Raw genomic sequence first — 60948 nt, forward strand, 5'->3', positions numbered from 1 at the left:
GAGCAGCAGAATGCACTTTAGTATTTGTCCTCTCCTACCCTGCCTTTTTATTGGGTGTGGGGGTGGGGTGGGGTGCAATATTGTAGAGTGTGTTTTTAATTGTTTGTTGTTGTTTGTTTGTTGGGGGCCACACCCGGTGACGTTCAGGGGTTACTCCTGGCTATGCGCTCAAAATCGCCCCTGACTTGGGGGGACCATATGGGGTATCTAGCCGCAGTCCGTCCTAGGTCAGCTGCGTGCAAGGCAAACTCCCTATCGCTGTGCCACTGCTGTGGTCCCTTAAATTTTTTTGTTCGTTTGTTTTTGGGTCACACCCGGCCGCTCTCAGGGATTACTCCTGGCTCTGGGCTCAGAAATCGCTCCTGGCAGGCACGGGGACCATAAAGGATGCGGAGATTTGAACCACCATTCGTCCTGGATCTGCTGCTGCTGCTTGCAAGACAAACGCCCTACCTCTGTGCTATCTCTTCAGTGTGTTTTTAACCAAGAAAAATGTGCACACACTGTCACTTTTGCAAAATTCCCTTTCCCTTCCATTAAATATTATGTAGTGATATCCTCTGGTGTTTGATTTCCTGCAGGCGCCATTAGTCATTAGCCCACGCCTCAGTTTTGTTTACCTTCTTCATTTTTTTCCTTCTTGTTTTTGGGGCACACCAGGGGGTTACTCTTGGTTCTGCAATCATGAATTATTTACTTCTGGTGGGATTCATACTTCTGGGGATCATATGGGGTGATAGGGATCCAACCCGCATCGACTATGTCTTCTTTTTCACCCCTTCCTTCCACAGATTTGGAATTCCAGGAAGGCTTCCAGACGTTCCCACTGTTAGTCTATTGAGCAGAGAGAGGAGACTGACACCGTTGCCAGCCCGCAGTTTTCACGACCCCTTCCAGGTGCAGCAGCCTCAAACCCTCATTGGGGGGGGGAACCCCCCTCTCTGTGGAGCTGGGATCGGGGTCAGGGCTGGTCTCCTTGGAAATGTGAGCAGGGTCGGGCTCGGTCTCTATGGAGATGGGGGTTGGGGGAGAGGATGTGGAGAGGGCGGTGGCTTCTCTCCCGCTGGGTCCCCATCAACCCACTGGGTCCCCGACTCTGAAAGTCTGATGAAGCTTGTTGAGCCCGGAGGACAAGAGACTCACTTGTTTCTTTGTTTGCGTGCTTGTGATTTCCCTTTTATTTAACCCGAAAGGGTTCCCGCCCCTCCAACTGCAGCAAGAATCCTTCTGGCCATGCTCAGACAGGCCCATCAGATGCTCAACAGAGCTTCTCTCCAGGCCTAAACACAAGACATCAGAGGGATAATTCTGTTCCATGCTGAGGGTGACAAAACTGAGTCACAGAGTAATTATGTACCTGTCTCGACCTGTTTTCCTGAGCCCTCAGGGCCCGATGTCTGCATCTGCAAAGAGAGAGTCCTGGGGAGTCACCCAAACACACAGATCAATGACTTTTTCCTAATATTAGATGTGTGAAAAATTATCTAAATTATTTGGGAGACTTGTATTCCTAATTCCTGATTCTCCAGGGCCCAGGCAGACAGGAAAGGAGAAATAAAGAAAAATGCCTGGGGGGGGGGGAGAAAGAGAGGGGGGAGAGAGAGAGAGAGAGAGAGAGAGAGAGAGAGAGAGAGAGAGAGAGAAGTAAAATGCCTGCCCCAGAGGCAGGTGGGAGAGAGTGAGTGGGAGGGAAGAGGGCTTTAGGGAGGGTAAGAGGGAAACTTGACACTGGTGAAATGCACACTAGTAAAGGTTGTTGTACATTGTATGACTTAACTCAATCATAAATAACTTTATGGGGGGGGAGATGTATTATGAATAACCTTGTAACCATAGTGTTTAAGTACAAAAATATATTTTAAGAATATCTCTTTCAGAGGCCGGAGCAGTGGCGCAGTGGAAGGGCATTTGCCCTGCACACGGCTGACCTAAGAATGATCGCTGTTCAATCCCCTGGCGTCCCATGTGGTCCCCCAAGCCAGGAGCGATTTCTGAGCACATAGCCAGGAGTAACCCTTGAGCATCACTGGATGTGGCCCAAAAACCAAACACCAAAAAAAAAATCTCTTTTTCTTTTTTTTTTTTTTTTTTTTTTTTTGGTTTTTGGACCACACCCTGTGACGCTCAGGGGTTACTCCTGGCTATGCGCTCAGAAGTTGGTCCTGGCTTCTTGGGGGACCATATGGGATGCCGGGGGATCGAACCGCGGTCCGTCCTAGGCTAGCGCAGGCAAGGCAGGAACCTTACCTCCAGCGCCACCGCCCGGCCCAAAATCTCTTTTTCAAATACACAAATTCACAGGACTGTTACTTTGTCTCTGCACAAGAATCTGGCAAGTTTCTGAACTACCAAGGGAAATCTCTCATCCCTTGGGGTGCTTCTTGAACTGGACTAGAAATCCAAATCACCCTACATCAGTGAGTGAAGGGAAAAAATCAGTTTAGGATCTTACCAGTTGTCAGTTCTAGAGGAAAGTAGGGGCTGAACGGCAGGACTGAAAGAGAAGATGAAGGTGAGATCTGGCTGTGGTGTCAAGCTGAGGTCGTATTCTGGGAGGCCAGCCCAAGAGGTTCAAGACCAAGATTCTTCCCCTAAGGAGACAAACAAGCACCAGGAAGATGAGAAAAGACATCACTTCTCTGGCAATTCCCTTCAGTGTATCTGCATTGTACCAGTTCCCTGTTGACAGACATTTGGAAGGAGGAAGATGCTTGATGATATTTGATAGTGCTGGCATCTCAGAATGCTCCAAATTTCCCCTGCCAGTTTGTTGTACACTCCCTGCCCTCCCCTTCACCTGGGGAGCTGGACCCAGAGTTAAAAACAAAGGAAAGATTCATTGTCAGCTGGGCGGTTGGCCAGAGGCTGAGACTGGACAGCACAGAGATGGTGAGATCTGCCTTCTCCTCTCTCCAAAGTTGTCCCTTCTGAGCTGAGTTGGCATTGGCCACTGGATAGGTAATGAGGCGAGTGAGCGAAAGGGAAGGAGATGATCTGATCACAAGTGCATGCTGGGGAGGCAGAGAGATAGCACAGTAGCAGGGCATTTGCCTTGCACACATCTGATCCAGAAAGAATGGTGGTTCGAATCCCAGCATCCCCTATGGTCTCCCATGCCTGCCAGGAGCTATTTCTGAGGGCAGAGCCAGGAGTAAACCCTGACTGCTGCCCAGTGAGATCCAAAAAATAAAACAAACAAACAAAAAAAGTGCCTGCTGCCAGTCTGGCTCATTCACCCAGCTTCTTTCTGTCCTAGGTCCTTTGAGGAGGCGTCTGGGGCCTTGCTAGAGTTCTGCAGAGCAAAATGAAGAAGCGGAATTGGGGACTGAGAATCTGAGGATGGCTCTGTAATCTACCTTATGAATGATAGAGGTTATCCACTTACCTTGTTCCTATAACTTTCCTGACAACAAGTAAGTATCAAAACAACAAACACTTGCTGGCTCAGTGGTGTTGGAGGTGGGGAAGTTCCCCAAAGACATGCCAGGTGGTGTTAAGGGAAGTGGACAGTGAAGAAAGTGAACATTAATTGTAAGCCAGCTGGACTGTGCTCTGGTCTTCCGGAATTCAAAACCACACACTGGAACTTTTCCCAGACCATGTGGGGATGTTGGGACACACCCTGAGACTGGCATGTGTGCTGAGAGGGGAACAGCAGGTCTCTGCATCTATTTCCTTGTACGCTGAGCTCTTAAAGGAGGACTAGCTTTCTCCTAAGCATTTTGCACACAGTGCAGCCACCATTATTACTGCAGAGGAAACAGGCAAAGAGAGTTGGCCAGTGGACACAGTAGGTGGTGACTCATTGTAAGTTCATGTCAGAGGCCCCAGACCCCACTCTCATGATCAGAGTGGAATTTATAGGAGTCCAGGTAGTAGAACTTAGGGAGCCTCTGCTCTAAGATGCACAGGACAGCAGAGGGGAATACTCACACAGGTACAGGAGGGGCAGCTGGAGGGAAGGAGCAGGAAGGAAGGATAGGCTTAGGTTTGGGGTTGAGACAGTTGGGGAACCCGGCTCTCCAGGCCCTGGGACTTTGCTCTTCTATCCTCTTCAAGGGTCTCTTACTACCCCTTCTTCTGCATTCTCCCTCTCAATACATACATCTGCATCTCTCCTTCCTCCCTGTTCCCAAGAGAAGCCTGAGCCCCACTGAAGTCTTAGCCTAGTCTTTTGGAGTGTTCTCAGCCCGAAGAATTCTTCATAAATTCAGAAAATCCTCTTTAAACCAAGCCCTTGTCCAGCAGCAGCTAATAGCCCTCCCTCCTCTAGACTAAACTGCTCAAAACCCCATTTGTTTCCCTGGCCTGATTTCCATTTCCTGTCCCAGGTCAATCTCCCATGCGGCCCTTGGCATTCCCCTGACACACAAACACAGATATTCAGAGATACACACAAATACACATACACAGATATACATATTGACACACAGACACACACAGAAACAAACACACAATGGCTATGCTTTTACCTTTTTCATAACTGCAAGGGATCATAGGCTTCTCTGCTTTGGACCCTTTGCCCTCATTAAATGGGGGAGATCCATGTTATAGCTTGAAACTGTATTTCCCCAAATTTATATGATGACATCCTAACTCAGACTGTGACTTTATTTGAAGATAGGACATTAGAGAAACAATCAAGTCATTAGGGTGCCCTCGTCCAAGGGAAAATGAGGATACATGCCTGAGGATGCTGGTTCCAAGCTCTAGTAATGTGCTAGTTCCTTCCCTAACAAGCCTCAGGAGAAACCCTGAGGTTTCTAAGCTGGATTTCTAGCCTCCAGATTTGTGTGAAAGAGAATTTCTGTCCAGAAACTATGCTGGCCCTGATACTTCATGGCAGCCATTACAATACAGGGACATAACTGTTCTTTCTTTTGGTGCCCAACAGAGCCTGGCTCAAGGTAAGAACTCAGTAAAAATGTGTGGTTGAAAGAATGGAAAAACTTCCTTCTACTCAAAGGACCCTTCTTTTGATCACCTGTGATAATTTATAATACATGAACCATAAATGATACAAAAGGGTGAACAGCGAAAAGTGTCTCTTCCCAGAGACATTGTATGAAATAGGCAGTAGAGGATTATGAAGAAAAGTGCCACCCTGTGAAAGACAACTCACTATGGAGTGAGGATGTGGCTCAGCAGTATGCCATGCATGTGTGAGGCCCTGAGTTTGATCCCTAGTAGAGAATCACTGTGTACCAAACATAACCACATTTTATGCCCTTATTTGAGTGGAACCCAGTCTCCAAGAGGACCCCAAGTGTAGCTCCTGCTTCCAAATGCAGTTACCAAACTTGAGTGGGAAGTAACAATAACTGTTGAGAAAATAACAGAATGTGGTGTTCAAGGTCGATTTGAGAGACTTGGAAGCCTCCATGGTCTCTCTTGGACCTCTCACTGCAGGGAAGCCAGTCACTGTAGGGAGACCACCCAGGCAGCCCAATGGATTGGCCACAGAATGAGGAACAGAGGCCTTCCAAACTCAGCAGTCACTGACTAGGAAGCAGGTCCATCTGTAGCACATCCATGGACAGAGGTCTGCAGCCCTGGCCAATATCTTAAACCTCATATTACTGTAGTCACTGCAGTAGAGCAGTTGAGAAGTTTTCAAGTTCCTGACCCACAGAAACTGTGAGAAGCAGTAAATATTCAATACTGAGCTGTGGACTCATTTGTTATACTGCAGCAGATAATAAATACAGCCACAGCAATAACTATGCATGAGTTGTTTGGATGGGGGGAGTGAATTGCATGGACAGATGCAGCCATGCATGGGATGTTCTGAGTTGTTCTAACTTAGCTTGTCTCTTTCCTGCTGAAGCCTCACTTGGTTTCTTCACTCAAGTCATTTCTTCACTCAAGTCGTTCCTTTGTACAAAGATAACTTCTTTCATTTTCTGTGCATTTGGCCAGCAATGTGGGGGTCACCAGAGCCATACTCAATGGCACTTAGGGGTTAACAGGGCTACATCTTGGTGGTACTCAGAGGACCATGGAGTGCTAAGGACTGAACTAAGGGCCTCTGCATTTCACGCATGCTTTTCTGCCCTTTGAGTCATCCAGGAAAATCACTTTTTTTGTTGTTGGTTTTTGGGTTTTGGGACCACTCCCAGTGATGCTCAGGGGTTACTCTTGGCTCTGTGCTCAGGAATTGCTGTTAGTGCTTGAAGAATCATATGGGATGCTATGAACCAAACCTTGGTTGGCAGAGTGCAAGGCCAACACCCTACCTGCTATATGTACTTCAGGCTCAGGAAGATACTTTTTGCTTTATGTTTTGGACTAAACTGCTATTGATTGCTCGTGTATGAACCATTCATTTCATTTTATCTTCAAGAGTCTGCACATGCAGCATCTGCCTGCAGGGCCCTTCCTCCTCTGCATAGATATTACCTGTGTCTCATTAAAAGAGCCTCCTCCATTTAGGAAAGCCCTGACAATGCCTGGGTTAAGTATCTTGCTCTGAGACTCCTCATACCATGGATATCTCAGTCACTGTTTTTCTCTTTGAGCTTTTTTGTTTGTTTGTTTGTTTTTGGGGCCACACCTGGTGGTGCTCAGGGTTACTCCTGGCTGTCCTGGCAGGCACGGGGGACCATATGGGACACCGGGATTCGAACCAACCACCTTAGGTCCTGGATAGGCTGCTTGCAAGGCAAACACCGCTGTGCTATCTCTCCGGGCCCCTCTTTGAGCTTTTAAAGAACCTGTTTGGTGACCTGTTTTGAGCATTTTGTGAACAAACCTCTCTGACAAATTCCTCATACAGGCCTGGTATAGGTCAATGCTGGGTGAATGTTTGGAGGAAGAAGGCAGGTGGGAAGGGACTGACCTGAATTGAGCCATAAATCTCACTCTGTGACCCTGAGCAAGTCCATGTCTCTCTCTTCTGGAGTCCAGTTTTTCTCATCTGTGTAACGAGGACCTTGACAACCTGCTGTGTTTATTAACACTGCAATTTCCGGTCCTGGGGCTGAAGGAACATCTGTGTACAATGTGTAGCTGGACACCATAGCTTCTGAGACACTCTGAGCCCTGCAGACCCAAGATTCTGCTTTAATGAGATGTGCAAGGGGTGGGAGGGAGAGAGGAGGAACACTGGAGAGCCCCTGAAGGACAGACTTGGATCCAGGACCTCCTTCATGTGGGGGGACCAGAGGAAGAAAGTCCTGTCAGGGTTGCAGACTGAAATGTCTCCCCCTAATGCAGCTGCACCAGACAATCCACCCTTTCATGGTGAGTTTAGCTCTCAGTTCTTGGCTGCAGGATGACCCCAGCTCCATCCCTGTTGTCCCCACCCCTTCCTGTTCCTTTCTGGCTTCCCTCCTGCCCCAAACTCCACAGCTCCATCTTCTTCATTTTGTTCACACTGTCCAAAACTTTTCATCCCAGAAAGAGGCATTGCGTGACCTCAGAGTCCTGGTTACAGACCACAGAAGGGAAGTTTCACACATACACACACACCCCAACCCACCCTGTGAGAAAGAAGGAAAAGGAAACTCATGTTTGGGGATATAGCTCAGTGCTAAGAGTCCCAGAGTGCTATACCCCTGACTTCCAGAAATTGTGGATTAAGGAACTCAGAGACATTTTTGGTTACTTTGACACTCCTAGGTGACGTAAGGAAATCCCACCACCATCCATACTCTTCTCACCTTCTTCAGTAATGGACACCCCATTCCAAGACACTGAGATTTGGGCATAAATCTCTGGGTTCACAGTTCATGGCTGTGAGCTCATGATCATGAATTTGAATCCTGACTGCCATGAGCCTGTTGTGTGGCCTTGGAGAAGACCATTCCCCTTTCTAGGCATTTTTGAAATTGGATCAGTCGCATGCAAGGCAAACACCCTACTCACTGTACTATTGCTCTGGCCCCTCAAGTTCTTATATATTCCCTGCCCAGTACTAAATCAGCCATTTCTCTAGGAATTATGTTTTATTTAGTGAAGAAGGATCTTTAGGAATCATGATCTGGCATCCAGAGTTCTAACAGCAATAGAGGTATTCCCAGATTTTATCATCAGGCAGATGATACATAAATAAATATATATAAATGTATTTATACATAAATCCTATATATCCACCCACCCACCCATCCATCTATACATCTACCTCTCTATTTACCCACTCATCCATCTACCATACATCTTAGACAGAAGGCAGAGCTGTGTATGTGTGTGCGTTCAAGCTCATATAAATATCTGCATGTAGAACTAGAGCTATAAATTCTGCCCCCACTTCCTATTTTTAACTTCCTTTTCCCATAATGAGAACTCAGATCCCCAAATCCTCAACATATCTACTACTCATTTCTTAGATCTTACACACATAGAGATATAGTAGTGCCAAAATTTATAATGCAGGAGCTCCACAATTATAACCTCTGCTAAGCACTACTAATTAGAAGTCAAGATTCTTTGTAGTCTTTTTTCTTAAAATATATCTCATTAAAATAATTCTGGATATGAATCCTGCAGTCAAAATTATTTGAATTAATTATCTTCTTTGTCTTTCTTAATATTATTTATTTGGCATGTTGTTAAGCTAATCCCCCCATTTGTTTTCAGATTTGGAGGCTTAGGTTTTCATCTTTTAACTTAATTTTGAAAATATAAAATGTTTACATGGCTAAAGAGTCAAAACTTTAGAAAAACATAGTTAGGAAAATCCCACATCCTTTTTTCTTCTCCATCTCCTGTCACTCTCCTCATGAGAAACCATTTGCAAGAGAGTTCTGATTTATCCTTCCTGGGGCTTTTTATTTACATGAATAAATAAATAAGTGTATGCATAAATAAGGAAAAGTTTTAAATCTTCTCCTTACATGAAAGGTAGCACACTCTATACAGTCATTTTGCACTTTGCTTTAATTTATACTCTAGTTTAACAATCTATGTCAGCCCCACACAAAATCAAACTGCATGCTGGTGTGGTGCCATGTTTCATGCAGCTATTTACCTCTCTCTGAGTGCCATTTGGATTTTCCAACACTTGTTGGATATTCAAACATGTTGTCATAAACTGTTTCAGTGAAGGAACTTGCACATAGGCTTTTTTATTTTTTTAGGTCTCAGCAAACCCTAGGGACCTCACCAACTGATTCTCAGTCAACAAGGCAAACAGTTCTATGCAGTCTGAGGACTCAGTACTGCTCAGGTTCTGTGGTACTGGCATTCCTGGACCACTCTGAGGGTATGGAGGGTCTCCAGTGCTGCATCTGGTGATGCTTAGGGGATCATATTGTGTTGGAAATTGAACCTGAGCCAGGGGATGACAGACATATGAATTAATCTTTGTATTATATTTCTGATCCCAATCTTTTGGTAAACTTTTTGCACCTGTGGCATTATATATATAATCTTTATATTATATTATATCATATCATATATAATCCTTATATAATAATCATTATATATAATCATATTATTATATATGTATATATATTGATAAGACCTGACATTCCCAGAAATTACACAGAATAGTTAGTTGCATAAAGCCATGTCATAAATTTGAATTTTTTTTACTAGTTAATGGAAAAAAATGGGACTTCAGGGCAGTTTAATTTGCATGAAACTTCCCATCTGCATCATCTTCATTTGTATATACATTTCCCCAGAGCACGTGCTGGGTTCTTTCAATCAACCTTGATAGACTGATCTCAGGGTCAACCCAGCCCTGCGGGTGATTGGTCACTGTGACTTTCAAGTTTGCTTCCTTTAATGTGAGAGGCCAGTGGGGTCTCTACAGAGAATCTCAGCTTCTCAGTCCCCTTGTCTGGTTCTTGAAGGTCACTGACCCTCCCCAGAGCCTGAATGGCTGAGGCAGCAACTGTTTCTTCCACACACAAAGAAGACTCTGAGTGAGGGATGACGCAGCCTCTGAGAAATGCTAAAGTCCTCACCCTACACAAGCAGGGGGTCATCTTGGCAAGGAATGGCAGAGGGAGGGTCCCAGCTGGTGGGTAAAGATTAGGGTGGGGTTGCTGCTTGAGGATACTGGTTCTAAACACACAGGACAACTCACTTCCTCATGATGATGGATCCAGCTTCTTGCTAACTACTCAGCTTTGGTGTCTGTCCATCAGCTCCATCTTCCCCTTCCTGGCTGTCTATAAAATTCCTCTTCTCTAGGGGAACAAACTTAGTCAAAATTCACCTTCATTCACTTTCCAAATGGAATACTCTTACTGACTTAAACATCCTATATATCCACTCACCCGCCCATCCATCTCTCTGTTTACTTTCTTATCAATCTACCATCCATCTTAATCTTCTGTTGATGCTTAAAAATTGCTTTACCACTCAAAATCAGAAACAATCCTTGTTCTTTCACAGTTTCTGTGAATTGGGTGTTCTGGAAAGCTGCCTGGTTTAGTGGATCTAACTCAGTGTGCCTTATGAAGTTGCAGTCAAATCATCATTGCTTGGGCTGCAAACATCTGGAGACTTGAGAGGCCTGCAGGTTTCATGTCCAAGATGGCTTTTTATATGGTCAGCAACCTGTAAGCAGTTGATTACAACTGGTGTTTTATACAACTGTGTGGTTCCCATAACAGCATAGTTGCTGATCCAAGAGACAGCAAGGCAAAAACCACAATGTCTTTATGACAGAAACTCCAAAGTCACAGACGCTCTCCTCTTCCATACTTGATTCTTTCAAAGTGAGTCTTTAACAATTTCTCAAAGAAGACATACAAATGGCCAAAAGGCACATGAAAAAATGCTCCACATCAGTAAGATGCAAATCAAAACGACAATGAGGTACCATCTCACACCACAGAGACTGGCACACATCACAAAGATCAAGAACAATAACTGCTGGCCGGGATGTGGGGAGAAAGGAACTCTCATTCACTTCTTGTGGGAATGCCCACAAGTCCAGCTTTATGGAAAGCAATGTGGAGATTCCTCAAAAAACCTGGAAATTGAGCTCCCATTTGATCCAGCTATACCACTCCTTGGGATATACCCTAGGAACACAAAAATGAAATACAAAATTCCCTTCCTCACACCTATATTCATCACAGCACTATTTACAATAGCTAGACTCTGCAAATTGTGGTACATATACACAATGGAATATTATGCAGCTGTCAGGAGAGATGAAGTCATGAAATTTTCCTATACATGGATGGACATGGAAACAATTATTCTGAGTGAAATAAGTCAGGGGGAGAGAGACACATACACAGAATAGTCTCACTTATCTATGGGTTTTAAGAAAAATAAAAGATATTATTGTAATAATGCCCAGAGATGAGGGCCAGAAGGACTGGCTCACAATATGAAACTCACCTCAAGGAGGGGAGAGTACAGTTAGAACAGTAACAAGTACCATGACAATGTTAATGAATGAGAGAAGTAGAATGCCTGTCTTGAATACAGGCAGGGGTTGTGGGTGGAGGGATATGGGGAGTTTTGATGGTGGAAATGTACTGGTGAAGGGGGATGTTCCTTTTGTGAGTAAAACCCAACTACAGTCAAGTTTATAATCACAGTGTTTAAATAAAGATATAAAAAATAAACAAAGTGAGTCTTTAAAATGAATATGTTTTGTGAGGCCAGAGAGACAGCACAGTGTTTAACTTGCATGCGGCCAACTTAGGAGAGGAACCCGATTCGATTCCCAGCATTCCATATGGTTCCCCCCAACCTGCCAGGGGCAATTTCTCAGTGCAGAGCCTGAGTGCCCTGGGTGTGGCCTCGAAATCAATCAATCAATCAATCAAGTTTTTTTTTTTTTGTTTTTTTTGTTTTTTTTGGTTTTTGGGTCTCACCCGGCAGTGTTCAGGGGTTATTCTTGGCTCCACGCTCAGAAGTCGCTCCTAGCAAGCACGGGGGACCATATGGGACGCCGGGATTCGAACCAATGACCTTCTGCATGAGAGGCAAACGCCTTACCTCCATGCTATCTCTCCGGCCCCCGATCAAGTTTTTTTTTTAAAAAAAAGTGACTATGTTTTGGGAAGAGAAGAGGATTAAGAAACTTACAAGGGGGGCCGAGAAGGTGGCACTAGAGGTAAGGTGTCTGCCTCGCAAGCACTAGCATAGGACGGACCACGGTTCGATCCCCCGGCGTCCCATATGGTCCCCCAAGCCAGGAGCAACTTCTGAGCGCATAGCCAGGAGTAATACCTGAGCGTCAAACGGGTGTGGCCCAAAAACCAAAAAAAAAAAAAGAAACTTACAAGGAAGAGAAATGATCTAGCTCCTTAACTAATCATAAAAAGAACATCATGCTACAGCACTTTGAAGCCACACCTGACACCTCCAACATAGAAAAGGCCCTGCTCCACAATTGAACTTCATCAAATTGCCAAGCCACCTAGTAATCCCAGCTCTATAACTCTTAGATCATGCAGTTGTATATATGGCCATGCAACACCTCCAAATTTTAATAGTGTCAACCCAGTAAGATCACGGCAAATCTGATAGATTTGAAGACCATAAAGTTCAGTGAGCATAAACAATAACGCAGAAGGCTCAGCTAGCACCAACCAGTATAGTAAATCCTCAATAACTTTAATAAGACCATTGTGAGATATAACAATTATTAAAAATTGACTTTTATTGAACTACATTTTGATAATTCCACTTACCTTTCCTTATACCAAACAATACAAAGTAACTGTGATCACAAGGGGGCAGGATGGATTGGGAGGTGGGAAACTGGGGATATTTGGTAGAGTAAGATCATTGTCTGGTGGGACTGGTGTTGGAACATTTAATGCCTAGAACAACTGTATTATGAATAACTTGGTAAATCACAGTGTTATAGTAATTTAAAGATTTTTAATAAAAATTTATAAGAAGCTAGGGATACAAAATAGGGATTAGAGCAGGGGTCTCAAACTCGTGGACCGTAGGCCATAAACAGCCCTCCGTACAACATTTTGTGGCCCTGCCCTAGAGGAATCTTTTTTTGTTTTGTTTTAGTTGTTTGGATTACACCCCCCAATGTTCAAGACTTACTACTGACTTTGCACTCAAGGATCACCCCGACTTTGCGTCCTGCAGCCCCCAGGTAAATTGAGTTTGAGACCCCTGGATTAGAGTATATACTTTGCATGCAGCCAGTCCCAATTTGTTCAGTCCCCCAAGCATCACTGAGTGTTGTCCTGAACCACTGTTGGATGACCCTGATGGTTTTCAGGACTATAGAGTTCAAATAGCATCACATTCTCAGCCTTTTCACTGAATTTCCTACCAAGTGGGCCAAGAATTTCTGGCAGTGGTCTCCCAGATCTCTTGAGCCCTGCCTGGCAGGCACCTCTCAAAAGAGGATTTTGTAGATAAGTTCTAGAATCATCATATTATCCTTCTACCTAGTCAACAAAGATTTCTTGGGCATCTACTCCATGAATGGCCCTGTGACAGCTGCAGGCAGGAAACCTGGATATGCTTGAGGGGCAGTGCCTAAATTTGGGTGTGCAAGTCCAGTGTCTATGGAACTAAAAAGTCACATACAAGTTAAGTGAACCAGGTGAACTCATTGAGATGGAGAAATATGACTGGATGAAAGGAGAACTGACTTTCCTGTTCCCTATTTTTAGATACTAGTTGAATTTTTGGGTAATGTTTGCTTGGTTTGGCCCATATACCACCAGTGTGCAGTCACACCGAATTTCTCAAAGTTCCCCCAAAAGTTCATTCATTCTATGAGCTCTCTCTCTCTGCACCTGGGTCCCTTTCATACATTACAGTTTTTTGTTTGTTGATTGCAGGGAATATCTTCTCAACCTTAGAGAACATCTGTTCCTCCTTCACAACCCAGGTGCTGTGTCTCTCCCTCTAGGACCTCTTTGATCACCTTCCCAGGAGGCTGCAATAGTCCCCTTCTCTCTGATCCCCTGGGACTGTGTCCACAACTTGACATTGCACTCCCCTCCTGCCTATGCTGTTGTGCTTTAAGGGGAAGGTGAGAAAACGAGAACTGGGGAGCAAAGGGCACCAGATCACCTAGGACGCCTGGCATGGCTCCCCCAGCAGGTGATCCTGGGAAGACAAACAAGGCTCACAAAAAGGGGACTCCTGGGGCAGGACTAGAGGATGACCAAAACCACAGCAGGAAAGTGTGGGTGGCATATGGGTGGTGCCCAAAACTAGCAGCTCCTTCCATCTCAGACCGTGGCCAGCTGGTGAGTGGCAAGCCTGCAGGGCCCACAGGGCTTCATCAGGGAATGGTTCGGGAAGGGGAGACGGCTGGAATAAGAAACCTCAGTTCTGGATGAATCATCTGTGGAGTCTGTCCCACAATAACAAGAGAGGTCTGGACTGGGAGGAAAAGAGGAAGCCCAGGGATGCAGTATTCAAATGGGGGGAGAGGGAGCACCTCTAGTTTCAAGTTATTCCCTGGCTTCTGAGTCCTGGACAGTTCCCACTCTCCATGCTGCTGACTCTTCTCTCCCCAGGCAGCCCCTATTCCTGTCTACCATTTCCTTCACCCCAGCAGCTAGAGGAATCTTTTAAAAAAACAAAGCAAGGGAATTGGATCATATTACTCCCTCCCCACTGCCTCCCATGGTGCCTTGTGACTCTGAGGAGAGCATTCAAACTCTGGGATCTTGGGGCCTTGCCCACGCCTCCCCCCTTCTTCCCATCCAATCCCTCCCTCCAGCCCATCTCTCTCCAACCACTAAGATTTGGCATGTATTTGTTCTCTGACTTGCTACACCCCCTCCCCACACACATACCTAATTCTTTTCCTTCAGAATTCATGATGGCCTTCTCAAACCCCTGGAAGCCACTGGATTTCTTTGATCTGTGATTGATTTTTCCTCTCACTGCTGTATTGAGATGTGCATGATGCATTCATTTATCCTTGAGATCTGGTCCCCTAGGACACGGTGAGCAACATGCAGGAAGGGACTCTGTCTGCTGGGTTTGCTCTGGGACCCAACACCCAGCACTTTGCCCCTGACATGGAGAGGAGATCAAGGAATGCACCTCAGAGTCTTTGGCCCCTGCAGAACATGACAAATGATTGTGGCTCTTTCTTTACAGCAGACCTAGGAGATGAAGCAAGGATTACTGTCTCCATTGTACCTCTGGGAGAGCTGGGGTTCAGAGGAAGGTTTATGAAGTTGAATACATCTCACACACACACACACACACACACACACACACACACACACACACACACACACATATATATATATATATATATATATATATATATATATATATATATATATATATATATACCTGTCTATGATAGACATGCTCTTGAAGAAAGAGCTAAGTTGTACATTCTATGACTCATGAAATGCTTTGGAATCTACTCATGATATGTCATTAGGGAGTTCAGTTTAAGTCTTCTGACTCCAGAGTATGTGTCTTCAGTGCAACCTTTTTATTTATTTTTTTCGGTTTTGGAGCCACACTTAGCAGCACTCAGAGGTTACTCCTGGCTCTGCACTCAGAAATTGCTTCTGGTAGGCTTGGGGGACCATATAGGACGTCGGGAATCAAACCCAGTTCCATTCCTGGTTGGCCATGTGCAAGACAAATGCCCTACCAATGTGCTATCACTGCAGGCCCTTCAGTGCAATATTATAAGGGGTGTGTGTGTGTGTGTGTGTGTGTGTGTGTGTGTGTGTGTGTGTGTGCTGCAAATTGAACTTGGGGCTCTCATAAAAGGCAGTGCTCACTGCTGAGCCACATTCCCTAAATAAAGAAAGCTCATTCACCTTCCTCATTATAGACTACACATCACAAACAGGCATTTTCTTCAAACCAAAGCATGCTCACTGATAACAGCTTCCTTGGCTCTATGTTCAGGAGGGTTCTGAGGCTGCTTCTAGGATCAACAGGAAATTCTGTAATTGACTATGATGTCTACCATGGGTAGGAGAAGGATTAATATGTGTGTGTGGTCAGTAGTTGCTAGCCTTAATGAAGAAGCAAGAAGCAAAAAATATAAATTTATATTGCATAAATAAGTTTTATTTATTAATATTTATTTTATTTATATTTTTATATATTTATATATTTTATAATATATAATTTATAATATAATTTATATATTTTATAATATATAAATATATATTTATATTTATTTATAATTCATATGACACTGAATTAGACATCTCCCTTTCCTCAAGTGAGTGTCGCTAGGAGAACTCTCTAGGCCTGGGAACCTAGGTAGAAACATAGGTGGCAAACATAGCTGTTTGCTAAAAACCATACTCTAAGCACCATTTTAATGCTTTTAGTAAATTATCTCACTGAATTTCACAAAAGTCAGGCAAGGAGAGGAGTGTTGACCTGCATTTTATGCTGAAGAAACTATGACCCCAACAGGGAAGCGGCTACAAAGCAAGTAGCTGAACCCACTTCTATGTTGCTCTCCTATTTCTTCCATCTCTATCGTATGTAAGGACAGTGATGAACTTTGTTGTTTCTCATAATCTAGAGCAGAGATTGAAGCATGATTCAGTATTCGTTTACCAAAGAGAAAGGAAACGGATACTCGAGCAGTTTTTGGAAAATCCTCTGGAAATTCCCCAGAGATGAATCTTGTCCAATCCAGTAGGTTAAGACTGTGTATTTGGAAGCTGATTTCACAACCACTGCCCCCAAACATTAAAACACACACACACAACCACTATTTTATGTGTTGTAGATAATTCTGCTGTGTACCAGACACATAAAAATATTTTACATTCATGAACTTGTTAATCACCACCTTATCACTATGAAGAAGTCAATATTATTCTGTCCTACAAAAGATGACTCAGAGACTTGGAGAGATGAGCACAGCATGAGGCTAAACCATGCAAAGGAGTATACATGCATGTGTGTATGCATTTCTGGTTCCTTGTCGAGTTGTGCCATATCAGAAAGCAGTTTTTGAAGAACATGTATGGGAATAAAGCATTAAGGATGTCAAGAGACCCAAGGGGTGGAATAGAGAGAACACTTCTGTATAAACTATTTCAGGTTGATTTCCATCCTAATATTGAGTCCATTTCCTTTTAAGTAACCATCTATTTCTTTTAAAGAAGAGTACAGCCATAGGTATTCATGGGTTATTTGGCTCTTGGATTAGAAGTGACCCTGACAGTGCACTTGGACCAGGTGCAATGACCAACTGAATTAATTCCAATGCCATGGATCAAACCAGAAGAGCTGCACTGCAAGACAAACCCCTTAACCCCCATACTATCTCTCCAGACACAATTGGCCTCTCTCCTTCCTTAAATTGGGTGTTACCCAATGGTAGAGACTTTCATACTGACTGTTTGAGGAATAAATGGAAAAACTCCAGAGTCCTCTAGCAGGCAACCATCTTGTTTCTAGTATCACTCCAAAGCCGAGAAGCTAAGGTTTGGCCAAGGTCATCAATGTCAGACATGATCCAGGAGAAACCAGACTAGTAAATAGTCCCAGCATCTCTAAGTCTTGAATTTGACATCACAGTGGAGCTGGATGTGAGAGTCACTGGGAAAGAAAATGGGAATGCATATTGAGTCCTGTGTTAGAATTCAAGAGACATATGCTATTATTAACATCACCATCACTACCACCACCACCACCACCACCACCACCACCACCACCACCACCACCACCACCAAAACCACCACCACCACCACCATCATTTCATTATCACCACCCTCATGACAATAATGATTTATTTCATCGGCCCATTCTACAGATGAGGAAATGGAAGTTGAAGACCCTTCATAATTTGCCCTAATCCCCAGACCCGACAACCAAGCCTAGGACTCTAACCCGACTTGTTGAAGGAGCCGAGTTCTGCCTTGATCCCTACCCGTGGCAGTACACGCCCGGGTGAGCCTGGGGGTGGGGGACCGAACCGGGGTCAGGGAATGCGGCGGGACAGGCTGAGTTCCTGGCAGCCAACTCGTCTCTCTGCTGGAAGCGGGGCGCCTGGTTCCCATCACCACGGCTGCCGGCAAGGCGGGGCGCGGGGCTGGGCGCCGGCACAAAGTGGAGCGACCCACCCGGGCGGGGTCCCGGCGCCCCGCCCCGCAGCCACCCCTCCTGCCCGGCCAGCCTCAGCCTCTCGTCTGGTCTCTCCCCTTCCCCTGTCCCGCCGCCCGCCATCCCGAGCTCCCTTTCCTTCTCCCTCCCCCGGTGCCCCGACCTGAGCGCCCCAGTGTTAGGCAGGCGAGGATTGCACCCAGAGACCTGCAGAGACAGACCAAAGGACTCCAGACGGCGCCTGCACCACCGCCCTGGACCGAAGCAGCAGCCCTCCGTCACCATGGTAACGCCTAGCAACTCCTTGACCCTAGGCGCCTAGGTTCTTTCTGTCCAGGGGTGCCAGACTGGGGTTTGGCAGGGGTCTGTGCCTGTACTGTCCTCATTAGCAGGGGTAGACAGACTCATGCATGACCCAGGACCCCAGGTCCTGCTCTGCTCTCTTCCCTCTATCCACAGAGGGAAGGGAAGGAGAGAGAACTGGGGGTCTTTGTTGTTGGCCCCTCTGCCCTGAGCAGAGCTGGAGCCTCTCCATTGGGGCCTTGCAGCAAATTTGGGGTCTGGCTGGAGGGTCAACTAGAACACAGCATGAGACGGGACAGGGGTTAAAGTCGCTTCCTGTGCAGTTGTGTGAGGAAGGTTGGGGCTTGCAGGGGGCAGGAGGGAGTTCCAAGAGAAAACTTGGGGATCTTTCTTTTATTTTAGACCCAAGGCTGGAAATGCAGATAGAAACGTATTCTGGACTTAAGATACTCCTCTAGGAATTAGGGTGAGACTAGTGGGGAGGTGGGAGAGCCTGGAGCTCAGCTTCTGAACCCGTCCATCAGGATTGAGAGTGTTCCCCTTAGGACTGTTGGGAAGATACTATGAAGTCTGGGAAGGCTTCACAGAGCAACTGAGTCCCCAGCTTTGGTGCTAAGAAATAGTTAAGAAGTAGCAGTATTGTGGAGCTTGGATGGATAAAGAAAGAGAAAGGAACAAACATAAATTTGAGGCTCAGAAAGGCCTTGGAACCTCTCATAGTTCCCAAATGGCAAACAAGCCCCAAATGGACTTGAACACAGGTCTTCTGGTGCCTACTGGCTTCCCAGGACACCCTCTCAGGATTCTTTTGCCAATTTCTGAAAGCTTTGTTTTGTCTTTTTTTTTTTTTTTTCTTAAATAAGGAGCCAATTCTCACTCATACCTCCACCCACACAAAAATTAAAAAAAAAAAAGATTTAAGCAGAAGACATCATTGGACACAAGCAGAAACTTCCTGGCAGTCGGCTGCATGGACACTGGCTTTAGAATCAGCAGCCTGGAGAAGTTTAGGGGGGCACTAACCTCCCTCTATAAAACTCCACCCCCCTCACCGGGCATCATACTCTTTGAAAGGGGGTGTGTGGCCAACCTCTAAAACACTGGAAGGGAGAGCTCAGAAGTTAGGAAAAGTTAAAAGGTGCCTTGCATACACAGGGAGGGGGTTCCATCCCCAGCATCCCATAGTCCCCCCGCATCTCCCCAGCACCTCTAGGTGAAGCCCTTGGGAAACCATGTGAAATAGTGAAATTACGGGTGGGTGAAACTGTGAGAGCTCTCAGCCCTCCTAGGCATGAAAAGTTCTGCTTAGCTGGGCCAGCCCATTAATCCTAGTAGCCCAGTTGACCAATAGTCATCAGAAACTAACTAACCCTCTAAATCCTTGAGCACTGCTTGGGAGGCCCCTTTGGTCCCCCAAATCAGGAAGGTTTTATTAAACTAGCAGTATTTGGGATGATGCTGGCAAAGGGAGCACTCTGTGAGGGAGATCTCAGGTCCTGCTTTTCCTGATGATTCCCTAGAGCCTGAGGTTGGTTCTTGTGGGCCCTCACCTCGGCCTAGAGGTGTTTCCTTTCTCTCTTGTACCCCAGCAGACCCTTCAGTATGGGGAGCTGTCACTGCTGCCTCAGATCTTCTTTGGGCCTGATTCCAGAGTGCAAGGGCCTCGGCTTTTCTTTTTAACAAAAGTCAAATTGCTAACAAGAATGTCACTATTTGCATGATGTGCTCACACTCCATCCACCATCCGTGGGCCAATAACCTCCACCATACATACACAAGAACCTTTCAATACCACATCTTGGGCTTCCTAAGCCCCATCATCAGAGTCTAAGTTTTGTTATTGAAGCAAACCTTTTGTATTTTGTACCCTTGCTTTGTTTCCACCTATGAGTGAGAACATCCAGTGTTTGTCCTTCTCCCTCCAACTAATCTCATTCCACATGAGACTCTCCAATTCCATCTAAACTATAGCACAAGGCACAATTTCATCTTTTTTATAGCTGCATGGTAGTTCATCATGTTAGTGTGCCTAATCACCACCTATGAAACCTTCCTGAGCATGATTATTCTTTGAAATATAGATGGAGCTTTGACTATTAGAATTCTCTGAATTCTTGAATTCACCACTAGAAGGGCAGAGAGAGAGAGAGAGAGAGAGAGAGAGAGAGAGAGAGAGAGAGAGAGAGAGAGAGAGAGAGATGAGCCCAGTGCCCTCATTTCAGAGACGGGGAAACTGAGGTCAAGGCTATCCAGAAAGTCAAGAGCAGAACTCCACCTTCCTGGGCACTTATTACCTGGAGAGCAAGATGGAGTAAGGGCAACCCCCTGGCAGTGTCATCTACACACTTCTCAATCCTCTCTCTTTCCAAGCTGAGGTGCTGCTGGAGCTAAGTGATGCTAAAGTCTTGACCTATTGGATAGAATGGGGAAATCTGGACCTTTAAGAAAAGTTCACTCATATCTCAAAAGAGCCAACTAACAACATCTGGTGAGACCATTTAAAAAGGGAACAGCCTTACATACTTACACACACATGCCCACACCCCACATACACAATTGCACTTTTATTCTCTGCTTCTCCTCCCCCAACATTATAAAAGTTCTACAGAAGAACATTTGGAAAATCCAGCCAACTGTATTTTTAAAGAAAATTTAAAAGGTGCCTTATAAGCCCCTGCCACTCACATGCTTGAGGGTAACTACAGCTAACACTTTATTCCATCAGGCCTTTTGGCTTACTCACACTTTTACACAGTGGAGACTAACTATACAGGGATTTTTTTCTTTAAAAAGACTGTTCTCTAGCCAGAAGAACAGTTTCTCCTAGGAAGGGGAGGGGGAATCTGTCTGGGAAGGAGTTTTCTTGTGAGGCTGGGAGTCAGGGTAATGTTTCTAGAGGGTTCAAATATATGAAATCCATCCACTTGTGTATTTTATGTGTCTGTTACTTAAGATTACAGGACTAGTAAGAAGGTCCTGGTAATGACATTGAAAGCCTCATACTGCTGCTTTTTTCCTGTACTCAAAGGAACAGACACTTCTGTGTGCTTTGACCCCATTAATGGTTCTGCATATCCATGCAAAGGTCCCCGAGGTTCTCCCATCTTGCAGGGTCCTCCTGTGGCTATGGACCATAGGAGAAAAGTTATGGCCTGGGCTAGTCTTTGGGACCTGGTTGGTCTCACCTTTTCCATCTCGGCCTTGGATGCATCTGACATCACTCCTTGCCTGGGAACAGTTAAAGACCCAGCCCAGCGGCACTGGCTGAGAAGAAATGGGAATGAGTCGATTAAGTTTCACAGAAATCATTTTGAGGGGCCTACGTCTGGCCTGCGGGGTTTGGGTTCCTGTGGTCCAGGGTTGGGCTGCCTGGTTAGTTTTGAATGGAGGGCAGCCAATTTTTCTTCCTAAATGTGCTCCCCCCTCCCACGCTGCCACTGATCCCCTAAAACTTGAACCAATGATGAGCCCCTGGCATGCAATCCTGGAGCAGGTATCATTCTAGCCAAAAACTCTGAGTCTTTTTAACTTGGAACATTTTTCTTTACCAACTGCCCCATAAATGGTTACAGTGTGCATCCAGTGAAGCCAATTTCTGGAAGCCAAAGGCATTGCAGGCGCAAGTGAAAACAGCTTTATTAAGCCCACTCAGAGGGTGCTGGACAGGCAGTGGCAACTGGTGGTCCCCAAGCAGATGAGGTATGAGAGGCCATAGGAAGAGGCCAGATTCGGCTGACCCAACCTGGGCAGGATCCCTGCTCTGTCTTTCTCTTTTCTGTGATCTTGGGCAAGATCGGCGTCTGTTTTATCTGCCAAGTGGGATGGCTCTGCTTAGCCCAGGGAGCCTTGTATGGCTACACAAGAGGAGACGGGCCACAGCTGGCACCCAGGAGGTGCCTGGAAACCCTTGTCATCCTGGGGTGACGCAGTAGATTCACAAAACAGGCGGGGAGCCAGTCTGCACACAGACTGTGTGGCTGGAGTTCTGGCCAGGAGGATGAGGAAGGAGGGAGAACGAATAACAACAGCAGCCACATTCAGCTTCTTAAGCAAGACCTTGTCCAGCCACTGTCTCCTGGTAGCACCAGAACAATCATCTGAAGTGATATAGGATAGGGACTAAGAACCCCATAAACAGCTCGAGAAACTGAGGCACATTAGGGCAGAGACGTTTCAGTGCCTCGTTTGTCAGAGGTTGGGGTACAGGCTACAGAGGGGAGGCCAGTTGTCAGTGACAGGAATAAGAGGGCAAGGAATTACACCCTGAGAGTCATGGCTCTGAGGTGAGGACCAGGAAAGTTTCCTCTGCAACTAGGATACCACCCCTAGCATCCTTCTGTCTGTGCCAACCTCAGATGGAGAGAAAAAGGGAGAGCAAAGCTCTGGAAACTTCAGGGCGTGTGGCATAGCCAGATGGTCCTAGTTTCAGACAATCCATGCTGCCATGGTTTACTTTCCCCTAAAGAAAACAACTTTTGGGGGTGGTGGAGCTGAAGCAATAGTGCAAAGATAATTCAAGGCACTTGCCTTGCATACAGATGACCATGTATCCCATATGGGCCCTGAATCCCACCAGGAATTATCCCTGAGCACATAGACAGAAATAAGCCCTAAACACTGCTGGGTGTGCCCTCCCAAGAAAGAAGTTTAAAAAAAAAAAAGCCTACCAACAATTCACCTCCCAAAAAACAGAAGGAAGCTGTCAGTGTCATCATTGTAACAATATCAATAGTGGACTTATCTAAAACCTTGTATTCTGCAGCCATGCCCTGGCCTGATTTTATCTGAATGTCCTGAACTAAGATCCCTGCACTCCAACTTTCTGGCCTTGCTGGGATGAAGACATGCTGGGTTCTTACGCTCCAAAGTCCTAGTTCTCTTCCCATCTCCAGGGACCTTGTCATGAGCGTGAAAAGGATGTTTCTGGACTCCCTTAAAGTTGGATTCGAATTTGTTCTCTTCTTGCTTTGTAGCCCTCACTGGCAGATGGAGCTCAGGCTCCAGACACTTCCATTTGCTTCCCCTGGCATGAGAGGGAGCACCACAACTCTGTCACTGAGAGCTGTGGGCATTGTCCCACTGATGGAGAAAGAGTGGTACTGGAGGAATCCTTAGCTCATTATTCCACACTTCTGATTTAGCCACTATCATGGACTAGGCCATGTGAAGTAATGAATAGAATGTTGGTTTCTCCTAAGGTTGGAACATATATATATATATGTACATGTATATATAATAGTTATATATATATATATATATATGGAGGGAGGCACACTTTGTAGTGCCCAGGGCTTACTTGTAGATCTGTTCTCAGAGATCACTTCTGGTGGAGCTCTAGTGTCTGCCCATATTTGGTATTGGGAATTGAACTGAGGTTGGCGATATGCAAGGCAAATGCCATACTCCTGTACTATCTGGTTCTGAAGCTGCTCATGGAGAAGCTACTTGTTTGCCTTTCCTTCTGCTAAAAAAGCACATCCTTTGGCCCTTGGTCTGTTTTTAAAGCCAGTGGTGTATCTCTCCATCCTCTTTCAGTTAGTCTCATTCCCTCTGTCTCTTCCACATCCACCTAACTTGAGAGTGAGTGGATAACTCATCTCCATCTTTGTTTTTTTTGTGTGTTTGTTTGTTTGTTTGAATTGGGCTGCACACAGCAGAGTTATATTCAGAAAATGCCTAGTTACAGGCCTGCTAGTTCTGTGTTCAGTCAAGGCAGTGTGCTGTTTCGGCTCAACAATTCTTCAGGGTCAAGATATCTGTGTCATAATATCAAAGAGTCACTGCCCTGGAGCCTGCCACTCCAATGGGAAACCCACAGCCACTTGACTCACTCAGCAGCCAATGAGTTTACTGGGGTGTCCATCTGGGGGACTTAGTGGTGAGAGTGGGAGACCCTGAGACTCCTTTACCCCCAGCTCTTACCTTGGTGCCTCAGCACATTGCTCTATTCCACCTTGGTTCAGCAGAAACCTACAGGAGAGAGGGGATGAGTTTGTGCTGAGGACTAGTCCAGGCAGAGGAAACTGCCAGTGCAAAGGTCCTGAGGTGGCCTGTGATAGAGCACTTGAGGATCAGAATGGAGGATGGATGTAGTAAGGGAGGAGAACTGGTAGGAGGAAGGTCAGAGGGTTTGAGAGTCCTGAGTCACAAGAGGTTGGGAGGTCTCAAGCCATGCTCACTGCAACTCTCACTTTTGTCCTTTCCTCCTGCCCCTCAGGACACCCCATCCCTAGATGCAGCCATCCAGCATGCCCTGGCAGGCCTCTATCCACCCTTTGAGGCCACGGCACCCACCATCCTGGGCCAGGTGTTCCGAGTCCTGGATTCTGACTTCCAGGGCGATGGGCTGCGCTTGTTGCTGGATTTCCTGATCCCCGCCAAGCGCCTGTGTGAGCAAGTGCGGGAAGCAGCCTGTGTAAGTTGGGAGTGATTAGGGCCAGGGCGAGCAGAGCAAGAGGGGGTCTTATCTTAGGTGGAGTGGAGATTGTGGGCTGGTTTTCTATTGGTACCAAAGGAAGATTTCAGGCCCTAACCTGAGCGGGCAGATGATCTTGTGCTTCCCCCTTGAGGCTGGGATGGTACATGCCCACTCAGGAGCCACCAGCAAGACCAGATGAGGGGCATCCTGTGGGTGAGTCCTGGGAGCCTGCCCACAGTGGGCAAGAGTTAGTTTCCATGGGCACAGCAAAGTCTGTTCCAGCCTTCCCAAGATCCCTTGCAGGGAGTAAGATGGCAGATCTCTTGATTTCATCCTGGAAACCCCTTCAGAACCAAACCTGGGTGTGGGTTATCTTTTGAGGTAACCAGAAAGAGTCATGTGTTGGTCAGGAACATGGTGACGATGCTTAGTAAGAACAGAATGATGTGGTTAGGGCTTGCAATGACACTGTCCCCACGCACACCTCAGTCATTCCTCTTATGGAGCATTTCTTTCTTCTGGATTTGTGTTTCCTTGCTCTCGGCATCAACCTAACTGTCTTCACACAAGGCTGGAACCCAGGGAAGTGTCGGAGAGAAACAAGAAAGAGCTTTACAACTACAGAGAGGAAAAGTCTCAGGGAAGGATTTTGATTGGCCAAACAAAGTTCCTATGTCCAATCCTTGGTCAATGGCTGTGCCAGAGGAGTAGGCACCAGGATTATCCAGGCTCAAGTCTTGTGCATGCCTGGATGGCCAGAGTGTAGTCTATTTCGAGGAAAGAGTAGGAAGCCCAGAATCCAACCTCTCCTAGGCCCCATGCTGGAAAGTTGCCCACACCTATTATAGGTTTGCCAGCTGTGTCCTAATGCCCAATCTGGCCACACCAGGCCCAGGAATCAGTATGAAGCTGATAGTCTTCTCCTCCATCTCCCTTTGTATTTTCAGAGCACTTCCATCCTGTCAGGACATGGAAGGAGCTGAAAGCAGAGGGGACCATGTGTACCATTTTATAGGTTACAAACAAGCTTTGGGAGGAGCTCGGGCTTATGGGCCAGAATTAGTGGACCCTGTGCTCAATATGGTGCCTGGCTCACAAATGTCTCCAGAGGAGGAGTATTAGAGAAGGAGTATATATATATATTTGGTTTTTCAGGCCACACCCATTTGATGCTCAGGGGTTTCTCCTGGCTAAGTGCTCAGAAATTGCCCCTGGCTTGGGGGGACCATATGGGACGCCAGGAGATCAAACCGCGGTCCTTCCTTAGCTAGTGCTTGCAAGGCAGACACCTTACCTCTAGCGCCACCTCACCGACCCTTTTTCTTTTCATATATATATACATATATATATATATACATATATATATATATATACTCCTTCTCTACCAAATATATATATATATATGGTAGAGAAGGAGTATTCTCATGGGAACATATGTAGCCAACTTCCACATGCCCACACTGGCAGTACTTTTTAACTTTCTTTTTTAAGGAGAGGGGTGGCACACTCAGCAGTGTTCGGGACACTATGCAGTGCTGGAAATCACACTGGGTTCTGCATGCAGAGCATGAATTTCTACCCTTTGAGCCATCTCCCAGGCATTACTTTTTTTGTTTCTTTGTTTGTTTGTTTTGGGGCCACCCCCGGTGATGCTCAGGGGTTACTCCTGGCAGGCTTGGGGGACTATATGGGATGCCAGGGATCGAATCCAGATCTGTCCCTGGTCAACAGCATGCAGGGCAAGTGTCCTACCACTATGCTATCTCTCCAGCCCCAGGCATTACTTTTTTTTTTCCACATATATCCCATCCTTCTCTCTCTCTCCAGGACAGCGTCCCTATTACCCACTTCCTTTAGCTAGCCATGAAAAATACAACTGTGCTATCTCTTTCCCCATTTATTTCTTTTTCTTACTCTTTTGTCTTTGAGCCATACCTGGTAGTTCTCAGAATTGCCTCTGGCTCTGTGCTCAGGGAACCATGCTGAACCTAGGTCAGTCACATGCAAGGCAAACACCTACCTGCTATACTATCATGTGGGCCCATTTCTTTCAGAGACAAAGCTCACAAGATTTTATTTTCTTCATTTTTTATTCTGTGATGTAGGTGACTTAAATGCTAATCAGATGGGAGTAGGGAAATAATATGGTAATTAAGGTACTTACCTTTCTTTCTTTTTTTTTTTTTTTTTTTTTTTTGGTTTTTGGGCCACACCCAGCGGTGCTCAGGGGTTACTCCTGGCTGTCTGCTCGGAAATAGCTCCTGGCAGGCAGGGGGACCATATGGGACACCGGGATTCGAACCAACCACCTTTGGCCCTGGATCGGCTGCTTGCAAGGCAAACGCCGCTGTGCTATCTCTCCGGGCCCAGGTACTTACCTTTCACCTGGCTTGATGAGATTTAATTCTTGGTACCACCACAACTGATTCTTGAGTACAGAGCCAGGAGTAAGTCCTAAGCATGAGGTCCAATCTCATGAAAATGTAGATTTTAGGGGCTAGAGCTATAGCATAGCAGGTAGGCATTTGCCTTGCATGTGGCCAACCCGAGTTTAATCCTGGGAATCCCATATGGTTTCCTGAGCCTGCTAGGAGTAATTTCTGAGCGCAGAGCCAGGAGTAACCACTGAGTGTCACCAGATGTGGCCCCAAAACAAAACAAAAAAAATGTAGATTTTAGGCTGTAAATATCATGGCCAGTGAATCTGGGTCACCTCATAGGAAGGGATTTACAGCTGACCTCTGGTACTTCTGGATCTAATCCATCATCCAACACTGTGAACTTGGGAGATTTACCGCACTTCTCAAAGCTTCAGTTTTCTTCCATAAAAAGTGGAGATCACTCACCTCTTTCCCACCTTTAAGGCCAGTCATGTGGCTGGACCAAAGCTTGTCTTGCAGTGGGTACTCAAGAACTAGTCTCTCTTCTTTTGGGGAGGACAGGGGAACACATCCAGTGGTACTCAGAAGTTACTCCTAGCTCTGTGCTCAAGACTCACTCTTGGCAAGGTCTGGAAACCATGCGGGTTACTGGAGATCAAACCCAACTCAGCTGCGTGCAAACTCTCTATTTGTTGTACTATCACTCTAGACCCTAGTCTCTCTTCTAATCCTCTCAGAAATAAGAATGGGCTTGTCTCTGCACAGCCTCCTAACACCTATTTCCTCAATGGCAAACACCACCCACAAATGAAGCCTAGAAGCTGGGGACAGATACAGCTGACTCCCAATAGGAAGGTCCAGGCACAAATCTCACTCTTGCCCTTTCTCTGTTGTGTGGCTTCACCTCAAGCCTCTCACCTCCTGTGCCTCAGTTTCTTTCCCTTGGCAAGTTGAGGACCATCATGTGCTCACTTCCTCCTGTGAGATTAAGATAGGATGACCCTTATTCTCATCTCCATAATGCAGAATGCCTGGCCGGCCTATCATTCTGTCTCTTCAAGCAGGTGAGGGAAAGTATGTGATAAGTGGAGGGCACAGCTGGTTTATTCATTATCAGCCTGGGGCACAATATGGTTGGACCTCAGAATCCCAGGAAAATACTTGCCTCCTGACTAGTAAGCTCCCTAGGACCCCACCCCCCACCCCAGAGGGGCCTCCTATATGCACATCCAAGTTATAACAGTCTGTCCCAGGGCTTACCCAGGAATCAGGTCCTGCCCTAATGGAGCTGTTGTCCACTGTTGCCACATGGTGTCACTGTTGAGCAACATCGGCACATCCCAGTGGGAACTCACTAAGATGGATGGGAAGACTGGCTCCAGAGGAATTTGCTGTCTTTACCCACCCATAGAGAGCATCTCTGGCACCTTTCCTGCCTTTCTTTATATTTTAAATCAAGATTTAAGAAATAGTTTTACTTGCATGCTAAATAAACATCTCACAGCATATGCAAGGCCTGAGTTTGATTCCCGATATCATGTCTGTACTTGGTCCTATCTGTGCTAACCCTCTCCCTACAAAATTAAGTGTCATGCACTCATCACGGTGTTGGCAGTGATGGGAAGTAAATAAATAAATAATAGTCACATAACAAACACTTGGAAGAGTGGGCTGACTTTCTACAAGGTCATTCGGCAAATTAGTGACAGTGTCAGGGTTCCCTTGTTCTTATTCCGTTTCCTTTCAGCTTCCATCTAAACTCTTTACCATAGAATTAGAGAACAGTATACATGTAGAAAGTGACCTTTTTATTTTTCAATTGGCAATTCCAACCATTTTTCAAAGGGTAAATGTCAACCGGAGAGGGAATTAAAATGTACTCAAACATCTACCTCTTTTATGCTAGGCATTGTGTTGGTAATTTTTTATACACACACATATAAAACATCTCACTTCATCTCATACCTACCCAATAATACCAATACATATTATTAGTCCCAATTGAAGTTCAAAGCAGTTAGGTAATTTACTCGAAACAGCAATTCAGACCTTGGCACTCATGTCTTCTAAACTTGGAAATGGAGTGCTGGCTTGAGAGAAGCTTTGGATAGGTGGGAGAAGAAGGGAGCCAGAGATAGTTCAAGGCCTACAAACAACACTGCCTTGTGTGCGTAGGCTGACAAGTTCTTCCTACGTCAGAGACAGAACCCAGTAAAACAGGAGATTAACAGGAGACCCGGCATTGAGGGGGTACTTACTATCAGGTCTGCACAACTCCAGGATCCCTAGAACAGGGGCCTTAGATGAAGCACCCAAGGCCCCTCATCTCTTTAAGAACACTGGGAGAGGGGAGAAAGGAAAGCCCTAGGATGCTAACAAGGGGGGGCCTTGAATCCATTCCCTAACATCATCTCTTCTCCCCACAGGTACCCCATTCACACCGTCTCTTCCTGCACCAGGGCTGGCCTCTATGCCTAAGTGGAGAGGTTGTGGTCCACCTGGCCCCACTTAGTCCCCTCCTGCTGCGCTCAGGGGACTTTTTCCTCCAGGCAGAGCCGAGGGAGGAGCAGTCTGTCTGCCTTGCCATCAAGTGCCTCTCAGCCGACCTCCGCACTGTGGACTCCAGGCCAATTCCTGAGTCCTCCTACCCAAAGCTTTTCACACCAGCATGGCTGGAGGCCCTCAATGGTGCCTCCGGGGGACATCGGCTCCACAGCTGCCTGGTAGCATCTGAAAACGGAATCGCCCCAGTGCCCTGGGCCAAGATCACCAGCCCAGAGTTTGTGGATGACACCCCCCAAGCTGAGACTGTCCTTTCCCCCACCTGGGAGTCCTTTCAACTAGAGGCACTAGACTTAAGCAGCCCCCGAGAGCTGCACCAGACCCCAGACAGTCAGGGGCTTCATACCCGAAGTCTGGCCCTTAGCAAGTACACAATGCCCAGAAACAAATACCCGCGACTCATCAAGGTGGAACAAGCCCGACCTGGAGAGGGGGCCTTCAGGATGGACCCTGTGGCCAGCCAGGACTTGGAGGGCGACTATGTAGCCCTATTGGACCTTTCCCCAAGGAGCAGCCAGGGGTCTCCCCACCTAGAGGTGAAGATACCAAAGAGGTGTCCTCCTCAGGAAGCCCCAGAAGAACGGATGAGAATGAAGGGAATCTCTGACTCTCTGAGGATGCTTCCTCTCTCAGAGGCTAACAGGCCACCTTTGCTGGACAAATGCACCAGTGCCAAGTCCCCCAGCTTGGAGCAGAAGCCCTATGCTCGGGATGTGAGAGGGACAGTGAATCCTGAAGGCCCCACCAGTCGCTCAGAACTCCAGGCCCCAAAGGCCCAGATCAGTGGCCTCTTGAGTCCTTTACCTTGGGCATCTGGCTCCAGGACTGGCATCTCAGAGGAATCTGCTGCCAACGAGACTCCAGGACCTCTGGCTCTCTTGGATAGAGTGGTCCCTCCCAGGCCTGGACCCAAACAAGCATCTTCTCCCCACTTGTGCCCAGTCATTCCCCCTGCTGCTCCAGGAACTGAAGCCAAAGTGGCAGACAGGAACCCACTAAGCCACCAGGATCTTTCAGAGCCCACTGTGGACCCGGATTGGAGCAGAACATCGTCCACACCTCCCTCCTTTGGGCGTAAATTCTCACTGTTGGGAGGACAGAGGCCAGTCCCTGAGGCCCCAGAGAAAGCACCGTTCCCACCAAAAGGATCGGGGAGAGCACTGTGTTCCCTTTCCTCCCCCAAACCCAGTCTGGCCAAGAGTGAGGGTAAAGATAAAGACACACTCCTATGAAGGAGACCAGAGTGCAGGGAGTTGGGGGGGGGGGGGAAACACATGTCAAGGCGTTTGAAACCTCACATCTGTGTGAAGCTAAGATCATCCAAGTACTAGTGGTGGGATGTCCTTGAGCCAAGGACTTCATTTCTCAAATAATAGGTCTTCCCTTCTTATGCAATGGTTGGGAAGTGGGGAGGTAACAATCAGAACCATTTGTCAGTTCAGAGACACACCAGCTGTATAGAGAGCTTAGCACATAGTGGATGAATCCTTGCAAGGGCTCTTATTTATTAGAAGAGCAAACATTCCTGTCCCAGGAAAACCCGCGTCTTCTGCTTTAACACCCTTTTCTTTGTTGCTTCGTTTTCCCAGCTGGAACAACTCAGACACAAACATCTGGCACAGATGCTGACTCAGGCCCAGTGATCTGGGAAAGGGCTGGTTTGCCAGAAGCTTCTGCAGGCCCTCTGGGAAGAGGCACCCCTCTGGACAAGAGGCCACCAGGGCCTGAAACCGGAATCTCAGCTCTAAGCACAGAGATCTTGAGCTCCGGGATAGCCTGTCTGCCAGGTGCTTGGATTGTGGGCCACAGGGGGAGGCCACAGATTTGGGGTACTGGACCTGACCATGCTGAGACTCAGGGATCTCCTCTTTCAGGACAGTGGATGGATTCTACTACAGCTCTTTCTGGGGGCCTATCTGACCACTCTATTTTCTGTAAGACTGCTAAGAGGGGGTTGGGAATGATCTTGGAAAAGGTTTCCTAGAAGCACAAGCTGAGAACGGGGTGCTAGGGAGGCAGGAAGGTGTAGGGAGGGTGTGGCCTGACTCCTCACCAATCACAGAAGAACAGGAGTCAAATTTCAAGAGCTGGGGTAGGGGGTTATGTCAGTCCTTGGATTCAGCTTCATGGGATCCTGGAAAAGGCTAAAGGGGTGACCCAGTGCTAGTGTAGCTAAGGGGAGAAGTGTACATCTGGAAGTCAAGGCACACAGCAGCCTGCATAGAGGGTGTCTGTACTGCCATTTGATGTGGATTGTTTAGCTTCTGCCTTGAGAATCCAACAGGCCTTGGTTTGTGTTGCCCTTTGCTCTCAGGAAACCCCTGTTTGAGTGTAAGGAAACACAGCAAGTAATTTCTGTTATAGAAAAAAAAGAAAATGGTGCCCTGGGGCTGAATAGGGCTGCAACCTAGGCTTGAAGATGGTGAGTGATCAGGGAAAACTTCCTGGAGGAAGTTCAACGCTTAGTCTTTTTTTTTTTTTTTTTTTTTTTTGGTTTTTGGGCCACACCCAGTAACGCTCAGGGGTTACTCCTGGCTATGTGCTCAGAAGTTGCTCCTGGCTTGGGGGACCATATGGGACACCGGGGGATCGAACCGCGGTCCGTCCAAGGCTAGCGCAGGCAAGGCAGGCACCTTACCTTTAGCGCCACCGCCCGGCCCCTCAACGCTTAGTCTTATAGCATGAGAGAGCATAATCCATGTAAGAGAGTGGTAAAAGTGTTCCAGACAGAGGAAACAGCATATGGGGTGCCGTGGTAACCCCTACCTAGCCCCCTCACATCTCCACCTGCTGAGCTGGATGATCTGGGAGCCAGGATGAAGTTCTATCTGTGTGGGGACCTGGGCTGGGATAAGGGCTTCTCCAGAGGGCAAGAGGTGGTCCTCTTGGATTTCCTGGAGGAGGTGGCATCTCAGCTGGCCTTGGGAAATAAGGAACATCTTACCAGATGGAGCCAGGAGGGAAGGGGGCACCAGGGAGAAAGAACAGCAGGGACAAAGGCAGGGAAGTGAGCCGCACCAGCGCCCTTGAGGTATGGCACATGACCCCTCATGGCTAGGCTGCAGGTTACAGGGAAAGGGATAATTTCCTAGAGCTTCCATAAAGAAGTCCCACAAGCTTATTCCGCAGAGCCCTGATGAGCCCCAGGGGCACACAGGTGGGCGGGCTTGTTCCTTCTAAGGGGTTTCTCCAGGGCCAATGTGGTCTCTTTCTCAGTGTGCATGGCATTTCCTTTCTGTCTGTCTGGGTCCAGATTTCAGCTGGCGTAAGAACAAGAGCTTATTGAACAGGGGCCCACTCCAGGGACCTCATGTGATCACAGTGGCCCTTCAAAGATCCTATTTACAATATAGCACTGGAAGATCAGGACTTCAACCCTTGGAGGGGGAAAGAAGGTGGACAGATAAACACAGAGGCTAGGGCTGCAGCCTACACTTTCTTCAGACAAAAAGAAGCCACAGAATGAGGGTGAAGAGCAGCTGCCATTGAACTTCTGGGTAACAGGTCTCAGGGCAGCCAGAGGTGGCTCATTTAGGTTTCACTGCATCTTTACTAGCATGGGATGTGTGCATGCATGTGTGGAAGGGTTGCTAGGTAGCTTCTCCCCTAGACTCAGTTTCCCCCCAAAATGGGTGCCAGGACGTAACACAGTCATTTCTTCACCCAGAACCTAATGACTGTGATTTTTAAGGCCATGAACCAGCATTTTCTGCATGGCATGAGAGCTACACAGGTATTTTTAGTTTCCAATTAATTCACTGTTTGTGGGAAAAAAATTAATTCAGTGTTCTGTCACTGTCTGTGACACACACAAAAAAAGAGGATGTCAGGCATGGAAAATTGGGGACTAGAGTATAATGAACAATCACATACCCTTTCTTGAATTTAATACTTCTGAACATTTGACATGGTTCGCCTTAAGAAAATATTTTCTCCCAAATAATTTAAAGCAAGTAAGAGAGCTTCATTCTCTGACCCTTAAATACATGAGTGTCCATCTCGGAATTCTAAGAGCATTTTCTCCTCATAATTACGCTGCCATTTGCACACCCAGTGAATTCAAAGAATCATTTTCCTTCTTCATCCCTCCCCACCTATGATCAAATTTCTCATTGGGAGTCCATTCTATCTCTCTCTTTCAAAATTCATAAGCTGCAAACTATATGGTATGTGTTTTCCCTGTTCTACCTGAGCGCACATACATGAGGTGTTTCAAGTGCCTGTAACCAATTTATCCTGTCTTAAAGGTAGAGATGCATGTGTCACTATTGTTGAATTATTTTTGTTTAATCTCCCCATCTGTAAACATGCTTGTGAAGGAAAGAACATTGCAGCTAGTAACTGGCCTGGGGCAGGCCGTTCAGCAGCTCCATCATTTCCTGAGCCAGATCAGAGTTCACCTCCTGCTGTTCAGGGCTGTGTGCACAGGCAGTGAGGTGGCCACACTGGGGGAGGAAACGCTGAGGGCAGCCCCAAGCTGCCCCCAGTCTGTGCTGTGTCCCAGTCTGAGGGACAGGATGCCCCCTGAAAGGAGACCCCAGTTGTAGGCCTCTGGGTGGAGATGCCTCTTTCCTGAGACATTCTCTACCATCTCAGGACAATTGAGATACTGGCTCCACATTCCCAGACTCTCTGGTTTCTCAAAGATATAGTGAATCTCCCCTCCACCCCAGTAGAGGACCCAGCAGCTTCTAAGCAGGGTCTTGAAGGATGAATAAGGGTTTGGTGTTTGCAGCATACAGGAAAGGTTATTGCATGAACAAAGGCCTGAGATCTCCGAGCAAGAACCATTAAAGTCCTCATGTCACTGTACTCTCTCCTCCAGGTGGTCGTGACAGGCTGGGGCGGCCTCTGCTTCTCATCTCCACGACTGCAGGGGCCTGGGAGGCGCCATGGTGCACAGTGTCAGAGGTCACCAAGCTGCTCTTCTTCCTGTGCTCCATTCCCAGGTAAGGGCCAGGGTCAGTCGACTCCTCAGCCCTCATCCCCCAGCTCTCATTCCAGAATCCAGGACCAGGTTCCTTGTGGAATACCCCATACTCATCTGCAGTGGGATGGACTCAGTCCAGCCCTGGGGCTCTGTCACATGTTGGGGAAAGAGCCACAGGCAGGAAGCAAATGCCAGACGAGCACCTTTCTAGAGCAACTGGGAATGCTATGGATGAGGGGTTCTCAAACTAAAGCAATGTCTCCCAGGAGGGTGTTCAAACAGCTGCTCCCCTCCATCCACCCAGAGTGGACTCCAAATATGCATTTCTAACAAGTTTCTTGGCGATTCTAACAGGGACCATTTATTGTAAAGTGAAGGAATGGAGGGATGGAGGGTTGGAATAATCGGGGAAGACTTTCCCGAGGAGGTGACTACATGATCATGGAGTTGGAATCTGAATAGCATGTTTATTGAACAAAGAAAGGATGAATGAGTACATGGTTGAGCAAGGCAACAGAGTGAAAGAAAGAATGAGTGAGTGAGTGAATGGCTGGTTTAGGGTGATTTCTAACCACCCTTCCGTGTCCCCTACACCCTCATACACAATTTGTTTTTTATTTGTTTGTTTGTTTTTTGGGTCACACCCAGTGGCACTCAGGGGTTACTCCTGACTCTGTGCTCAGAAGTTGCTCCTGGCAGGCTTGGGGACCATATGGGATGCCAGTTTTCGAACCCGGTCCATCTGCATTGGCTGCATGCAAGGCAAACTCTTTACCGCTGTACTGTACTATCACTCTGGCCCCTCATAACAATTTGGATTTCATGTTGGAAAGGATCAGGAGGACCATCTTTCCTTCCTCCGAGTCCCAGTCCCCAGTTGGGAGGGATCTCAGAGGTGACATTTGCTTGGGACTATGACTTGAGCCCCCAACGTAACCAAGATGTACCATTGCTAGAGGTGAGAATAGATGAACTGGTGGGACCTTTAGAACTTTCCCCGTGTACCCCACCACATGGAATCCATCACTGCCACTTGCTGACCACTAAGATTCTCCTTCCCCGTGTCCAAGGTGAAGAGAGGCTTTTCTGGCCTCAAAGGGAAGCAGGGCTGACAAGTGGGTTTTCTGTGCTGAAAAGTGTTCAGCATGGAAGACAGAGGTCTGAAACTCTCCAGTGTGCTGTATGGCCTTCAGGCAATCACCTGCCCTCTCTGAGACATGCCTGAGGAAAAAAACTACATGGGCTCTGAGTACCTAGCATGGTCACTAGAAGTCAGTGTCAGTGTGGAGTCCTTGTATCCACAGCATTTTGTATAGTAAACTTAAGATGAAGGTCGTTAGGGCATAAGAGAAGGCAGTGTGAATGACTGTGGGAGCACTGGAGGAAGGAGTAGAGGACTCTGCCTGGAGAAAAATCATGGAGGACTTCTGGAGGGGAGAACATTGGCACCTGGTTCTTAGGACAAAGAGCTCATCAATAAATGAGTTTCTTGCAGCCAGTTTCCTCACCTTCCATGAGGGCCTTAGCCCCAGAGAGTCAAGCTCCAGTCAGCAAGACTGGATAATTCTGTTTGCCACCCACAGGCCTGAAGCCAAAGCCAAGGAACTGGCATTTGTGGTGGATGCCAGAAAACAGTCCCCACAAGCTGGTCTTATCAGTGCCCTGCAGGCCACACAGGTGAGTGGGAGGAGGGAAGTCTCTAGCAAGTTTGGGAGTTCCAGAGCCCTTCTGAGAAAAGCCAGGGTCTGCAAGCAGATTCTCAGCCCACCACTTCTACCCACACCAAGTATCTATAATGACCCGCTTTGACACCTAGTCACAACCCAAACAAGTCTGGTTTGAGTTTTTGTTTTTAATTTTTATGGTAACACCATGATTTACTAAGTTGTCCAGAATACAGTTGTTTCATGCATTAAATGTTCAAACACCAATCCCAGAACCAATCTGACCTCCTTTCACCAGTGTCCCAACTTACACCCACCACCATAGCCTGCCACCTTGCAGACACACATTTATTGTTGTTACAACACAAAAGCAAATGGAATTATCAAAATTTACATCAAGAATCATCCTATCTCTCTGTGGCATTACTAAAGTCGGTGTCTAAGGATTTAGTGGGCTGAGGTTGATGCTAGTTGAGCCTTCTGATATTTATTTAATATTTAGGCTCACTGAGCTTGGTAGATTAATATGTAACTTTCACACCAGATTTCCTCAAATAGGTTTGTTTTTCATTTTTGGCGGCCACACACTGGGCGCTGTTCAGGTCCCCTGGCTCTTTACTCAATGATCATGCCTGGCTTTGCTTGGGAGACCATATTGGGTGTCAGGATCAAACCCAGGTTGGCTGCATGCAAGGCAAGCCAAGTGCCCTACCTGCTGTCCTATTGCTCTGGCCCCCAAACAGACTTCAAGAGAAAGATGATAAAGACTGATTATTTATTGGTTCTTAGCATTTCACAGTCCAAGAACTGAAATTCAACCCCAAGTGTGAAGTCAGATAGGGTGGTGAAACCCAGGTCCCTCTGTCTCTGTCTCTGTCTCTGTCTCTGTCTCTCTCTGTCTCTCTCTCTCTGTCTCTCTCTCTCTCTCTTTCTCTCTTCTTTACTCTCTCACTCTCTGTGTGTTTCTGGTCCACTCTCAACAACACCATACTTTTAGTGGCAGGTCATTCACAGGCCTCAGTTATTTAAATCCTATAGGGAACCTTTAGCCACAATTGGCTCAATTGGTCCATGCATTGACCACTAGGGCTGGGGCTGAAAGTTGATTGGGTCAAACCTTAGTTTCATGAGCATCTGGAGCCAGCAAGGGATAATGGGGAAGTTGCTTAGTAATTCCTGGATATGGAAATTGTACACATTCATGCTCAACTCACTGTCTGACCTCCTCACTCTAGAAATGGGGAAACTGAGGTCCAGAGGGAGTGGGCAACTAGGAAGTTTGCTTGAACCTACTCATCTCACTTCCTGTGACTTATCCTTAAAGGTAGCAAAATATAATAAAAATTGGCAGCTGGATTCTCTCATGCACCTCTCTGAGATCCATTTGTCTGTGTTTTGGTGGAATGCTAGGGCGGGTTATCTCTGTTTTACAGCTCTGGTGGCTTAGCTGTGATGGCTTCTCTCCCACAGGCTCTCCTACCTGTCTCCTTTCGGGCTGCAACCTTCCTCTTCCTCGGGGAGAAAGAGGCTGCACTGCAGCTGGAGACCTTACCTGACATCCAGGTGAGGGGGGATACCTGGAACCACAAAGAATTGCAGAATTCCTGAGGCAGGAGAGGCCCTGAGATCACAATTGTGGGAAGTTCAGAGAAGGGCCAGGAGTCCCTCCTGCACTAGCTGTGCTATTGTGCCTCTGTGCCAGACTTTGGCAAAGGGGTCCCAGAATTCTTCCTGTCTGTTAGCCCCACTCACCTGGTGGGCACAAGTACATGATTGTCAGCACCATGTCTGTTCCACATCTCCTTGATTCCCCCTGCAGGGAAAACTGAGACCCCCCCAAACCATACTGCAAGCCAGATGAAGAGAGTCCTTGTCCTCTCACTATGGACCTGATATTCCTTCATGTTTTGCCCTGTTCTATCAGCCTTTCCCACTCCCAGGTTCTGCCCATCTGCAATCTTCAGAAAATAGCCTGGCTATTAAATAAAGTGACCTTTATTTAATGTGGACTATACTGCAGCTATGGGTGTGAGCAGCGCCCTCTGCCTGCCTTTGAAAAGCTATTTATTTTTATTAAATCACCTTGGGATATGGAGTGAAAAAGTTGATGATAGTTGAGTTTGGGCCATGTAATGTTCTACATCTATGTAGAATGTAATGTCCAACATGTAATGTCCAACATCTATCTGGGAAGCTACTGAAAAGGTCTCTGGCTTCCTCCTGGTGAGTAAAGAGCACAGAGCAAGCAGGAGAACTTTGGGGTTACTTATGTTTCCAAGACTCTTGGGGCACATTTCCAAGTGCAGGTTATGAGAAGGTAGTTGGGGACAGGATCCCCAGCCAGTTTAACAAAAATGATCTCACCTGCTGCTGCTACACTGGGAATCACACTGAGTCCTTGGATAACAAATGGATCCCAACCACCACAAAAATCTACCCAGATCCAAGTCTTTACTGCCTGGAAGGAGTCCCTGAAGAGACGCATTCCTCACTGACTACTTTTAAGTCCACTTTAGGGATTGGCCCAAGAACCCAGCTCAGAAGAAGTATGTACCGAGGTCCCATTTTGTGATGCCTGCCTCAGGTACCAATCTGGAGAGTAGAAGGTGAAAAGTATTGCCCACTCCTTACAGGAGTTGGGCCTGGACTTTAACTCTTTCATTTCCAGAGAATAGGTCTGGTACCCAGAAAGTGAGTCCTAAAGCCATACCTTGTAAGCCTTGAATGGTGCTGGGGGAGGGGTCTGAATAGGGTCACTCTCAAATATTTGAGCAATCCCTGACCAATCTTGGTTCCCTTGATCCATCTCTTTTGTCTGCAGGTGGAAGTGCTAACTTCACTGAAGGCCCTCAGCCATTATGTGGACCCTAATCAGCTGCCCTCAGCCCTGGATGGTGACTTCCCCTACTGCCACAGCGAGTGGGTGCAATTTTTCCAGGTGTCTACCTCCAGGGCCTTAATCCCTGTCTCCTTACCTCTGCTCTTTCTATCACTGTTTTGCACCAGGTTAACAGACCTGGCCCAGTCCGGTTCAAAGCAGTGGTTCAGGGAACTCCAAGGCAGCTCAAGTGACAGATCATGTACTTTGTCTGTGTGAGGCCCTGAATTACCCTGAATTACTTTCAGCAATGATAACAACAACTCCCCCTACCCCAAATCAGTCAGGGCTGGAGCAATATTACAGAGGTAGCATGTTTACTTTGCAAGCGATCAACCTGGGTTTGATTCCTGACATCTCATATGGTCCCCCTAAGCCCTGTCAGGAGTAATTCCTGAGCACAAAGCCAGGAGTAACTCCTGAACATATGGCTCAAAAAAAAAAAAACCCAGTTATTCAATATATATATATATATATTGGTTTTTGGGCCACACCCGGCATTGCTCAGGGGTTACTCCTGGCTGTCTGCTCAGAAATAGCTCCTGGCAGGCACAGGGGAGCCATATGGGACACCAGGATTCAAACCAACCACCTTAGGTCCTGGATCGGCTGCTTGCAAGGTAAACGCCGCTGTGCTATCTCTCCGGGCCCCGTCACTTACCTTTTCTAAGCCCCTTTTCTCATCTATAAAACATAGGCATTGGGGCCGGAGTGATGACACAGCAATAGGGCATTTGCCTTGCACACGTATGACCCAGGACAAACCATGGTTTGATCCTCGGCATTTCATATGGTCTCCCAAGCCAGGAGTGATTTCTGAGTGCAGAGCCAGGAGTAACCCCTGAGCATCACTGGGTGTGGCCCAACTCCCTCCAAGAAAAACCACAGGCATTAATTAACAACACCCCCTTCTCATAGGGCAACTGGTAGAAATCAGTTGCATTCATGTCAATAAGAATCTGCCAGTGTCTGGCACAAGATGAGAGCTATATGTGCATCCATCTCTCCTTCCACCAGCCTGTGAGGGGCCATTTCAAACCCAGTTTAGTACCTGACTATGTACAGGACCAAGAGACTTGCCTCATAGCAAAAGGAAGATTCCCAGCTCACATAGTCCATGATTGCCAGGACTTTCTCTTGACCAGAACAGTCCAACCCTGGCGCCATTCACATGACCCAGTCATTCTTTCTCATCAACAGTTGCCTTGTGCACGGGAGGCTAAGTAGCACCATCTCTGCCTTCCATCCATCCCCAGCACCTCTGCATGATAGCAGCTGCATAAACCCCAACATTGCTTCCTATCCCCAGGAGCCCTACGTGAGCTCCTCCTATCCCTTCCCCAAGATGTACTAGCAGCCCAATCTGTTTGCAGTTAGTCTGGGAGCTCTTTTTCCAGTCATGTCTACTTTTAATTATCTTTTATTTGGTTTCCATGTCCAAAAGCAATGCTCAAGATGCCCAGAGGCCACTTGCAGTCATACTTAGGCAGCTGGGACGAAGGGTTCAGAGCTCTGGTTGGTCAGGCCTTCTGGTACTGGGCATTTTCCCCCTGGCAGTGCTAGGGTGGGTTATATGGTGCCAAGGATAGAACTCAGGTCCATTTGCATATCCTACTCCTGAGCCATCTCCCTGGCCCTCATGTTTGTTTGCAGATAGGTAGTATATCTAAAATGCAAGTGGCATTGAAAATTCTGAGCTGAAAAATCATCTTTTTTTTTTCTGGGAGGGGGGTGTTTGGTTTGTTTGTTTGTTTGTTTGGGAGGAGGGACATACCCAGTTGTGCCTCTGAGCTCTGAAAGTGCTCAGGGGACCATATGGGATTTGGGAAATTAATCAAATCCAGGTCGGCCACGTGCAAGGTAAATACCTCTATCCACTGACTCCACTCCCTAAAAAATCGCCTTTCTTGCATGCCTCTAAGTCTCCATTTCCCTCTCTGGAGGATTTTCACCAATCCAAGTGCTTTTAAACTAGATTTTGCCTTAAGACCTCTAAATCTTCCTTATAGACCCAGAATATAAAATTCATCCCTACAATGACCTATACTCAGCACCAGAACAAAAATGAGCCCTTCTAGTCCTCACGGCCCTAGAGGGCAGAACAACTGACCTCATATTACAGAGAAGTTAAGGAATTCACCCAGGGTGGCCCAACTAGGGACTGGTGGGCTACAGGGAGCCCCATCAGTCTTCGATGTCTCCTTCACATGCCATAGCCCCCACAGGCCCATCATCTTTATACTCTCTGTCTTGTCCCAGCATTGGTGATTCTTAAAGTCTCAGCCTCCTCTGGGGACTCTCGAAATCCTCAGACTTAGAGTTGCTGAATGAAAAGGTTTAAGGCTTAGTTGACTGCTTGTGACACTGTGTTCCAGGCAATTCTGGCACAGACAAGGGCCTCCTTCTCCGTGGCCTTAGGCTCACACCTCTCTCTACCCTTCCATCCCACAGAAATTGGGGCCTTTTCTTGCTGACCTTCGCCAGGCCTGCTCCCTGCTACAGGCTTCCATCAAGGGGTTTGAGAAGAGTGAACCCCCTGGAGGGGTGCAGGTGAGCCAGGAGCTATATACAGACGTGGGGTTCAGTGTAAGGGGAGCCCAAGGTGGACACATTTGTTTCTGGGTTTCATTAATTGATTTGGGTCATGTTTTGGGGCCCTCACTGCTTGCATCCTGGAGACCCAGAGTGAGCAAAGCCCTCTGGGGTTCACTGTACACAGGCAAAAATGCAGATATTGAAATGACGACCACCTGAGCCCTGCTGTTTTCCTGAGGGAAGAGTGAAGGGAAGGATGGCAGGCCTCTCAGAAGAGGTGGCATTTAGCTGCTGTTCTGAGGGCTGAGGAGCGGGGGACCCGCATTAGGTGGCACCTATACACAGCAAGAGCACAACACTTGTGAAGTCCCTGAGGTGTAATAGTGCAAGGTCTGTGCAGGGATAGCAAAGAGAAAGGTGGAGACTGTAGTGTGGGAGGCAGCAGAGACCCTTCTGCATCTCTAGCAGGAACTATTGTTTTGAAATTTGATTCTAAGGGCAGTGAAGCCCTTAGAAGGGAGGGAGATGGGGGCCGACAAGATAGCATGGAGGTAAGGAAGGCGTTTGCCTTCCATGCAGAAGGACAGTGGTTCGAATCCTGGCATCCCATATGGTCCCCTGTGCCTGGCAGGGGCGATTTCTAAGCATAGAACCAGGAAGAACTCCTGAGCGCTGCCGGGTATGACCCAAAAACAAAAAAACAAAACAAAAAAAAAAAAGAAGGGAGGGACTTAAAACAGAGCAGGGTGGTAGTGGAAGGGCCAATGGTTAATCAGAGGGTAATTTCACAGCCTGGTGGCCGGCTGTGGAGAGTAGGTGGCAGGAAGTGGCAAAGTGGTGTGGGCTGGGAAGGGGTGGGTCCCCGCCAGAGACAGGACACTTGGATGCCATGTATGAGAAGAGGCCCAGCTTGAAGCGAGGGCCAGAATCGAACTGATGGACTCTCTGCAGGAACTCAGGTGCCTGACCAGAATGGTGGCTGCGATCTGGGCATGGGGTACCCACCTATGGAGAGGAGGGCAGCAGTTTGGCTTCAGGCCTCCTCTCTACTCTGGCAGGAGGTCTCCTGGCTCCTAAGCCAGTCCAAGGAACTCATGGAGGTGGTGCTGAGGAACCCAGGCCTGCAGGGCCTGCAGCGGGAAGGTGGAGCTATCTTGGCCAGGCTGCAGCAGGAGGCAGACAGGCTGCCCTTCCACCCTGATGTCAGGTACACTCACTTCCCCTTCCCCCCAATTCTGCTGCTCTCCTGGGCCCTAGAGCTCATGGGAGGGAGACCCAGGAGCTAGCTGAATCCTGAGCTGAGGTGGGATTGTGGTCCCCAGCCTGTCCCTTCTCTGCTATCCCTCTTCCTCTTCTGTGATCATCTTCAGTGTCAGCATGGATGACCCCAGCATAGGTTTGGCTGCCTCTGGACCAGCTTCTTTCTTGGGAATGGATGCTAAGCTCACTTAGTCCTAGAAAGAGTTTCTGGTAACCCCAAGCTGGGTGATAAGACTCTCTAGCCTGGTGGTGAGTGCCAGGTCTGCTGAGCCTTCTGCCACTCTGTCCTTTCAGACTGGCCAGGACAGCCTGCAGCCTCAGGGACCTTCAGGTGATGGGACAAATAAGTGAATTCCTGAAAACACCTATTTTTGAAAAATAAGAAAGAGAGATAAATAGATAGTACAGCAGGCTAGGCACTTGCCACTAACCCGCTATGGCACATGGTCTTTTACTCCTATCCCGAGTACCACCAGGGGAATCATTGAGCACAGCCGGGTGTGGCTCCAAAACAAAGCAAAAAATGTGAACTATATTCTGACAGGCATTTCTCCTGGACTCTGCTTGTAGCCCCAACCCCTGTGTGCATCTGTATATGTGTGTATGTTTGTGAGTATGTGTGTGGCATATGTGTGAATATGTTTGTGAGTGTAGATATGTATATGTGTGAATGTGGGTATGTGAGTGGGCTTATGTGTGCGTGCAGATGTGTGAGTGGGTTTATGAGTATTTATGTGTGTAAGTGTGGCTGTGTATATGTGTGGGTGACCATGTGTGTATATGAGTATTTGTGTGTGAGTGTATGCAAACATACATGTGCACATATAATTGTGTGTATGTATGTGTAAGTATGTAGGGTGTTGGGTATAAAACTGAGAGCCTCACACTTATGAAGCATATACGCTTCTACTGAGCCATATCCTCGCTCCCACTCCATTCCTTTTTTATTATTTATTTATTTTTGGTTGGGGGCCACACCCGGCAGTGCTCAGGGGTTCCTCCTGGCTCTGTGCTCAGAAATCGCTCCTGGCAGGCTCGGAGGACCATATGGGATGCCTGGAATTAAACCCAGGTTTGTCCTGGGTTGGCTGCATGCAAGGCAAATGACCTACTATCTATTATGCTATCTCTCCGGGCCCCATTTTTTTTTTGTTTTGGGGCCACACCTGGCAGCTCTTAAGGGTTCCTCCTGGCTCTATGCTCAGAAATCACTCCTGGTAGGCTTGGGGGACCATGTGGGTTGCTGGGATTCGAACCACGGTCCTTCTGCATGCAAGGTAAATGCCTTACCTCTATGCTATCTCTCCACCCACCCACCCCCATTTTGTTTCTTAACTGAGGAACAATGTCCATATCACATGTGAGTTTCAGGATTATAACTCCATGACCCTATAAATGTAGATATGGAGAAATAATCACTGAGCTTGGACACGTGTTGCCATGCATAGTTACAGGGATTTTTTTTTCCTTGTGATGAAAGCTTCCAAGACTTCTTTCAGCATCTTTCTATAACACACAGAAGTCCTGTGAGCTGGAGCTGCAACAGCAACAACAGCAGCTCTACAACCTGGTTATCTTTTGGTTGCTGAGGGCCCTGACTCAGGGCCTCACTCAAGGCTCACATAGGCAATGCCTATGCTGGAGTGCTGAGCTCCACCCTGGTCCTGGTTTACTCATTTCATTACTGGGCTTCTGGGATTTTGTACCCCTCATTCAATTATGCTGCCCTCCCCACCTCTTCTTGCTGTCTTAATCTGTGAACTGGCTGTCCTGTTGTATTATTTTAGATCACAGCACATTTGTCTTTCTCTGCCTCTCATTTCACTTAACATCATGCCCTTGAGCCCTGTTCTTCTCCCAAAGGGGTCTTGCTGTGAGTAATGTTTCATTGTGGACAGTGGCAGGTCATTTCCCCCATGGGGTTGTGTGTTCTGAGAACAGTATCCTCAGCTGGCTTCACCCTTATGTGACCTTCACAGAGGTCAAGGACACACAGGATGACCTAGTTCCCAAACAGCCAGGCTCTGGCTCTGGGACACAGTTTGTCCCTGGCTAATTCTTGCAGAGTGAGGCTTGACTGTGAACTGCTGCTCAACTTCCAGTGGACACTTCGGGGGTTTCCAGACCTTGTCTCTTGCTGAGAATGCTGCAATAAATAAGGGGCTGCAGACTGAATGATTATTTTCCTTCCCTTGGAGAAATACCCAGATGTGAAATAGCACCTCTGGTGTGATTTTCTTAGATTTTGATGTGGATGGCAAAACAGTAAGCATATCATTCAGTGATTGGCAATATGTTGTCTGTGCGAACAAACACAGTTGCCAAGCTTGCCTAAGCTTTTGAGAACAATTTGTTTATTTAACCAACACCTAAATCACTTCATAGTACACAGTGGAGCCTGGAGCACAGCTTGTTTGATTTGGGCCCTTAAGCAGATCTTAGTGTTGGCCTCAGTGCAGGCACAGGAGTTCAAGGAAGGTATCAGAGAGACCAGGGTCAAACAGGACTGATACAATGGCTAGAAGCAGCCCGGAATCTTGAAACCATCACCCTCCTGACCCCAGTCAGCTGTGCGGCCCACTGATGTGAGCTCGGGGTTCCGATTTGGTGGAGTCCTCCTCTGCACTTCCCTCACAGGGCCTGGTGGAACCTTTTGCCTTTTCTAGCAGGATTAGCCTCCCTACCTGTCACCCACCGCTGGCCCTTAGAATCAGTCCAACATTGTTCCAGCCAAACCAGCCGCTGCTGAAAAATCCACTAGGGGGCGCTGTGGCCCCATCCCAGCCTCTATTTGTTCTGCAGATGATTCCCTGCGGCTCTGATCATGCCCACCCTTTCCCTCCTCTGCCACCAGGGAGGAGGGGGTTTCCAGGCTGTTCACCTACTGGGACCCTCATCCCTCCTCTGCAAGGGCAGTGGCCCGTGGGAAACTGCAGTCAGATGGAGCAACTTTAGGCAAGCTTCCCTTAGGCTTTTCCTCTGTCTCCTCTGCTTCCCAAGTCCTCAGGGTCCAGGAGGGTGGGCTCTGTTTAGTGGGGTGTCAGATCCTCTCTTCACCCACATAGCACCAGAGAATTTCAGACACACAGTTATTTATTTCTTGCTTACCAACATTTCAGGCAGGAAACACCAGACATATTATGGTCTATTGGAGAGGAGTGGGAATGAAAGGGAACTGGTTCTACTCTGTGGGATGGAGGCCAGGGTGGATGTGACACTCACCATCTTCTTAGCAGAAGTGATAAAACGCTAACACACTTTGGGGGCGTGACTGCATTGTCTCCAGCGATGATGGATGGCAAAGCCCTGGGCTGGGGGCCTGCACACTCAGCCTGACTCCATTGACCTGGCTGGCACCTGGCTTGAAGAATATAAAAATGCAGCACAGAACCTGGGACTGTGAACCAATGTCTGGCTGCCTTTATTCTCCCCAGACCCAGTGCTCTGCTAGGGAATTGGGTTCTGCTAGTCCCGGTGTTTGTTTGTTTTTTGGGCCACACCTGGCACTACACTCTGTAATCACTTCTGGCAATGCCTGGGGAACTGTCTGGGATACCAGGAATCAAACCCTGGTTGGCCATTTGCAAGGCAAGCTCTCTACCCATGGTACTGTCAGTCCAAACTAAAGCCCCTGTTTGTTTGGTTTAAAATTTATTTTTATTTTTTTTTGGGGGGGGTCACACCCAGCGATGCTCAGGAGTTACTCCTGACTCTGAGCTCAGAAATTGCCCTGGCAGGCTCGGGGTACTATATGGGATGCTGGGATTTGAACCACCATCCATCCTGGGTTGGCTGTGCACAAGGCAAATGCCCTACCGCTGTACTATCTCTCCAGCCCCCCATATCCCCTGTTTTTACAGAGAGCACATAGACCCCAGAGAGACTCAGATATCCTCACAAGGCTTCAGTCCTGGAAGGCAGCAGGGCCAGAATTTGAACATCTCCAGATCTGTCCAGCCTGCCCAGACCCTTCTAAGGGATGGGCGGCTCATTTTAAATTCTGCTATGTCCTCTGGTTCTCCCCCCAGTTTACCCCCAGTGTCCTGCAGGTTGATGCTGAGGCCCAGAGAGGTTTAGGAATCTGCCCAAGCTCAGACAGCATGTTAGTCACTGAGACACCAAGGCACAGAGAGGCAGGCTCTGTGAGGCGGGAGTGTTGAAGTCTTCTCTCACTTGCCTCTGTTTCCCAGGAGTCAGGTGGCAGAAGCTGCTGCCCTGTACAAGCTCATGGAGGAGCAGCTGCATATCCTGGTCACTTCGTCCAACCAGGTCCTGGGGCGGCTGGAGCTCCGCGTGCGTCTTGGCCACCTGCAGGCTGCCATCCATCAGGTGAGGAGGGGCAGAGGGCCTCCTGCTCTGGTGCTATGCTGGTGTAAGGTTGTCAGGCTGGACCAGGCATCCCTGGGTCCCAGCACACAGATGCACACACATACTCACATGTACATGTACACACATGTAATTTTTAATAATTTTTATTGAGACCAATTGAGACCATCTTTCACAGTTTTAACACATGCATTTTTTTTTTTTATTGTTTTGGGGCCATGCCTTGTGGCGCTCAGGGGTTACTCTTGGCTATGTGCTCAGAAATTGCTCCTGACTTATGGAGCAGATGGGATGCTGGGAATTGAACCAAGGTTTGTTCTTGATCAGACGCATGCAAGGCAAACGCCCTACCACTGAGCTATCACTTCGGCCCCTAACACTTGCATTTTTTGTTTAGTTAGTTTTTTGAGTTTTTTGTTTGTATGTTTTTGGGTCACACCCAACAGGACTCAGGGGTTACTCCTGACTCTATCCTCAGAAATCACCCCTGGCAGGCACGGGGGACTATATGGGATGCCAGGATTCAAACCACCGTCCTTTTGCATGCAAGGCAAACACACTACCTCCATGCTATCTCTCTGGCCCAACACTTGTGTTTTTTGTTTGTTTGTTTGTTTGTTTGTTTGTTTTGGTTTTTGAGTGATACCCGGCTCTGCTCAGGGGTTACTCCTGACTCTGCGCTCAGAAATCACCCCTGGCAGGCACAGGGGACTAGATGGGATGCCAGGATTTGAACCACCGTCCTTCTGCATGCAAGGTAAACACCCTACCTCCATGCTATCTCTCCAACCCAACACTTGCATTTTTAATGTGTACCCACAGTTCTGCCCATGCACAAAAATAAACAGAAAAGCACATATATTCTTTTCTTATTTTTTAAATTATCTTTATTTAAACACCGTGATTACAAATATGATTATAGTTGTATGATTACAGTTATGTAAAGAACACCCCCCTTCACCAGTGCAACATTCCCACCACCAATTTCCCACATCTCCCTCCTCCCCATCCCACCCACACCAATACTTGAGACAGGCTTTCTACTTCCCTCATTCATTCACATTATTATGATAGTTTTCAGTGTACTTATTTCTCTAACTGCACTCATCACTCTATGTGCTGAGCTTCATGTCATGAGCTGCACCTACCAGCCCTCATCTCTCTTGTCTCTGAGATACTGTTAAAAATGTCTTTCATTTTTCTTAAAACCCATAGATGAGTGAAACCATTCTGTGTTTTTCTCTCTCCCTCTGACTTACTTCACTCAGCATAATAGATTTCATGTACATCCATGTATGGGAAAATTTCATGACTTCATCTCTCCTGACAGCTGCATAGTATTCCATTGTGCATATGTACCACAGTTTCTTTAGCCACTCATCTGTTGAAGGGCATCTTGGTTGTTTCCAGAGTCTGGCTATTGTAAATAGCGCTGCAATGAATATAGGTGTGAGGAAGGGATTTTTGTATTGTATTTTTGTGCTCCTTGGGTATATTCCTAGAAGTGGTATAGCTGAATCGTATGGGAGCTCAATTTCCAGTTTGTGAAGGAAACTCCATATCGCTTTCCATAAAGGTTGTACTAGATGGCATTCCCACCAGCAGTGAAAAAAGGTTGCTTTCTCTCCACATCCCCGCCAGCACTGCTTGTTTTCCTCCTTTGTGATGTGTGCCAATCTCAATGGCGTGAGGTGGTACCTCATAGTAGTTTTGATTTGCATCTCCCTGACAATTAGTGATGTTGAGCATCTTTTCATGTGCCTTTTGGCCATTTGCCTTTCTTCTTTCACAAAGTGTCTGTTCATTTCTTCTCCCCATTTTTTGATGGGGTTAGATGTTTTTTTCTTGTATAGTTCTGTCAGTACCTTGTATATTTTGAATATTAGTCCTTTATCTGATGAGTATTGGGTGAATAATTTCTCCCACTCAGTGGGTGGCTTTTGTTTTCTGGGCACTATCTCCTTTGAGATGCAGAAGCTTCTCAGCTTAATATAGTCCCATCTGTTTATCTCTTCTTCCATTGTTTGGAGAGTGCTGTTTCCTCCTTAAAGATGCCTTTAGTCTCAATGTCATAGAGTGTTTTACTTACATGTTGTACTATATACCTTATAGTTTTAGATATGATATCAAAGTATTTAATCCATTTGGATTTTACCTTCATACATGGTGTTAGCTGGAGATCTGAGTTCGCTTTTTTGCAAGTGGCTAACCAGTTGTGGCAACACCACTTGTGGAATAGGCTTTCCTTGCTCCATTTAGGATTTCTTGCTCCTTTATCAAAAACTAGGTGGTTATATGTCTGAGGAACATTCTCTGAGTACTCAAGCCTATTCCACTGATCTGAGGGTCTGTCTTTATTCCAATACCATACTGTTTTTATAACTATTGCTTTGTAATACAGCTTAAAATTGGGGAAAGTAATGCCTCCCATATTCCTTTTCCCAAGGAGTGCTTTAGCTATTTGAGGGTGTTTATTGTTCCAAATGAATTTTAGAAGTGTTTGATCCACTTCTTTGAAGAATGCCATGGTATCTTTAGAGGAATTGCATTAAATCTGTACAACGCTTTTTGGAAGTATTGCCATTTTAATGATGTTGATCCTGCCGATCCATGAGCAGGGTATGTGTTTCCATTTCCGTGTGTCCTCTCTTATTTATTGGAGCAGTGTTTTATAGTTTTCTTTGTATAGACCCTTCACATCTTTAGTCAGGTTGACTCCAAGATATTTGAGTTTGTGTGGCACTAATGTGAATGGGATTGTTCTCTTAATGTCCATTTCTTCCCTGTCATTATTAGTGTATAAAAAGGCCATTGATTTTTGTGTGTTAATTTTGTACCCTGCCACTTTGCTATATAAATCTATTATTTCTAGAAGCTTTTTGTTAGAGTCTTTAGGGTTTTCTCAGTAGAGTATCATGTCATCTGCAAACAGTGAGAACTTGACTTCTTCCTTTCCTATCTGGATTCCCTTGATATCTTTTTCTTGCCTAATCACTATAGCAAGTACTTCCAGTACTATGTTGAATAGGAGTGGTGAGAGAGGACAGCCTTGTCTTGTACCAGAATTTAGAGGGAAGGCTTTTAGTTTTTCTCCATTGAGGATAATATTTGCCATTGGCTTGTGGTAGATGGCCTTAACTATATTAAGAAAGGCTCCTTTTATTCCTATTGCTGAGAGTTTTCATCAAGAATGGGTGTTGAACCTTATCAAATGCTTTTTCTGCGTCTATTGATATGACCATGTGATTTTTATTTTTCTTGTTGTTGATGTTGTGTATTAGGTTGATAGATTTATGGATGTTAAACCATCCTTGCATTCCTGGGATGAAACCTACTTGCTAATAGTGAATGATCTTCTTGATGAGGCATTGGATCCTGTTTGCCAGGATTTTGTTGAGGATCCTTGCATCTGTGTTCATCAGGGATATGGGTCTGTAATTTTCTTTTTTGGTAGCATCTCTATATCTGGTTTTGGTATTAAGGTGATGTTGGCTTCATAAAAGCTATTTGGAAGTGTTCCTGTTTTTTCAATTTTATAAAAGAGCCTGGCCAGGATTGGCAGTAGTTCCTCTTGAAAGGTTTGAAAGAATTTATTCATGAATCCATCAGGGCCTGGGCTTTTGTTTTTGGGCAAATTTTTTTTATTACAGATTTAATTTCTTCAATAGTGATAGGGGTGTTTAGATATGCTACATCTTCTTTATTCAACCGTGGAAGGTTATATGAGTTCAGAAATTTATCCATTTTGTCCAGGTTCTCATATTTAGTGGCATAGAGTTTCTCAAAGTATTCTCTGAATATCCTTTGAATCTCTGCAGTATCTGTAGTGATCTCCCCCTTTTCATTTCTAATACGCATTATCAAGTTTCTCTCTCTCTTTTGCTTTCTGAGTTTTGCCAATGGTCTATCAATCTTGTTTATTTTTTTCAAAGAACCAACTTCTGCTTTCGTTGATCTTTTGGATTGTTTTTTGAGTTTCCATTTCATTGATTTCTGCTCTCAGCTTTGTTATTTCCTTCTGTCTCCCTATTTTAGGTTCCTTTTGTTGATCATTTTCTAATTCTATAAGCTGCATCATTAAGCTATTCATGTATGCTCCTTCCTTCCTGATGTGTGCTTGCAAAGCTATAAATTTTCCTCTCAATACTGCCTTTTCTGTGTCCTATAGGTTCTGATAGTTTGTGTTTTCATTGTCGTTTGTTTCCAGGAAATTTTTTGATTTCTTCTTGGATTTCATCTCGGACCCACTGGTTGTTCAGTAGTAGACTGTTTAATTTCCAGGTGTTAAATTTTTTCTTCTGTGTCACTTTGTAGTTCACATCTAACTTCAGAGTCTTGTGGTCAGCAAAGGTAGCCTGCAAAATTTCTATCTTCTTGATTTTATGGAGGTATGTTTTATGTGCCAGCATGTGGCCTATCCTGGAAAAGAATGTGTATCCAGGTTTGTGAGGATGGAGTGTCCTCTATATATATATATATATATATATATATATATATATATATATATATATATATATATATATAGAAAGAGGCCTAGTATATATATATATATATACTAGGCCTCTTTCTTCCATTTCTCTTTTTAGGTCTAGTATATTTTTGTTGGGTTTCAATTTGGTTGACCTATCAAGTGTTGACAAGCCCATGTTGAGGTCTCCCACAATTATTGTGTTATTATTGATATCCTTTTTCAAATTTGTCAACAATTGTATTAAATACTTTGCCGGTCCCTCATTAGGTGTATATGTTTAGGAGAGTGCTTTCTTCCTGCTGTACATATCCCTTGATTAGTACATAATGTCCATCTTTGTCCCTTACAACTTTTCTGAGTATAAAGTTTGTGTCATCTGATATTAGTATGGCCACCCCTGCTTTTTTAAGGGTGTTGTTTGCTTGGATGATTTTCCTCCAGCCTTTGATTTTGAGTCTATGTTTATTCAGACTATTCAGGTGAAGCACATATATTCTTAAAGTATGTCCATGGTCTTCTCTACACACACCTATGTGCATACACACACACACACATTCATTTTGGAGGGAAGGGCTTTGGCATTGCTCAAGACTTACTCATGGCTCTGTGTTCAGGGGACCAAATGGGGTACTGAAGATAGAACATGGGTCAGCCACATACAAGGCTCTAGCCAAGCATACATTGTTACACACATTCTCAATGTAGACCCATCTTTCTACATACATTCGTTTAGTCTGTTAGTTTGTTTGTTTCTTTGGGGGTTATACCCAGTAGCAGTTAGGGGTCACTACTATCTTTGTGCGTGGAAATTACTCCTGGCTGGCTCTGGAAACCATATGAGATACCAGGGGTCAAACTCAGGTTGGCCATGTGCAAGGCAAACACCCTCTCCACTGTATGATCACTCTAACCTCCACTTTCTATGTGCCCACATCCCCCGCCTCAGACAGAGCACTGGGGTTGCTTTAAGTCACTGCCAGGGCCAGAGCCTGGCATATAGGGTGGCTTAGTGCCCTAATCCCTTCCAAGTAATCAGAATGAGGTACCAGGGTATCCCCCACAAACAGAGAAGAAAGTGGGGGCTACAGGATAGGAGTCACTACAAGGGGCTGGACACCTGAGTGTGAGTGTAGAACCCTCCCCAGCACCATTTGACCTGACTGCCAGGGCCTTCCCCCTTAGCTGTCCTGAAAGACTGCCTCTCAGCCCTGTCTCCTTCCATGTTGCCCTCGCCAGTCAGTGCTCCCCATTTCCTCATCTGCTAAGTGGGGGAGAGCCCCATTGGGCATTATGAGGTACAGGTCAATAAGTCATTTCCTGAGGACACACTGGAAAAAGGGACTGGGCATTCAGGGTCCAGAGCTTTTTCCAAGCCTCTGACCCATACTGATTCCTTATATTCACCTCCCTTTGCCTCTGAATAAGCTGATGCCCACAGGGCAAGTGACTTGCCCAGTGGATGGTGGTGTCTGTAGCAGGTCCAGCCCTGTTTTCCATCCTGTTTGCTTGCCCCAGGGACATGGAACCTAGGCTTCTGAGTCTGCTACTTGTATGGTTGGGGGGGGGGTGTGGCGGGCAGCACTGAACCACGGGGATAACTTGCATTTCATCTAGGCCCTGAGAGTCTGAGGTACAGCACCTATTATGGGTGTTGCAGCTAGACACACCTATGGGGTGTCTTCTTCCTTTTGCATTTTGTTTGTTTGTTTGCTTTTGTGTCACAACTGGGGATGCTCAGGAGTTACTCTTGGCTCTGTGCTCAGAAATCATTCCTGGCAGGCAAAGGGGACCATGTGGGATGCTGAGATTCAAACCACCATCCGTCCTGGATTGGTTGCAGCAAGGCAAACACCTTACTGCTGTGCTATCTCGCTATCTCTTTGGCCCCCTTTTTGCATTCTTGATGAGGTTTTTTTGTTTTGGTTTGGTTTTGGTTTTTGGGTCACACCCGGCAGTGCTCAGGGGTTACTCCTGGCTCTATGCTCAGAAATCGCTCCTGGCAGGCTCAGGGGACCATATAGGATGCCAGGATTTGAACCACCAACCTTCTGCATGCAAGGCAAATGCTTTACCTCCATGCTATCTCTCCGGCCCCTTGATGAGGTTCTTCTCCTTCCCAGGTCCCTTCTATGTCCCAGAATTGGGACGGATTTAAGCCAGGGCATTGGGCATGAGCCAGGCACTGGCTGAATGCAGACAGGAAGATCTCAGCAACCCCCAGGAAGTCGAGGTGCTGGTCAAGAGATGTAGCCCCCCCCCCAACCCCAGAGTCCAAACTTGCCTTTTCTCCTCAGGTCAGCCACTGGATGGAGCGGGAAGGGAATGAACACCTGCAGGCGCTGAGCCCAGGGCACAGAAGCCTGGAGGAAGTGGAGAGAGCTAAGGCAGAGTTCGAGGACTTCTTCCTGCTGGCTGCGGTGCGTCTAAACAAAAGCTGCAGATGAAGCCTCAGGGAGGGTGGGAGAGGGTGGACCAGAATGGGAAGGGGCATTGCTGGGTGAAGGCAATGAGTGGGGGAGGGAAAACCAGTTTCCAGAGGGAGAAGACTTTGAAATGACCCAGCTTAGATACTATCTTTTCCAGGAGTCCTTCCCTAAATGGACCATCTCAGAGTTTCCTAGATCACAATTTCCATGAGCCTCTAAAAGGACCCTCAGGTGTCAGAGCGGTGGCGCAAGTGGTAGGGCATTTGCCTTGCACAAAGCTGACCTAGGATGGGCCTTGGTTCCATCCCCTGGTGCCCCATATGGTTCCCCAAGCCAGGAACGATTTCTGAGCACATAGCCAGGAGTAACCCCTGAATGTCACCAGGTGTGGCCCAAAAACCAAAATAAAAATAAAAAAATAAAATTAAAGGACCCTCAGTAGGAATCTACTACCTTGAAAGGGTAGTAGGTTTGCTTCAATTCAGACTTTTAGTTTTGCTTTTAGATTTTGGGGTCACACCCAAAGGAGCTCAGGTGGATTTTTGCTTTGTCCTCAGGGATTGACCTCTGTGGCTTTTGGGGGAGCCTTTGGTGCCGGGAAGAAACCTGGGGCTCCTGGATGCTGTCTGCACTCAGCTGATTCCATCATTTCCTGGTGTCACTCTAGAAGGCCAGCTTGAGAACAGGGGCTAGGAACTTTAGACACTTTAGACATGTGGCCCTCTCATGCCAGGAGTGCCTCTGATCAGCGTCTATTTTTAGACCCATCTGGAAACAGATGGAAAGGGACCAATGTGGGCACCCAAGGAGGACCTCTGCCTGCCAGGAAAGTTTTCAGAGGGGGGCCCCACTTGAGCAGAGTTCAACTCACAAAGGGAACAGTCTGTGCAGGGTCCCCAAGCACTAAAGCAGAAACCAAGGCTCAGAGCACACACACCAGCAGCAGGAACCTCTGCTAAGGAGGGCCTGAATACATACCCTATCTCCTTGCTCAGGCCCAGTACTGCCGAGGCCTGGAGCTGTCCAAGGAGGCAGCCCAGCTGGGTGCGGCGGCCCGAGAAGCTGAGGAGATGGGCACTGAGGAGCTACCGGAGCTGGCTGCCTTGACCTCCATGCAGAGCAGCTTCCAGGCCAAGTTGACTCACTTCTACATGGCAGCTGAGCGGCAGCGCACAGACCTGGACACACTGCTGTGTTTGCATCAATTCTGCAAGAAGGTGAGGGGTGCCTGGACTGGGCAGCAAAACACCGACCAAGGCTCTGGCAGAAAGCTTTGCCCACATCTTCCAGCTTACCAGTCTAGCCCAGAGGACCCTGGGTTTCCCCAGCTTTACCCATATGTATATATGTATATATATATATACATATATATATTATATTGATGTATAAGCAGCCTCTGTGTGCAGATGGCTTCCTGTGGCAGGCGGTCTCTATGAACAGGTAGTCTCCATGGACAGGGAGCCTTCTTTGGCAAGCGGTCTCCCATGAACAGGTGGTCTCATGGATTAGAGATCTCTGTGGACAGATCCTTGAGCAGGCAGCCTTTGTAGACAGGCGGCCTCCCAGTGCCAAGCAGCAGTTCTCAGCAGACCTCCCCAGTGCCTGCTGCTTTCACTCAGGATGAGGCAGGAAGTCCACGAAAGTCTGGAATTGAGCAAAGCATGATCTTCCCCGACTGTGGGGAGAGGCTCAGTGCTGACTCAGGAGCCTGACTCAGAGAGGGGCTGTCATTTGGCACTTAGTGGAGACCAAGCAGGTGTGTCAGCTCTGCCCAAACCTCCACTGTGCCCTGTACAGTGCTGGAGCACTGGGGAAGGAGAGATCATTCAATTGCAAGAAGGGCAGAGGGGCCAGAGAGATAGCAGTAGAGCATTTGCCTTGCATGCAGAAGGATGGTGGTTCGAATCCCAGAATCCCATATGGTCCCCCAAGCCTGCCAGGAGCGATTTCTTAGCGTAGAGCCAGAATCACCCCTGAGCACTGCCAGGTGTGACCCAAAAACAAAAAAATAAAAAAGAAGAAGAAGAAGGAGGAGGAGGAGGAAGAGGAGGAGGAGGAGGAGGGGAGGAGGAGGAGGAAGAAGAGAAGAAGAAGAAGAAGAAGAAGAAGAAGAAGAAGAAGAAGAAGAAGAAGAAGAAGAAGAAGAAGAAGAAGAAGAAGAAGAAGGAAGAAGGAAGAAGAAGAAGAAGAGAAGAAGAAGAAGAAGAAGAGAAGAAGAAGAAGAAGAAGAAGAAGAAGAAGAAGAAGAAGAAGAAGAAGAAGAAGAAGAAGAAGAAGAGGAGGAGGAGGAGGAGGAGGAGGAGCAGGGAGACTCAGAGGAAGCCAAAGTGTGCTCTGTGTGATTTGGGGCTTAGGGAGTGAGGAGGGGGCAGGCTGGAGACACACAGAACTTGTACCCATCATCTCTAGCACCCAGAGATGGCAGGCAGACTTGTCTAAGTCCTGGAGTAGACAAGGATCTTGACCAACTAGAGGGTTAGTGAACTAGAACTGAGCAGCACAGATGTGCCCTCATTTGTGCCCACTGCTCGACTTCTGAGGGCTAGGAGGGGACAGCAGCTGGTGCCTGAGGCCAGGTGGACTCAATGGTGGTGGGCAGGACTGGCAGAGCAGGGCTCAACCCCAGCCTCTCTCAGGACCTCAGTAGTTTAGGCAGGGAAACTGAGGCCCACCAAGACAATGGTCAGTCACTGAGCAGGATTTGACTTTAGAGACTGCCCTTCCCCAAATCAAACAGCTGCACCACTCATGGTGAGAAGACAGACTCCAAGGGTCAGGGACCCAGCAGGACAAGAGCTCACAGTACTGGCCAGGCCCCATACCCTCAGCTGCCCCCTCTTCACACCAAGACAGTATACAGGAAGTTCTTGGTCCAGGCTGCCAGCTGTGGGAACACAGCCTGCTCTGAGAACAGCCTGAAGGTCTATCACCTCCTGCCAAGGCGCAAGGCAGACAGGCCACCCTCTGTCTCCCATGGGCAGCCACAGGGAAAACGGGATGCCCAAAGCCAGCTGTCCCAGTTAAAAAGGGAGGTGGTGGCAGGGCTGGGACAGGGGCAGGGTCAAAGGCTGTATGGGATTTTGGAGCTCTGACCTTAGACTTGGCTTCATAAATAATAATGGGGGCATGATAATAATGATGATAGATCATGGTGATAGGCGTGTCTGCATAGCTCTCCTGGATATCAGGCCCTGTGTCAATGGTTGAGCTTATTGTTTATAGTCCCACCACTCCTATGAAGCAGGTACTGGGATCAATTGGGGGAGGTAATGAGGGCAATTCTGACACTACTGGGAGACTGCTCCTAACTCTGCTTTGTGCTTAGAGGCCATTCCTGACATTGCTCAGGAATAATCATCACAAAGAAACAGGTCAGATAACTCAATCAGGGTCACTCAGTCAGGAAGTGGCTGAGCTGAGAATCAAAATAGATCATCTGCCTCTATGACCAGCCTGCCTAGCATGAGAGAGTGGATCCCACTCTGAGGCCCTCTTGAACCTGGGTTTTGCTCCCACTGGAGATCTGTTAGTTCTGACTTTATCAGGAAGATAAAGGTGTCTTTCCCTCACTTACCTTCTGAGTTCCCCCAGGGAGACCAGACCATGGCTACTCTGTCCCTTCACAGGCTTCCAGTCACTCTTCCCCATGAGCTCTCAGCTCACATGGCCCTCCTGACCCCTCACCTGCCCTCCTGTCTCTGCCCTATTTGTATTGCTTTCTGCTGCTCCTGGTCCTCAAAGAAATGGTTGTGCTAGTCACTGGTTTATCCCCTGGAGAGAGACTGCTGGAGGTCGTTCAGTAGGTCTCATTGTCCTGTACCTGGAGCCTGGTGCAGGCCCTGAGTCCCAGAGAGAACTCAGACACCCCTAATTACCCCCCAGTGATTAGCCAGGTGAAGGACAGCAGGCTGGTGATGTAGGGAAGTAGTCTGTTCCAGAAGGGGTCAGCAAGTGGCAGCCCTGGCCTTCAACCTCACCTTGACCATACCTCACTCTTTTCCCTGGGCAAACCTATTTCCTCTGGGCCAGAGTTTCTTGTTGAGGGCCTCCTGTGCAGTGCTAACCATGATGGAAACTGCTATTGCCCAGAAAGGCAAGGGATAAAGTAAGTGCTCAGGGCAATACCAGGTTAAGGGAGTATGCAGTCCTTGCATATGCTTAACCCCTGTTGAGTCTGCACCCCTGCTATTAGTGTGCATCCCATCTCCATCTATTTCAGTCTGTGAGCTGAAGTCCCCCAGACAGGCCAGGCTGAGCTCATCCAGGAGCTGGAGTCCCAGACAGACGGACAGACACTACTGCCCAGGGCTGGGCTCATCCCCAGGCAGACGGCTGGAGCGGCAGCTTGGGCACTAAATAAGAATAAGACGATTGTGCCGCTAACGGAGATTTATGGAGCCCTTTCCCAGCCATGAGCTCCGTGTGCCTCGGCGAATATGAAGCCATTTATCTAAAGACAAGTTCCCCTAATCCATGGAAAGATGGTTTCCTCGGAGCAAATGGTTCTCCAATCCCCACAGCCTAACTGCTCGCTGTCGGCTTCTAAATTAATGGAGAGAAAGATTATGTTTTCCACGATCTGCAGGGAACGGCTTGGTGCCTCTGCTGCTAGCAGACATTTTATGGGTGAGGTGGGGGCAGGAAGGATCCTCCAGCGGGCCCGAGGCCAGGCTGCAGGGAGAGGGGCTGCAGCCTGTTGCCTATGGGACTAGCTGTGGCATTGCCAAGCCTCAGCCCTGCAGGGTCACTTGCTCCTCTGGGAGCTGCAAGGGGTGGGGGCTCGACGAGGGTGGGGCCACAGGGCAGGGCCGCAAGGAGGTGGAACTTCGAGGAGGGAGGTGGAGCAGAGTCCCTGCAGAGCTGAATTGGAATCCAGCACCAACCTGACTGCAGTGCCTCTGGGGCCAATGCTTTCCTTCTCTGTAAGATGGGCCCCAGGTCCAGTGCAGGATTATCAGAGGTACAGAACCCAGCAAACAGTTGATGCCCATCAGACATACCTGCGAGGGGCACAAACCAGGAGTTCACATTCCTTGTGATGGGCCAGCAGAGTGAGGTCTATTAGATGGTGACTACTACAGTGCCAGGGTGAAGTCACCTGGGGGTGGGGGTGTCTCCCCCAGAAGAGGAAGAGGTGATGAGCCCCCAGATCCCTTTGGCAGGTATTTCCGTCCTTCTGGCACTTCCTTTCCCAGCCCGGCCCTGTCCTCACAGACCTCTGCCCACTTTCTTGTCCTCTAGATAGCCTGGTTCCACATGGACTGTCAGGACCTGATGGCCCAGCTCCAGCTGGGCAGTGCCCAGAAGGTCAGCTCTGGGGATCGGAGGCGTCTCCACCGCTACCTGCAGCGCCTGATGGAGGAGTTTCCCGCTGAGAAACTGGCAGCTGTGGGGCTACAGGCAGCTTCGTTGAGCCAGGCAGACCTGGGCCGGGAACTGTGGGCCAAGGCGCAGCGGACGCACGAGGCTGTCCAGACCCTCCTGGACAAGGTTGTGGCCCACTGCTCTGGCCCTGCGGGGCCCCCAGGCCATCCAGCCCACCCTGAACTCAGAAGGCCAGTGGCTGGGAACCAGGGCTGGCGGGGCCTGCCCGTCCAGGATGCTCTGAGTAAGCAGCGTTCCTCCAAACCCTGCTGGCCTCCTCGGAGCCCCAGCGGGGAGCAGAGCAGAAATCTCCATGCAGGCCCTCTGCCCTGGGAAGCCGGCCAGTGGGCAGAGACAGAAGAGAGCCCTGAGCATGGCCTGGCCTCCCTCTTCTCTTGGCTGCGTCCACTCAGGCGGGGGCACGGCCCCATTCGGGGCAGCTCCTCCTCCTCCTCAGGGACAGACTCACAGACGTCTCTGGAGGACTCACCTCAGACCAGTCCTCCCGCATCTCTCTAGGTGGGAGTCCTCATGGTGGCACCAGTCCCAGGGGGCACCTGGAGTATGAATGACTGGAGAAGGAAGGGGGATACCTGGCCCATCCTGTCAGGACTCAGCCCTCCCTTCACCCCAAGATCACTCGGTTTGTTGGGCCTGCACAACCAGGAGAGAACCTGGACCCTGGGCTCCAGGAAAGTTCGGAAAACAACACACTTTTTGTTTTGTTTTGTTCTTATGGGCCACACCCGATGATGCTCAGGGGTTACTCCTGGCCATGCGTTCAGAAATCACTCCTGGCTCAGGGGACCATATGGGATGCTGGGGGTCGAACCCAGGTCCATCTTGGGTCAGCCTCATGCAAGGCAAATGCTCAACCACTGTGCTATCTCTTTTGCCCCCGGAAGACGACACTCTTTTAGGTTCAGGAGAGGATCCAGGAGATGGGCCCAGATGGGGTCTCAGGACAGGAAAAGCTGATGGGCTACACCCTCTCTGCTCTCCCAAAGTTCTTTTACCTCTTTTAAAGTTACAGGTAGGGAGGTTTGGCAGGGGGTGGTGGGTGGTGGGGTTCCAGGGACTGAGTCAGGTACTAGGGTACATGTTTAAGGTACACATTTAAACCCAGAGGCTGTGGCGGGAGAGTCTGGGAGGGATAAGAGAGTGTCATACAGTGGATTCAGCGGCACAGCCAATGAGTTGGATGTAGTAGCCCTGTCAGGGATGGGTTGCGGGGTTGGAGAATGTGAGGGGGCTGGGCTGGTCCACACTCCTGGCCCAGACTCTTCTAACCATGGGACAGAGGTTTCCAATTCCCAATTCAGGCAGGGGCTTATCCTCGGACATCAGAGGGCCCCCCCTCAATTTCCTGCCTCCCCCACCGGTCTCTCCTGAGGCACAGGCTTCTGTGAGTGCCAGTGCCACAGGGTCCAGCTGGTGGTGGGATGCATGTAACCACCTCTCCCAGAGGATGCCTT

General features: G+C 47.6%; 1 protein-coding gene across 1 annotated transcript; it reads left to right on the plus strand.

Annotated features, from left to right (window-relative positions):
- Positions 1-24341: 24341 nt before the first annotated feature.
- On the plus strand, positions 24342-59992 carry KIAA1755 (KIAA1755 ortholog). Its single transcript, XM_049780524.1, has 14 exons — positions 24342-24350; positions 24476-24673; positions 29484-30829; positions 31207-31406; positions 34445-34568; positions 36133-36226; positions 37684-37776; positions 39035-39151; positions 41543-41641; positions 42685-42833; positions 47077-47215; positions 53978-54100; positions 55105-55326; positions 59351-59992. The coding sequence occupies exons 1-14, from the start codon at positions 24342-24344 to the stop codon at positions 59990-59992; spliced, it is 3555 nt and encodes a 1184-aa protein (XP_049636481.1).
- Positions 59993-60948: the final 956 nt, after the last annotated feature.

Source organism: Suncus etruscus, chromosome 9 (assembly GCF_024139225.1).
Source record: "Suncus etruscus isolate mSunEtr1 chromosome 9, mSunEtr1.pri.cur, whole genome shotgun sequence".
Lineage (NCBI taxonomy): Eukaryota > Metazoa > Chordata > Mammalia > Eulipotyphla > Soricidae > Suncus > Suncus etruscus.

Excerpts from the sequence above, each read along its gene's own strand:
- KIAA1755 (XM_049780524.1), top strand. Across the intron at positions 24,674-29,483 it reads AAGTGCGGGAAGCAGCCTGT|GTACCCCATTCACACCGTCT; the intron begins GTAAGTTGGGAG and ends TTCTCCCCACAG. Across the intron at positions 30,830-31,206 it reads CTGGCCAAGAGTGAGGGTAA|AGCTGGAACAACTCAGACAC; the intron begins AGATAAAGACAC and ends CTTCGTTTTCCC.